General features: G+C 32.9%; 2 protein-coding genes and 1 pseudogene across 3 annotated transcripts; all 3 read left to right on the top strand.

The window, feature by feature from the left end:
• Positions 1-32,251: 32,251 nt before the first annotated feature.
• Positions 32,252-36,119, top strand: LOC124927895 (1-aminocyclopropane-1-carboxylate oxidase-like). 2 transcript variants are annotated; one of them, XM_047468393.1, is made up of 11 exons: positions 32,252-32,362; positions 32,434-32,620; positions 32,711-32,791; positions 33,340-33,391; positions 33,470-33,591; positions 34,034-34,125; positions 34,203-34,261; positions 35,259-35,315; positions 35,422-35,467; positions 35,541-35,620; positions 35,748-36,119. In XM_047468393.1, exons 1-11 carry the CDS (start codon positions 32,285-32,287, stop codon positions 35,809-35,811), a joined length of 918 nt encoding a protein of 305 aa, XP_047324349.1. In that variant the 5' UTR covers positions 32,252-32,284; the 3' UTR covers positions 35,812-36,119. The 2 variants fall into 2 exon arrangements, with proteins under 2 accessions (XP_047324349.1, XP_047324350.1); XM_047468394.1 differs by lacking the exons at positions 33,340-33,391; positions 33,470-33,591 and having other exon boundaries at positions 32,268-32,362.
• A 16,598-nt stretch (positions 36,120-52,717) lies between these two features.
• LOC124924514 (probable inactive receptor kinase At5g58300) lies at positions 52,718-54,136 on the top strand. The gene is made up of 2 exons (XM_047464542.1): positions 52,718-53,234; positions 53,553-54,136. The coding sequence occupies exons 1-2, from the start codon at positions 52,757-52,759 to the stop codon at positions 54,134-54,136; spliced, it is 1,062 nt and encodes a 353-aa protein (XP_047320498.1). The 5' UTR covers positions 52,718-52,756.
• A 1,472-nt stretch (positions 54,137-55,608) lies between these two features.
• On the top strand, positions 55,609-68,977 carry LOC124924513 (annotated as a pseudogene).
• Positions 68,978-72,089: the final 3,112 nt, after the last annotated feature.

Raw genomic sequence — 72,089 nt, 5'->3', positions numbered from 1 at the left:
CCTTATCAAATTGTATTTTTTTTGTTTTTTTTTGGAAATGTTATTTTTATGCGTTTTATATATTTTTTAATTTTTTTAAAATTAATTAAAGCAATTAAAAGTAGAAAAGAAAGAAAGTGTAGAAATCTAAAAGACAAACAAAACCTTAAGGTTGTCGGCGGACCGAGCCTCCCACTCAAATCTAGGCTCGGGTTGAGGGACCAGCGGGTTGGTCAACTGACTGGAAAAGGCAGTCAACGGATGCACGGCGCGGGTAGGCGGGCACAGAAGACCTAGGCACAAAGTGTGTAAATAAAAGGAGGCCCTGGGAAATTATCCATGGACAGAAGGGAGACGTTGCTTCCTCGGTCGGTTGTTGCTCCTCTCGTTTGGATGACAAATTTATTTGGCCGAACAATTTGATTTCTCAGTCGGTTGTCTAACCTCTTCTCACAGTCGGATGAGAAACCTGATTTCTTGGTCGAAAACTAAGCCAAGATCAAGAATGTTGAGCATTACTATGTTAACAACAAACCAAAACTTTAGGTCACATTTTTTCTTTTACCGATCCAAAAACATTCCCTGCCCAATCCTTCAAAAACATGTAATACCAAATACAACTAAATCTATCCTAATCCAAACCCCATATCAACTTGTACATAGTTTGATAGTTATACCAAAATTTCTCAACAATCCATCATGTGATTCATGTCGTAATCGGAAAAGTTGAGTTTGAGGATTGTTTTTTCGCACTAAACTCTCTTAAACAACATTTTAGAAATGTGTTCATCACCACCACATATAGAACATAAACTAATTTTCAAGTTTAACCTCTCAAACTAACCTACTTTATTTATTCATTTTTAAACTAACGGTTCAAACTCAGTTTTTTAAAATTTTTTATTTATTACATTTAAACTTATTATTATATACATATTTTTAATTATTATTTTTATTAATGTGATATATTTAAATTATTATTTGTGTAAATTAAATTATTTATGTTTTTATATATATTTTAAATTATTATTTTTACAAATTTGATTATTTATATTTTGATATATATATATTTAATTATTATTTTTTATAAATTAATTTTTTTTATATTTTAATATATATATATACATTTAAATTATTATTTATATAATATAATAAATAATCACTTTAGTATTCTCATAAATAATTGATAAATACTAACAAATTTAAAATACCTTAACCATAACAATATAACAATTAATTTTCATAAAAATGATTGCAATCATCACTTACCTAAATTATTGACGAATTTGCTCAGGACATCGTTAGTTACGTCTCGTATGACCTTCTTGGACACACATTTCACAATGATGGACCTTCACGAGTTATCCATTTTGGTTTGAATATGCTGGCTTTAACCTCGTTGGTTTTTCTTCTTTCTTAAAATTTGATTGGGAACAAATCGTTAAACGGTTTCGATTAAGCCCGATTTTTCCTTTTATTTAACAAATCGGTTAACCGATTAGTATTGGTATCAATTTTACCGGTTTTGATTCTATCGGTTTCAGTAGATTAACTGGATTTAACTAAGAACCGATAATTTGATTATTTTAATTAAGTAATAAATTTATTAAATAAATTTCATTAATTGAATAAGTCTATATATATATATATATATATATATATATATATATATATATATATATATATATATATGAGTGATAAGGAGAGGGAATAACCTGTCATACTACATCATTGTTTCTGGAAAAGGGATAAAGTGTGAGGAGAGAGAGAATAGAGAGAAAATTTATTATTTTTTCGACGAATCAAATTGTAACACATCATTTCCTCTCGCAAATTCCTTCCCCCAATTATTTATCATATATATATATATGTTAAAATAATGAAACAAATTAAATGAACATTTAAGTTAAATTAAATAAATTAAGTGACAAACTCTATATGTTTTTCAAAACTCTTACTTTGGCCTATTTTATTCATATTGTGTTATTATGTATAGGTTATTAAATATTATAATATATTTAATATTTAAAAAATAACTAATATAATTTATAAAATATATAATTAAATTATTATCGATTTACCGGTTAAACTGGTAGAAAAATAGTTTAATCAAAATCGAACCGTTTAACTAGTAAAAACCGATTAATCAGAACTACTAGAACCGTTTAACCGATAAACTAGCAAAATAAAAACGATAATCTATCAGTTTGATTCGATTATCGGTATTCTTGTATTTTTGCACGGCCCTATGTATGGAATATTAAGCTTAAACATTGCATAAAATATATGAGAACACATTTTAACTTAATATCACCTTAACATATTTGATAACCAAATGAAAATGCATGGTCACAAGATGAGAGGTTCATTGGAAAAAATATGTGATGAGATATGTGAAAAGTTGAGTTGTTTTACCGAAATAAATAAAATATGAAATAAGAGTGTTCTATTTTTTATTTTAATATATTATTCATGATTTATTAAGAATTTTAAACATTAAACACATATTATTATTATTTAAAATTTATTTATTTTATATTTTTATTTATGTGCTTCACACCTTGAATTTTTCTAGTTAAACTAATATAGTTAAATAAGGAGTTAACCAAAAGTTACGATATCACAATGAAATTTAAACATGTTAAAATATATAATATAGGCTTATGGAAGATAACTTAGATATATTGGTTATTTGTCAGGTTCTTAGGCGATTTGAATCTTTTTTATTGTGAAGGGATTTTGGATCTCATCTTGATACATTTTGGATCAAGAATTTTTTTTCTAGTTCTTATCGTTGTTAAGAGATTTGAATCTTTATTATTGTGAAGGGATTTTAGATCTCATCTTAATTAGTGTCGGCTCTGAGAATTGGGCTGCCCCAGCCCTTTTGGCTGCCCTAATTTTATTTAGAAAAATTATTCAAAAATTTATTTTTTATTGAGATTTGAACCTATAACCAAATAATAATATATATTTTCCATCCTAAACCATTATACTATACACTCTTATCTTAAAACAATTAATACATTTAACTAAATAACCTAATATTTTTATTAAATGGGATGGGCTACCCTAACCCGTGGGCTTGCTGGGCTTACCCATGGTCGACCCTGATCTTGATACATTTTTCAAGAAATTTTAAGGTGTTTTGTGATGGGCCTATATATATGTTTCAATATGAATATATATATATATATGAATATATATATATATATGAATATATATATATATATATATATGAATATATATATATATATGAATATATATATATATATTTTGGTGAATCTAAATCATTTCTAGATGATATGACCGATCTCGTGTGTGCGTTACTTTTAACTTCTAAGAGCTTGCTCAAATAGGTTTTTCAAATAATTATTGAATTATTTAGAAAATTTAGTTAGCGGTTATTTTGAGTAGGTGTGTAATGATAGAGAGATAAGTGTTAGGCAGCTACTCCACAGTGACTTCCCACCTAGTAGTCACGTGAAAAAATAAGTCACGGTAAGAAAAATAAAATAAAATTTATCATATAAAAAATTAGATAGAGAAAATCATGTTCGGGACAGAATGATTCCAAACTTAACTTTCTCTCTCTAAGTTTTTACATTTATAATTTTATTTCTCTAACTTTTTACATTTATAACTTTCTCTCTCTAACTTTTTACATAATAATTTTTTTTAACATCGTATTCTTTTACGTGGCTGTCAGGTGGGGATCGTTGGGAAGTCGCTGTCTCAACGTCGCTCTAACCATCATTATATAATAATAAACTATATTATTTTTTTTTTAATATTTTTGTTAATAAATTGAGTGATGTGATTAATTAAAAAATTATTAAAATAATTTTAATTATGGTTTGATTAAAAATATACCCAATAAGGCATAAAGTTTGGATATGATCCTTGGCTGGATAATATTCTCATTATATTCAAAGAAAAAATGCAAAGAAGTAGAGTTAGAAGATAATACATTAAATACACATTTAAAGACGTCTATGAAAGTAAATGTGATTCACTTTTAAGGCGTATTCCATAAAGTGATAGAATCATAAACTTAATGAGGCAGAAGCAACTCAAATAAAAAAATGATAAAATATGCTAGAAAACAGAAATCAACGAGAAGTTCATTACAAGAAAGACATGAGAAATGGTTAGAACAAGATGACAAGAGGTATATTGACATAATGTGGTATGGTATCCAAAGATTATTCCTCATCACCAATTTATTCTCTGGCTGGTATACAGGAAAATGTTGACAACAAAAGATAGAATTCAAAAATACATAAATATTTTTGATATTAACTGTGTCCTATGTTCGGGAGTTGAGGAAAGCATAAACTATTTATTTGGTGAATGCTCTTTTGTAATACAAATATGGAGAAGGTATGCTGCAAATATTAACATCATCAACTTTCCAAGAATATGGGAAGAAATCCAAGAGTGGATGAAGAATAAAGTAAAAGGAAGCTCCTTCTATTTAAGTATGTTGAAATGCTACTTTGGAGAAGTAATCTATAATATCTGGAAAGAAAGAAATTCAAGAACTCATAGGGGAAGAAGTAGAAATGCTGAAGATATTTGGGGAGATATAACTTCAGATGGAGATGCACTCATTCAATCATGGAGAGGAATCGAAAAGAATGAAGAGAATAGAAAGCTATGCCAGATATGGGATATTTCATTTGAGAAAGTCACAAGTAAAATCAAAGTAAAAACGCTATAGATGTTAATTGATTGTTGTTGTTGTTGTCTGTAATTCAATTATTGTTTCATTGTCAAATCTAAAAATTGTGATAGACGAACTCGCAGGTCTCTTAACAATCCCAGGAAGCAGAAGCCAAAAATCATGGATGAAGTTCTAAAAAATGGAAAAGATGCGCCTATTGATTCTATGCCAAATACATCATCGGGCATGAGTTCTTTTCCACATGCTGATGAATTATATGAGAATAGTTCTATTGGGGATTCATACTGTAATGATATGCATGTTCATAATAGAAATGATAGGACTGAATTGATAGGAAAAGATAGTACTGCATATAGAAATGATAGGACTTTAATTCCAGAAATATCTATTGTTATTGGAATTACTACACAGAATGAACCGTTAGGGTCTGTAATTGGTACCCTAGATCTGATCGGTCATTCTGTTGGGAAATTGGATTTGAAATCTTGCCTAGATGAAACTGATGACAATCAGGTTGTTTGTGCTGAAAATTCGGTCCCAAAGTTGGAAATAATCTATCAAAAGGGCTCTAAGGTAATGCAGGAAAATGACATAAATTGTACAGGTTTATGGGATCCTATTAAAAGCTCAATTTGGGATCTATTTCTGCATCGGGTGAAAACATTAAGCTGAGATATGTGTCTGTTTTGAATAATTCTAATGAAGTTGATATCGAGGTTCCTATTGAGGTAAATATGACAGGGCTGAATAAGACTGCAGGTCGAGAATTAGTAGGTTCAAAGAATATTACAAGGTTGAGATTAGTTTCAGAAACAGAAAAACATGACAGTTTGGGATATTCAGTTGCAGAGAAAGATCAGAAAACAGAGTCTACCGGTCCAACTAGAGAGGATGCTGAACTGGGAAAAATGAGTCATATTGAAATTGCTTCTACATAGTTGGAGATATCAGCTGCTCTGAGTCCATTGGGTCCAAAGAATGATATAATTTCATAATCTTGTTCTGTAATGGGAAATCTTACAAAACTAAAAGTCTTGGGTTCCATTGATGATCAGAATGCTAAGTCTACCTTCCCTACTAAAGATTAGATGAAAAGTTAGACAACCAGACTATGGACTATGCTAGAAAAGGTTAGACAGAAGATACTAAATGCGTCCAGGATTCTGAAATTGAGGCTAATATTGCAGGATCTTCTAAACAACCTACACATCTAGCTGAAACTGTTGAAGGACATAGTCTAACAGAATCTGAAAACACTAAAGAAATTGGATCTGAGTTAGAGCTGGTCATGGAAATAAATTCAGCTAAATCAGAAAAGCTTAATAAAATAGATCTAAAGGATGATGAACTAAACTTGATTGGTATAGTAAATGGTGAAAACTTGGCTGGAAATTATATTGATTCGTTTGTTGATGGCACCATGAATGACAATCTATTTGAAAATCTGGATCTGGGTATGGATCTCATGGATGCTACAAATAAGTTGGGTCAGAATATAAGTCAAGGTATAAGAGGTGAAGAATGTATGAAACTGGAAGAATTAGCCAACGGTTTTCGCTTGGCTGAGTCTGATAAGGGGTTAGCCAACGATTTTCGTTTGGCTGAGTCTGATAAGGGGTTAACCAACTGTTTTCGCTTGGTTGGGTTTGACAAAAGATAATTTGGTTGCTCACATAAGCCCTGGTGCTACTTACATTTCTGGTCATACAATTGCTGCCTCTTTCGGTCCTAATCGATAGTATGATAACTCTACAATCAAAGCTATGAGCTACCAGTCGAATCAAAAGAACCAAAGCATGGATGTTGATTTGGAATCAGGCGATATCACCGACTATGATGAGACAATAATATTTGATCTTGAATATCATAAGTCCATGAAGAAGATGTCAGCAGCAAAGATCAAACCAAAAGCAAAGGGGCATAGTTCTTCCAAAACAAGTGCTGAAATTGAAAGGATCGGTCAAGTAACAAGATCGAATAATTCTAAAACAGCTAAGAAGGGTAAGAATGGATCGAAAATCAAAGAAATGAAAAACATGAAGGTAAATAACTTAAGTTCCAAGAAAAATGATGAAGTAAATCCCAAGGAAACTATGACACCCGAGGCTAACACTAAGATATTGAACATTGGTGCGTTTTCTCCACTCGTTAATCTGGATCCTAAAATTCCAATTGATAGCATTCAAAAGAGGAAAACTGGCACACAAAAGAAGAGTACTGAAGGGGATATTCTAAAGAAGATTGGAACAATTGAAGGCAACAGTTTTGTGGGAAATACAAGGGTTAGATGGGCCGAAAAGAACAAACAAGTTAGGAAAGATAGTAACCCTGAAACAGTCATCTCCTCAACTCCTCCTACTACTGTAATTCCTTACAAAGAAAATACTCAGTCTGATAACAAGGATCCTACTACTGGTCCAACGTGGTCAATGAGGAAAAACGAAATAGCAAATTAGGCAGGATTGAGAAACCAGACGAAGAAGATATTTTTCGAAGTTAATAAACAAGAGATTACGATGCCCCATGACAGAAATGATCAATTGAATGCTCAATTCAACAGTCACTATCTAAAGAATTGGAATCTCTTCAACAAAGACCAATATGATGAAGTGATCAAGTGGACGGTTGACGCCATGAAGAAAATTTCTAAATGTAACAAAACAAAAGTGTATACAATCATGAGCAACCCAAACAAAACCTAGCAAGAAGTAAAGGTGTGGAATGGAAATGCCATGAACGATCCAGAAAAGGGAAAATTCCAGATAAACACCTTATACCCAAAGGTAATTACACTTGATCATCCGCACCGGTTTGAGCTCCCACCAGAAATTGAAGAAAAATGCGTAAAGGCATGGGAGTTTGTCATAATTGGTCACTTTATGAGTAACATGAAGGCATCGTTTGTTGAGGTTAAAAGAACGTTGATGGGTCAGTGAGAATCCTCTGGTCTGGAGAGGATCACAATCAATGATCACGGATTCTACTTTATATCCTTCAGGAATGGAAGCGAAATAAAGCCGATCATAGAGAGCGAATATACCTTTATCAAAGGAAAAAGATTCATGTTGTACAAGTGGAGCGAGGAAGTTAATATTAATCATGACCACCTGAACTTGAACAAATCTGGGTGAATCTCAAGAATGTTCCACCACACATGTGAAACCCAATGGGTTTGGCCTATATTTCTAGCATTATAGTAAAATCACTTATGTTTGACCCAGAAATGGAAGGCTACGAGCGTGCATCTGTGGCCAGAGTTAGTGTCGAAATCCATCCAAGTAGCTCTCTTCCAATTAAGCTTGAACTTAAAGATAGACTGAGAAATTTATTTGACATTGCAGTACAATACGAATGGAAACCAAATCGATGTATATGATGTAGCACTTTCACATACGCTACGAATAAATGTCCAATCAATAATAATCTAAAATCGAAGCCAATAACAATGCTCAGGAAGGCGGTATCAATGACTCTAACCAGGCTCAGGTTGAGAGAAATGTGAACAGGTCTGAACTTAACATCAATGAACACACTGATAATGATAGGATGGGCAACCAAAAGCAAGAATAGATAAGGGTAAGGAAGAAGATAGGAAAAAAAATGAAGTGGGTAAGGGTTCAAGCTGACCCTACTAACGCTGATCCTATCGGTCATGTTCATGGAATCGGTCCTAGGGATTCTGTTTTCTCAAGAATAGGTCCTATTCAAAACATCGATCCTAGTCAGGATATCGGTCCTGATAAAGTTGGACATAGCCACATCAGTCTTAGAGCTTCTCATAATGCTACCCTACCTAGCCATATTGACTATGTTAAGCCTGGTCCTGGACTTGCTGATCCGGATACTACTCAAGCTACCAGACTTGCTACTACCGGTCTTGATGAAAAATGTTCTGGTTTTAAAGTTTCTGGAATTCAAAGATCTATGGGACGGAGAATACTTGGCCCATATGAAACAAGAAAAATTGGGTCTGATGGCACTCCAATAGGTCGTGAGTCCACCCTTCACAATTCTAGGAATGCAAGCAAGAACCAAAAAAACAATGTCATCAGATTTCGAAATGACCCGATCCATGGGCTCAAAGCCACCTTTCGAGATAATTAACAGGAAAATCCTGGACAAAAAAATATTGAAAAACCAACAAGCAATAAAGAAGCTCTTGAGAATGAACTGGAAAATCTTGGGTTTTATGAAATTAAAAGATCAAGTGTAGAAGAAGACAATTTGGTCTTGAATAAGGCAGTGAGCCTTGGTTCTGAAGTAGGGCGAATTAAAATCGATAACAGACATGAATCCAGTAGTAAAGAGGTTCAAAGTTAGAAAAGACCTACTAAAGAAAAACAAGCTGAAAAGCGAAGACAGAGTAGAAAGATCCTGGATCCAGAAGCCACCGACTCTATAACGGGAGAAGATGAGATCTATGTGAGACAACCCCCACTCAATGTGAATAGTATTCCATGTAATCAAGCTATAGCCATTGAGGATATCGAGACAAGTGATGTTTACGATTTCTCTAATGAAGAGTCCCAGGACAGTCTAGAAAGTCAAGAACCCAACACTTATATCCATTCATGAATATAGTGACATGGAACATAAGGGGACTCAATGACCCTCTGAAATGCAAAGAAATCAGGAGGATGATTGAGAACCAGAAGATCACTATTATGGTATTCTTGAGACAAAAGTCAAAAGCCAGAACATGGAGAAGGTTAGCAAGTTGTGTATTGATAGCAGCTGAGAAATCATTCACAACTCAAATGACAAAACAAGAAGAATCTAGGTTATCTGGGATAACAAAGTTGTTGAGGTTAGGGCTCTCTTTTTAAATGATCAAGCAATCCTGGTGGAGGTTAAATATAGAATCACAAGAATCCTGTTTAATCTTGCTATTTTCTATGCTAGCAACTCAAGCACTGACAGAAGACTCCTCTGGAATTGTCTTAAAAACAAGATCAGTAGTGATAAATCTTGGGCTGTCCATGGTGATTACAACGTAACTAAAAACGAATCTGATCGTAGCCCAGAATCTGAAATAACTCGGGATATGTTTGATTTTAATGACTGTATTAGAGATATGAGTTGTATCGAGCCTACCAATTCTGGGAATTTCTTCACTTGGTCTTCTACGAGATGGAATGAGCAAATTAGAAGAAGTAGAATTGACAGATGTCTGGTAATGAGAACTGGATTAACCAATTTCCGAGAAGTCAACTTCATGTTCTGAATCTGGGTATATCTGATCACTACCCGATTAAATTGTTCTGGGAAAAAGAAGAAAGATTCAAAAGGCCCTTTAAAATTTTCAATTTCTGGATGAAAAACGACAAATTCAAGGGTATTCTCGAAAGCGTATGGTCTACAAATGTCAGGGGATCCAACATGTACATGGTTTCTAAGAAGCTTAAACTCCTGAAGAATCATCTCCAAAACTTTGACAAGAAGAAGTTCAACAATATCCCCAATAGAGTTCTGGCTGCTAGAAAAGAACTGGAAGAAGTTTAGAAAAAATTATTAAGGGATGATAATGATGAACAACTCAATGAAACAGAAAGGAATGCGCTTGAAAATTTCAGGAAGTTGAGTCTTCTTGAAGAGAATTTTATTAGACATAAATCAAGACAGAGCTGGCTCTCATTGGGTGACAAAAACACAGCTTTCTTCTATAGAAAATGCAAGGCTAGATTATGAGAAACAATGTATACATACTGAAGAATGATGATGGTGAATATGTTCAGGGTCAAAAGGGTGTACAAGATTTGGCTATCGATTTCTATAAGCAACTTATGGGTACAAGAAAGCAGCATCAAAGTTACCTGAATACTTTATATCAGATTATTGATAGGAAAATTTCATCAGAAGATAGTTACGAGTTTATAAGGGTGGTCACGAGGGTTGAGGTTAAAGAAGCTTTGTTTAATATTGATGGGAATAAAAGTCCGGGTCCTGATGAGTTTAATGACAGTTCTTCAAAGACAATTGGTCGGTTGTGGGTAAAGACATTACTGATGGAGTTCTGGAGTTTTTCAAGAACTGGAAGATGTTAAAGCAATGGAATACAACGGTCCTAACCTTGATCCCCAAAACTGCGGTACATGAGAAAGTACAATATTTCAGATCAATTTCCTCTTGCAATGTGATTTATAAAATAATTTCAAAAATCATTTCTAAACGATTTTAAAATGTCATAGGAAAAATTATAAATCTTAACCAATCTGCATTCATCCTCGGTAGGACAATCTCTCATAATATTCTTCTCATGTAGAGCCTTTTAAAAGGCTACGTAAATAAGAAAATATCCCCGAGAGTGGCTTTCAAAATAGATATTAAGAAAGCTTTCGAGTCTGTTAGATGGGAAGCCATTCGAGACTTTCTAGTTGTATCTGTTTTTCCTATGATTTTTATTGATTGGATTATGTAGTGAGTTTCATCATCCTGCTTTGTTGTTAGCGTCAATGGAGTCCATGTAGGCTATTTCAAGGGTGAAAACGAGGTAAGGCAAGGGGACCCCCTCTCTTCTTACCTTTTTGTAGCTATCATGGTGATATTTAAGAGCATCTTCGCGATGTTCCGAAAGAATCGTCCGTACATCTTTCACCCATTCTATGAGGTAGAGGAGGTAGCCCATTTATGCTTTCATGACGATTTGTTCATTCTAGCGCACACAGACATTGATTCCATTAAAACTATTAGGGATGCACTAATATTCTTTTCTAAGGTTACAGGTTTAACTATTAATGAAATCAAAAGTGTGGCATTTTATGGAGGCATGAATGAAGAAACGAAGCAGGACATCTTCAACATCATGGGCATCAAGGAAGGCAGTTTTACCGTAAGGTTCATATGAATTCCGTTAACCGCGAAGCAGATCGAGATCTCACACTACAATCTGCTGATTGAAAAGGTAAAAAATACGATATCTGGCTGGGCAGCGAAAAAAATTTCTTATGCATGGAGGATCGAACTTATCAAAACCGTGGTCATGGACATATTTGGCTACTGGGCGCAGCAAATGGTTATTCCGAAGAAGGTAATGAAGGAGCTCGATACACTGATGAGAAACTTTATCTGAGGCAGTAGCGGAAGAGGAGGAAAAAAAGTTAAATGGACCGCTCTCTGCAAACCGAAGGACGAGGGAGGCATCGGCTTGAAGAAATGTATCGAGTGGAACAAGGCTCTCACCTTCAAGCATTTGTAGACTTTAGAGCGCAATCAGGAGTCACTATAGATAAAATGGGTACATACAAGGTTTATGAAATACGAAACCAGTATCTGAATCTGCAAAATTCATAAAGGTATGAGCTGGTCTCTAAAAAAGATTCTTAAACTAGGAAGCGATATTACAGATCTTTATGACATCCGGTTAGGGGACGGGAAAGACACTCTATTCTGGCACGACCCCTAGTTCGAAAATCAGCCTATCATCCACAAGGAGGAGTTTCAAAATACCCGCATCAGAAGGGACTGCATAGAAGCGAAAATCAGAGACATTAAAGACGGGAATTGGGACTCACTCCTAAGAAAAAATCCACAGATGATACTTGATCATATAAGTAACATACAACTACACGACAGACTAGATATTCATAAATGGAAAGATGAGGACAATGAGAAATTGGTATTGAAGAAAATATGGGAGGTAACACGGGAAAAAGCATAGAAAGTAGAATGGACTCCTCTTGTATGGTCAACAAAGATTATCCTTAGACATTAGTTCATCTTATGGCTCGCCTTCTGGGAAAAACTCAGCACTTGTGATCGTATCAGCAAGTATATGAGCATCCCGGACACGAACTGTCTTCTATGTAGAGGAAATGAAGAAATCATAGATCACCTATTCGGGAGCTGCTGTATTGCTTCAGAGCTTTGGGACAGATTCTATAAAAGCCTGGAGCTGATTAGTTTCCCGAGCGAATGGAATGAAATCAAAGATGCAACACTTCTCAAAGCCAAGAGAAATAGATTTGCAACAAGCGTGTTCAAGTACGGCTTTGGAGTAGTGGTGTATTACATTTGGCAAGAACGGAATGCAAGGGTATATGACAGATCCCGTAGGAGCATTGAAGAGTTATGGAAATATATTGTATTAGATTGCAGCGCCCTCGCAGGAACGTGGACAAGAATTCTAAGCACGGAGCAGAACTGAAATATCTGTAGGAACTAGAATTTACCGTTTTTTAAACTCACTAAAATTGGAAACATTGTAATCTGATAATTTATTTACGTTTTAGCTTTTTAGCTTTTATTCAGAATGTTATGACTTCAAAATCAATCTAGGCCTGTCTATAATGATCTCTTAAACTCGTGTTTTTTTTCCATTTTGGGGAATTTTTAATGAAATGACGCTATGTCGTTTCCACCCCCCAAAAAAAATCTAGAAATTGTCTAGATCTGATCTTAAACTTTTATATTTTTCCGTCTTTTAGATTTTTTTAATAAAATAACACTTTGTTGTTCCCCCAAAAAAATATTTGAATATTGTAATTTTTTAAACAAAGGTAGTTACTAAGGTAAATTTCATTTATATTTAATGAGAACCATGTCATTTAGAATAAAAATTACAACATCATCAAAAAAAATTATAATTATATAAACAATGGATACAAAATATGACCTCTTGAAGTGATATCTAACTAACCATTAATAGAACTCATAATAAATAATATATCTTCATGAGATATTTAACTAATCATTAAATGTTTAAGTGTGTTTGCGGGCTACATGCTTAATTCGTAGTCCAATATATATATATAATATAATGATACTTAAAGTCAACTAGCACCACAATATTCACATCATTATTAGGTATAATCCATACCATCAAGGTATTTTCTCTCTCCTCTCTCTTACTTTCTTTTTTTAATTAAATTTTATATAAACTTATTAATAATTTTTATATTTAATATTAAATATTTATTTATTTTTATATATAAATATAATTATTAATTTATCTCTCCTTTTATAATACTAATTTCTTTTTCCTAATTAATATTTTTATTATTTTATCTTTCATATTTATATTAGGGAAGAATGTCGATTTTATTTATAAAGTTGGACGAAGGTGTCAAATTTATGATTAAAGTTTTAAAATTTTTATCTATGTATATAAACTTGACAAAAAGTGTCAAATTTATTCTTCCTAACAGAATTATTTAACGCCGTTAAATTTTTATTGGCGTGTCATTTCCATATCATGTTCTCTTATTTTTTTATGTAGCTATTTTTAGAACCAAAATTTATCATTTCAAACATATCCCTCTCCTAAATCTCCATCTCTCTTCCAAATTTTACGAAATTCTCCTACAGTACTACTAGTTATCATCAAAATTGAACAAATTAAGTTAAAACTTAGCTAACAACAACTAATTAAACTTTAATTAACTTCATTATTCATATCAAATTAAGCTCGACCTATCTTAATTAATTTGCTCCAAGCTTACCATGAATGTCTCCGGAAATGGACCCATTAGCTCATTTAAAGCTCACATGAAACCCAATCAAATTCTTCAAAAACCCAATCTCCCATGGAATACAAGACCTTAGCATTGTTCATGAAAATAATCTCATTCAAATTAGACATGTTGCCTATAATAGCCGGAAGACATCACTGAATTTATTATCAACCAAAACGATAACGAAATCGACGAGTTACTGAAATTATTAAGCAATTTGAACTGAAACATATTGTGATTGATGAAATAGCGTCCAAATCCTTGTTAAATAACTCCCTTTGAGCACTACCTTCGAATCCAATGAACCGGAGATCCACAAACTTTAGAGCTGGTAACCAGAGAACTACTCGGGAAATTTGCCAGCGAAATGGTTATTAATCAGATCCAGTTCAAACAAAAGCTTCATGTTCTTGAACCGTGTGTGGAATAGTGTCGCATAAACGATTGGAGTTAATATTAAAGAATTTAATATATGTAAGTAATCCAAGCTTATCCGGTAGATAACCGACAATGTCCATAGTTGAGATTGATTTCGGCGACTGTCATTATGGAAGGATTGTCCGGAGGCGGTGCACAATATACATATGTTGACTGTAAGATTGAGAGGATCTGAGAGAATGGAGAATAAAAGTTGTAACCTAGTCAAAAGGTAAAGTTTGCACAGAACGTCCATTTGGTTTCAGAATTGACGTGCACGGTGAAAGAACAAAGAGGTTGAAGATGGTTAAATTTTTTATTTAGTTTTATTTTTTGAGTATGTTTGAATTGATAAATTTAGGTTATAAAAAATATATATAAAAAATAAGTGAATATATCATGTCAATAAAATTTAACGGCGTTAAATAATTCTGTTAAGAAGAATAAATTTGACACCTTCATCCATTTTTTTTAAATAAAATTGACATTCCCATTTATATTATTTTCTTCATTAATTTATATAAATTTATTAATAATTTATATATTTAATATTATATATATATATATATTTATAATATACAAAATAATACTATATAATATATATATTTAATATGATTTATTAAACTAGAAAATTTCGTGCGATACACACGGATAAAAATACAAATAAAATAAATTTAATAAAAAATAATAATAATATGTATTTAATGTTTAAACTTCTTAATAAATCATTAATAATATATTAAAATAAAAAATAAAACGCTCTCATTACACATTTTATTCATATCGGTAAAACAACTTATCTTCTCACATATTTTTTCCGAATGAACTTTTCATCTTGTGACCTTACACTTTCACTTTGGTCAATCAAATATTTGATTCATATTTTTTAATATTTAACATCGTTACATCACACATTAGTCAATCAAATATTTGATTCATATGTTTTTAACCAATTCCAATTAATACCAACCTATTATCCATTGGCAAAGCACATTCCAATCACACTTGATTAAAATGTTATACTTTTTTTGTTATATTTCAAGTTCGAAACATACATATAGCATTTTTAATTTTATTTTTAACCGTTTTAAGTTTATAGGCGGGTCAACTCACAATCTGACCCAAGTATCAATTTACTCTCATATATATATCCAAATTAACCACAGCTCTCGACCCAATAATCCAGACACTTTAAAAATTAAGCATCATTATATATATATATAACCTTTTTAAGTTTATGGGCGGGTTAACCCACAATCCGACCCAAGTATCTTTTTATTCTCACATATATATCCAAATTAACCAAAGCCCTTGACCCAGAAATCTGGACACTTTAAAAATTAAGCATCATTATATATATATATATATAATATATATATATATATATATATATATAGAGATTAGTTAGTTAGTTAAAATGTTGAACATATATTGTTAAAATATCCCGCGTTCATCAAATTTGGTGTTGATTTTAAAATATAAAGTCTTATTAGCCTAGTTAGTTAAAAGGTTGTATTTGTTTTGTTAGGTTGTAAGTTCGAAATATACATATATCATTTTTAATTTTACTTTTAACCCTTTTAAGTTTATGGACGGGTCAACCCACAATCCGACTCAAATTTCCATTTACTATCACATATATATCTAAATTAACCACAACTATTGACCCGACAATCCGAACACTTTAAAATTTAATCATCATTATATAGATTAGTTAGTTAAAAAGTTGTACTTATATTGTTAAAATATTCCGCGTTCATATAATAAAAATCAAGGTTATCTAATAGTAGGAGCAATAACTATAGTAGAAATGAAATAGATTTTAATTTACCTGTAAGCTTCTTGTGAATGAATGAGAGAAATAGTACTGTACATGAGAGATAAAATAAAAAATGTATTAACCTATTATGAATGAGTGAGAGAAATAGTACTGTAGATGAGAGATAACATAAAAAATGTATTAACCTATTATGAATGAGTGAAAGTAATGATGAAGACAGAAGAAGAAGAAAAAGAAATGGGTGAAGAAGGAAGAAGAAGAATAAATGGTGAAGAAGGAAGAAGAAGAAGAAATGGTGAAGAAGGAAGAAGAAGAAATGGTGAAGACGGAGGAAAAAAATAAGAAATTGTGAAGACGGAGGAAAAAGAAGAAGAAATGGTGAAGACGGAAGAAAGAAGTGGAAGAACACGAAAGAAAGAAGAGGAAAAGGAGATTAAGAGTCACTTACGATTTGATACATTAGAAATTAGTGTTTTATTTTATGACAATAGAATATAATAATGTGGATTGTGGGTCTTCTATATGGGCTTTGTAAAGAGAGAGAGAAAATAAACTAAATTATTTTAAATTTTAAGTTTTTTTATATTAAATAAATAATTATATATATATATTATATATTATCAAGCTCGACAAACCATCGAGCAAGCATTATATAAGTTCGAGTTTGGCTCGAATATTAAACGAGCTGGCTCGAACTCGGCTCGAACTCGATCAAAGTCAAGCTCAAATCGAGCTTTGACCGAGCAGTTCACGAGCGGCCTGACTCATTTGTAGCCCTAATCCTAGGGAATGTTCTAATGAGTGTCACTTTCTTAAAAACACTTTAAAATTATATATAGAGAGAATAATTTTTCATCAAGAGAGAGGAGAATTTTAAAGTATTTTTAAGAAAGGAACAATCATTGGGATATGCTCTAGGACATAGTAGATTCGCCTCCCTATTAAGCTATATATAATTTATTTAGCATAATTTAAAAATGGAAAATGATAGAGAGCGGAAAAATATAGTGAAATTATGTGTCATCCCTTGAGTGGATTGAATATCTGAAAATTCTCTCTTATTAAATTTTCAATCCACTCAAGGGATGACACGTCATTTACTTACATTTTTCTATCAATATTTTCCCTCTCTCTATCATTTCTCATTAAAAATATATTTTTAAACCCTAGTTTAAAAATTTTAAATTTTATCTCCTTAACCACTAGGTCTCTATAATTTTAGGGCAAAATGACTATATTTTTCTATTTATATTTAAATTCAATCTATCACTCGTATAATTCAATTTTATGTTAATTGATTTTATATTTTTCTAATTAGAACAATGTCATTTGTTTGACAAATTAATTTAGTTTTAACTCTAAATATTTCATCGACAACTGTTTAAAAACGTATTTTAAATTCGCTTTTATTTAACTCTAAATGTTTAGTTGAACCCGAGTAGATTTTAAATCGTATAGATGTTTCTATTATTGTGTTATATTATTTTTTTTTAATTTGTGTAGCCCCAGTAGATTTTAAATTATGGCTTCGCCCCTATATATATATATATATATATATATATATATATATATATATATATATATATATATATATATATATTATAATCATACTAATCATGAATATCATGAACATGATCTCAAAAAAAAAATAACATAAAGAATATTAAAAAAGAGGCATATGATATTCCAAAAGACTTAGATCTACTAAATAAGTGGACAATCCTAAAAGTCGAACCTAAATTAATATATCAACTAGGAACATTTGAAAAAATGGGTTTAAACAAGTAGTAAAAACTACTAATGAATGAGTTTCACTAGACAATAGTGACATGATAATTAAATTACTGTCAGATATGGATATAGCATATTATAAACAAACATATAAATTCCTAAATATAGGACTAGTACAGGTCACATTTAAACCCTTAACATTATAAGGATTACCAAAAAGCTTTATGGAAGCTTTAAGAGATAGTAAAAACCTAAATTGGAAACAATCTCTAATGGGAATAATACAATCTAGTTTAGCACAGGGACCAATTTATTTTAACGTTTGCCCAAACTTACAACTATCTTTATCTAATACTAATATAACTGACTCTCTAACATTAAATGTTAAAACACACATATATAATTATGCTCTCGGATCGGAAGTAATGTGTGTGTTATAGAATATACTATAAACCCTTATTTACTTTAAATCCACTATGTAGGAGAGTTGATAAACCCAACAATGAAACAATCTTAATATAGAATTTTTTTGATAAATCAAAAATTACAAGAAGGAGACCTATTAAATGGGAAGAAATATCATTTCCAAACAACTGGAAGATAGAACAAGTTGTACCTGTGCAACCACAGGTCCAGAATTATAATAATATATTAAATATTTGTCAAAATGATGAAGGAAGTGTCGAAGTAAGATTTGACACAAGCCTAAAATTATCACAAAGACATAACTCTGTTAGATCATATATCTCACCATTAGACTACAAAGTTGAATACCCTTTAAGGGCATCCACCTCTCAAATAAAGGAAACAACGTTTTTAGAAGATTCAACTCCAATTACAGAAAAATTATATATTAATAGGCCAAATATTGTTCGGGAAAATAACAGACAAACTTAAACGGAATAGAACTGACAATGTTGGAAATGGATTTTTCTATTTAAATGAATAATACACCCATAATAGATTTCAGTACTGATTCTCCCGCCAGAAAAATAATTTCTAATGAATTCAAAAATCCAGGTTATACCAAATTCAAAAAATGGTTTTTTTGAAAGTTTTCGAATTTGAGAAAGAATTTTATTAATTCTGCAAACAAAAAATGCTTTAATTCTTTTTACCTCATGGTTCATAAGCATTTATGTCAAAAATTATATAGCTGTTATTGAAAAAAAATTTAAGTTAGAAACAGGGAAAACCTATTTAAGTACATATCCGCCTCAACAATCTTTTCTTATTGAAAAAGGATGAAAAATAATGAATTTCACACTATACAAAACATTAATTGAAAATGATACAGTCCCAATAACTTGTAAACATATTATTCATATGTTTGAACAACAAAATTACACAAATCTGTTCCTAAATACTCTATAAGAACAATTACAATCTATCGAAAACAAGATTGAAAAATTAATAAAATCAATAAATGAAATTAAACCAGGAGTGTTAAAAATAACTCCAAAAGAAAAAGAAGCTTCACCAAGCTTCGAACCTCTCCCAATAATATCTGATTTCAAACTAAGACCAATGCAAGAATTTGAAACAATTCTTGAAGAAAAATTTAGCAAACTAAGCATCAAAACCCCAGACAAAGAATTACAATGGGATGATAACAAAGACCAGATTAATAAATTTAATAAATGAGTTGATAAACCTATACAAAGTAAATTTTACTATAACAGACCAACACCAATGGATGTTTTACATGAAGAATACACAGATACAATAGATATCAGTTATTCAGGTAACAAGATATATGAATGGAGTATTGATGGAAATTCAAACAAAAAAATTTATAATACAGTACATAGAATGTTAATGTACTCAACCGTTTGTAAAAACAATAAAAATACTGATAAAACAATAGAAATAATGATTATTGATGGGTTTATTGGTCAATTAAATGGTTGGTGGGATAATTATTTTTCCCAAGATGATAGAGATTCAATTCTTAACACTCTAAAACAAGAAAACAATAGTTTGACTTAACATGCAGTTTATACACTAGCAATAAATATTATTGAACACTTCACAGGAAGGTTTAGTGATAATAGTGATACAATTAGAACATTATTATAAAATCTATGGTGTAAATTGTTAGGATCTAGATCGCCGATGGCGGACTAGGGTCCAGCCGGATAGTACTTTCTGACAACACTCAACGGTTGGGGCTAATCCGGTTAAGAATTAGCATCGATTTCAATACTACACAAACTGTCACAAACCCTTGAACTGAGTTCAAGTACTGAAGTGGTTTGTTTTAGGTTGAAGCAATACACACACAAAATGAATAGAGATGCGGTTTGGAGAACGTCGGTTGAGGATTAGTAAGGCGGTTGGAATAGTATAGGTCGGTTAGAATATGGAACCGGTTAGAATATGGAGAGTCGGTTAGAATATAAAACCAGAAGAAGGCAAAGCACGAGTCAGGTTTTTATGGATGTTCGGAGATAAAACTCCTACGTCACCCCTTCTTAAACCACGAGAAGGATATTCACTAAGGAATACACAAACACAATACACGATTGAGTCTTATTGATTGCTCGATAATCACTCTTACAATTATCATAGAAATTGTAACACAAACACACTCAAGCTTTGAATCTTAGAGAGATAAACACTTGTTCTTGCTCTTTCTTAGCGCTTGTTCACTTGTTGTTCAAAGACTTGTTGTTTTTCAGCTTCCTCAGCTTCTCCTTTTATAGGTGAGAATGTGCCAACGGTCACATTTCTTTAATGGATAACTTCAGAGGTTCAGCATAACATTAAATGCGGTTTAGGCTTCCAAGGCATGGAGCAGACCGGCTTTGATTTGTCTTTGCTTGATTATGAAAACTATCGGTTGGACAGTTGCCTACACCTGGGAGATTGCTCCTTTGACTTGTACCCAAATGGTAACTGTTTCTTCAGGTATTCTTCTGTAGCCTGCAACATATCATCAGACTTGTACCAAAATGGCAATATCATAGTCTGATCCTTTGATGTCATCTTCTGCATATACCCAAAGTGTTTGTTCGCACCAATTTGTAAACTAATCTTTATTTTTAATATCCTTGACTTCTTTCTCTAAGTAGTCTTCTCGTTGGATTTGTTCTTTGGATTTGGATTGAGTATTTCATTCCAACTTATCATGTTGACCGGTTGTTCAGTTCAACCGGATAGCTTCCGGTTTAGATTTTGCTTCTTCTATTTGGCTTGATTCTTGACCGGTTGAAATTCTTGACCAGTTGAGATTCTTAACCGTTCGAGATTCTTGATCGTTACAGGCTTTTGACCGTTCGAGATTCTTGACCATTCCTGCACAATAAGTTTATTAAGTTAAGCTTTTTATTTAACCGATCAATTTTATCTAATAATTTCTCCATTTTTGATTATTTTATTTAAAATATTCAAAACCATGCGTCCGATGATTGTTTAAATGATTTGTTATTTTGGAAAATGTTTTTAGAATAGACTTTGAGAAAAAAATTTGAAAACAGGTTTTGTCTTGCGAAAAATTTTCGAAAAATTTTATCTACCATTTTCTCCCTTTTTGATTATTTTATTTAAAATATTCAAAACCATACAAGAAGTAAGAGGTAGGCCGAATTTCCAAAAGAATGCGTTTAAGTAAATACACCGGTTTTGCAAAAATACTTTATATATAGAAAATATCATAAGTTAAACGCAAAATAAGTACAAGTAGACATAAAGCGGGTAGATAGAATTTTAATCCCTATTCCTATTGTCCCTATTTACGATGTCCCAGATATAGTCCGACATTAGGCCTTTTCCTGGAGTACACGGATCGTAGCCTGGTCTGGAAGAGGATGCTCAATTTCCTGACCCACCGGTTGCCGGTGCATGCCGTGTTGAAGGAGGAGCTCAATGGGCCGTAGATCTTTGAGGTAGGGAGCTTGGAGGAACTGTGCGAATAGGCATTGCAGCGATCGGAACAACTCGCGTTCGTTTCTGCAGCGGTGGAACATTGTCCACATCTTTATCTGAATTCGAAGTCTCCAAGTTTACCAGTGATACACCAATTGGATCCGCACAGTCATCTAATAATTGTTGAGCCGCCTTTTTCGTTGCTGCCTTTCTCTTTCTCGTTTCACCGCGTGTTGTATGGGTAACCGGAGTTGGCGTTTGTTCCGTTACGTCCGGATTGACATGTTCCTCTTCATTGACCTGTCGGGCCATTACCGCATTCGATTGTTCCCTTTCCTTCAAAATTCTTAGTCTTTCATTCTCTTCTTCTGAATCTTCAGGGATGCTATTTCATTTTCCTTGATTCTTGCTTCGTCGGCTGCCATCTTAGCTGCGATGAGTTCTTCAAGTTCTGCCGAAACCGCTTTTAAAGAGGAGTCAGTTTGAGCATTTCCTTCTTCAAGGGTTTCAATCATCCGGTGCGATGATTATGTCTGTTCTTCCATCTTAGCCTTCCACGGTGCAATGGTTTCTTGGAAGAATTTTTCGAATCATGCCTTGTTCATTTTAGTTACGAAAGACTCTACCGGAGGGTTGTTGCGGGGAGGATCATTCTGATCGGACACCAGATTTTCCGTCTCAATATCAATGTGTTGGTGTTCAGGGGACTTACTTAAAGAAGTCCTGGCCGGGGATGTTGGTGGAGGAGAGGTACTTGCTTCCTTTCTTAAGGGTTGACCGGCGTCAGGCTCTGACCTTTGCGTTCTATCCTCATTATTAAGATCTAACCGAGAGGAGTGGGGAACTTCATCTTCCTGACCGGTCTCTAATTCTAGCCGGGTCATTGTTTCTTCCATTTCCTGAACCGATTTCTGTAGTGCCTCTAGCACCATCTGATTAATGAGAGTCCTCTCTTGTGGTTGTTGTTGTATGCGGATAATGGACTGGGTGAACTCAATTATCCGGGCGTGAGTCTCCACGAGCGGTGCTCTCTTAAGAGAAGCCGCGACTTTCCTTGTCTTTGCCAACTCAAAAACCACATTGTCAAGTTTCACCAGCGTTTCCCACTTCAGATGCGCAAGACAGGTTGGGATCATATCGGCAAATCCGATTTCCGCTCTCATAGATGCCCATTCATAGAAAATGTTGCTTCGTTCGAGCGCCTTCATTGTGAGGTTATTTATGACTTTGGGGATAAAAGCATCCCCCATATCCTTCAGCGCGTCTTCTGCTGTTTCCGATTGTTCGGTCGGACCGGTTTCGGCTTCAGCATTCACTTCTAGAAATTCTTCCTCATCATCCTCATATTCAACTAATTTCTTCTTCCCTTTGCTGCTTGACATGTTAGCATTGTTTGACCGATCTTCCTCGGTTTCGAGATCAGGGGATGTAAATGTATTGACTGGATGGCCAGAGTTATCCTTGGAACGGCTAGAGGTGCTAGCCGTGGAGATAGTCGGGTTTGAGACATTGGCTTGAACATTCATGGAGCCAGATCCCCGAGGAGTCGACCTTATTCTTTCGCTTCCGGTTTCTTCTGCTACTGGAGCTTTCTTCTTCTTGGGTTGAGTCTTCTTTGCTGGAGCCTTCGGCTTCATAACTGCCGAGACCTTTGTCTTGCTGAATTTTGTGAAGTGGACGGATTTGATTATCTTGCTGCCTTGGAGGAGGATCCCTGGGCAGGTTTGAATGTTGAGATGGAGGAGTAGTTTGCCTAAGGGAATGGCATATCCCCGAGATCGGGTGGAGTTGGGATCCACCATCTCGCATAGGTTGGAAAAGATCACCTCGGCCCAGTTGATCTTTTCTCTTTTGACAATCGTGGCCATTGTTTCAATCTTGAGATTGGTGAGGCTATCGAAGTTGCCTCCCCTTCCCTGAATAGACTTTGAAATGATTTCGCACAGCAGCCTATACTCCGGTTTTAGGTCCCCTTTCTTGCCGGAAACCACTATCGGTTCATCGGTGCAAGATATGTCATGACAAACCGCCAGAACTTCATCTGCATCTCCACCTTCAGTGAAATCATTTCCCTCTTTTGGTAACTAAAAAACATCATCAAGTAAGTCCTTTGTAACTTCAAATGCTTGTCCCCCGACTGCTGTAGAGATAGTTTCATCATTTAAAGTAGCATTTGCGAAGAAGTCCGTCACCGCATCTTGGTAGAGAACGAACGGTCCGTTCAGGAACTGTTCCAGACCCGAAGCGGAGATTAGCCCTAAGACGTATCGAGCTTCCTCCGATCCGTTGTGTCAAATTTCTTCGAAATCAACTTGGATAATGTGGACGAAAAGAGCAGAGTCATGACCCATTTTAAAATTTGGAAGTTTGATCGAAAACTTGAATAATTTTTTAGAGTGATTGCAAGAGAGAGAAAGCAGAAAGCGTGAAATGAATTTTCGAGGTGTGATCATGTATTTATAAGCCGCTTGGGGGCGCGTCTTAGAATGCGAACCGAATCATTGAAAAGTATGAGCTGTCACATCGATAAAAGGGCGCCAAAGTTTTCCTCCAAAATTATTGGCGGTAATTTTAAGCGGTAAGATTTAAAGGATAGGTTTAAAGTTTGATCGGCAAAAACTCAAAGAAGAAAAAGAATTTTTATAATAATATTAAAACCGATGATATAATAAAGTGAAGACCGATGACAGATCGGTTGGAACAACATGAGCGGTTTTATAAATGAACCGTTTAGGAAAGAACCTAAGGAAAGAACCTAAGAACCATCCTAGTCATTTTCTATTCCACCGATTCCTTGGTGAGAACATTTGTTGGATTCACCGGTGATCCCGGTCCAAGTTCAGGGGCGGTTGATCGAATGATCCGCTCAACTAAGGAGCGTAGCCGAGCTTCTTCTTAGTTTCAACCATTGTTTTCAGGTTTTCAAAGATGACCGAGGCCCAATTAATATGAGTGTTGCTTACGATATAAGTCATAATATCAAAAGTCTTTTTGGAGTAGTTTTGATTTGGGACTTGACACACAATGGATCGGGTGACAATGTCATGGAGAATTTGGATGTGGGGTGCAAGATAGGCTTTGAGGCCGTTGTTCTGAACCGGGTTACGATCCATGGAGAACAGTTCAGCATAGTCATCAAGAGTCTCGTTCACCCGAGGAGGAAAGTCCGAAAATCCCTCAGTCGACAGGTTGAACATCTCAGCGATTGTTTCTTCTGAGATCTGAACGATAATATTATCGTTTATGATGGAAACGATAAGATCGTCGAGCATGGAAGCATTGGCAAAAAACTCCAACACTTCAGGAAGTAGAATGGGTTCAGATTCTTCCAGGAATCCACGGAGGTCGGTGTCAACTAGTGAATCGAAGAAGATTTCCTTTGTTTCAATGTCATCAGAGGAGAGTACTGAATCAAAATTTGACGCATAGGTAGTTTCGGAGTGTAGGATGAGACATTTTTCAAGAAAGTTTTTAGAGAGATGGAGGTTGTAGTTTTTGCAAGATGGCAAATGTGTCGTGGCGTTTGAAAAGGAGTGAGAAACCTCTTAAATAAGATGTAAAGAAAGGATAACGCAATGACATTAAATGTAGGATTTCGTCATTTATGATATGTCTTATTAATGCTTTTAAGGTATGAGGAATCTTTATGTGTTCAAGACAATTTTCTTAGAAAGTGGTGATTTTGTTTTGTCCGAGGTAAAGAATCTAGTTGGAAACTAACTGAATTTAATGTCTTGTGGTTTCCATACGATCAGAATTTAATATTCCAAAAATGGATAGAATAAAAGTAGAAAATATATTAAACCGATGCGAAGTAATACCACAAGAGGTCAAGAGAGACACAAAAGATAAACATATTTAAAATATACAACCGGTGCATGCAACAAAAAGACCGGTTGTCTGAGAAGATAGTTACTTAGCGGCTGGAGGAGGAGCCGCCTCTCTGCTTCTTCTTCCAAGCTTTCTCAAAATGGTCGAAGAATGAGTCGGCCGAGTCTCCAGTCATGATTTGAAGTGGGCTTAAACCTACCCCCGAACAGAGAGAAACACCGAGATCAAAGAGAAGGGTGCTGATTTGGGGAATGAAGCAAGTGTGACGAGTAGAAATCATCCAGATTAGGTTGTCAAAAAACAACCTTGACCAGTTGACCGAGACTTCATTGATAATGGCGGTCATGATGTCAAAAGACTTTGTACAGAAAAAATTTGTGACATCCTTTCCAAGGATGGATTTACCGACGATATCGTTGAGCAGCTGATATTCAGCCCTCAACGAGGATCTTGCCCCGTGATCATCAATAGAAAGAGGAGATCGAGAAAAATGCTGGAACATGGCAGCCTTCTGTTCAGCCGATGGAGTTAGATCGGTGAGACCTTCTCTTGGAAGGTCATAACACCGAGCGAAATCTTTCTCGGTGAACTCGAAAACGGTGTCTCTCACCTTGGACTGAATGAGAGTGTCGAAAAAGGGAGTACCACGGAAAACTCTTGCGTTACTGAAGAATTCCATAATGGTATCGGGAAATATGATATGTCGGTCATCTAGAAAATTTCGTAGACCGGAGTTCTCAATTGATTTGATCATTCTGTAGATCTCAAAATGGTTTGTTCCTGGGGCGGAATCAAACTCAATCTGAAGGACGTTTTGGAAGGAAATATGAGCCATTTTGCTCAAGTAGAATGAGAGATTTCAGAGAGGTGTTGGGTATGTTAGACGTGTGATTATGCATCTAACTTATATAATAGGTAGTTGATGGTGTTAACTAGTGGATAATGCACGTTGTATCCTTTTAACAGTTGGATAAAATATATTTCCAAGATATGAGGTGGTTTCTACCCTATGAATGTAAGTCATAGACCTAGACGGTGAGAGATACCATATCTTCACGTCTTTTGAGGCATTACTGTTTTGTTTTGAAAAGGAATCTTTTCAGAATAGATACGTCCAAACATAATCAGTTATTCAAAATTTTGTTGGAAATCCAAATATTCCAAAATAGAGTATATCCAAACCGGTTGATTTTCAGTTATTAGTTCCGATGCAGTTATTTGGTAAGTTACTAAATAACTGGTCAGTTTACCGCAACTGATAAGCAATGCGGTTTTTCAATAAGTACAGTGGTAATTTAATTTTCCGACATTTTAAGAAGAACCGATGGTTTTGTCTATCCGAGCCGATATTTCTTTTTAGAGAAGTAAAGTTTCGGTTTAAGAAATGAGCTGATTTATATCGGCAAGACCAATGATATTTCTGAAGAAGGAAAACTTAGCTTCCTGTAAAGGCTTTGTGAATATGTCAGCTACTTGTTGATCGGTTGATACATATTCCAACCGGATGTGTGCTTCTATTGAACATGTTCCCGGATGAAAAGGTGCCTTATGTCAATATGCTTAGTTCTTGAGTGTAGAACCGGATTGTATGTGATGGCTATGGCACTTGTATTGTCACAGAATATTGGAGATTCTTCGGCGGTGAAACCGAAATCTCTTAGCTGTTGTTGAATCCATAGAAGTTGAGCACAACAACTTCCGGCTGCTAGGTATTCAGCTTCTGCGGTTGATGTAGCGACCGATGTTTTCTTCTTGCTATACCATGAAACGAGCCGATCTCTTAAGAATTGGCATGTTCCACTGGTACTTTTTCTATCAACCTTACATCCTGCATAGTCTGCATCAGAGTAGCTGGTTAGATTAAAACTTGAGTCCTTTGGATACCACAATCCGACTTCAGGTGTTCCCTTTAGGTATTTTAGGATTCGTTTGGCGGATGTGTAATGCGATTGTTTTGGATTGGCCTGGAATCTTCCACACACTCCGACCACAAATAATATGTCCGGTCGACTCGCTGTTATGTAGAGAAATGAACCGATAATTCCACGATAGGCTGTCAGGTCTATTTCCTGACCATCATCATCTTTATCCAGCTTGATTGATGAACTCATTGAAGTGGAGGTAGAAGAACATGTTTCCATCCTAAATTTCTTAAGTAGCTCCTTTATATATTTAGTTCGGTTAATGAATGTTCCTCCTTCGAGTTGTCGAACCTAAAGACCAAGGAAGAAGCTTAATTCTCCCATCATACTCATTTCAAACTTGTTAGTCATTAGTGTTGAGAATTTTTCACATAACTTAGAATCAGTGGAACCGAAGATTATGTCATCCACATATATTTGAACAAGTAAAATATGTTCCTTTTTCTCGAATTTGAATAGGGTTTTATCTACTGAGCCTATAGTGAAGTTATGCCCGATTCTAGCTACAGGAGCAAATCATTCTTCAATTCTAGCTACAGGAGCAAATCATTCTTCAAAATCAATGCCTTCTTCCTGTTTGTATCCTTGTGCCACTAGTCTAGCTTTGTTCCTCGTAACCAAACCGTCTTCATTGAGTTTATTTCTAAATACCCATCTTATTCCAATAACCGGTCGATCTTTCGGTCTAGGAACTAGATACCAGACATTATTACTCTCAAACTGGTTTAATTCTTCTTGCATTGCTAAAATCCAATCCGGATCCACCAATGCTTCATCCACCTTTTTCGGCTCAATCTGGGATATGAAAGCGGAGTTTTCATATTGTTCCAGTATTTGTTGCCTAGTTCGGATGGGTAATGAAGGGCTACCTATAACAAGCTCAAGAGGAGGATTTTTGTTCCTTTTGAAATTTCGTTGTTTAGGGATGTCTACCAAATGACCGGTTACTTGATCAAGACTAGACGTATCAGTAGACTGAGCAATAATGTCAGACCGACCGATTTCCTCAGTTGACACTGAGGTGTCAGCTTTCTGCTGTTTGACAGCTTGATCCGGCTGGGTTTCAACAATACCCGTTTGGTCCTGGACAAACCGTCTAAAAACTGGAATTTCATCTTCACTGTCAGAATGGATATTTTGGTTTTCCAATCTGTTGTGTAGATCAAAGGATAATGCGGTGTTACTTTCAACCGATTCATCAAATACAACATGAAGAGATTCTTCTATAGTTAATGTTCTGGTATTATAAACTCTATATGTCTTACTGACCGCAGAATATCCTAGCATTATCCCAACATCTGTTTTGACATCAAACGTATTTAAATAGGTTTTCCCATTCATATGAATATAGCATTTACAACCGAAAATTCTAAAATACCAAATGTTAGGGACTCTATCAAAATATACTTCGTATGCGGTTAGATTGAATATTTGCCTTGCTCTTAAAGGATGACTTAGTCTGTTTACCGATTTGACAGGCTGAACATACTTTCTCTTTATTGAATTTTATGTCAGGAATTCCTTCAACTAACTTTTTAGTGCAGAAGTAATTTATAGTTTTGAAATTTAGATGGTTTAATCTTTTATGCCACAGCCAGTTTTGATCATTTCTAGCTACCATACACATGGGATATTCAATTTCATTTTTCCAGTCTACCTTGTAGATATTTCCTAGCCTATTTCCGGTTAGTAGGGTATTACTCTAAGAGTTTTTAACTAGGCATGCATGTTTATGAAATTCTACAGTATATCCGGCGTCACACATTTGACTGATACTTAACAGATTAAAGTGTAGGTTTTCAACAAGAAGTACATTGTTAATTGTTAAATTACCATGGACAATCTTACCCTTGCCCACAGTTCTACCTCTTGAATTGTCACCGAAAACTATTATTGAATCGACTTCTATTTTGATATCGATCAGAAGGTTGATATTTTCAGTCATATGTCTGGTGCAACCGCTGTCCAGATACCACTCAGAGTTTCATATCCGCTTCTTCATAACCTGTAAAATATACATATTTACAACTATTTGGTACCCACATTTACTTGGGTCCGTGATTGATTAGTCCCTTGGGTATCCATACTTTGATTATTCGCATAATTTTCCCGGATATGGTTTTGATGGTTCTATATGCACTCGGTTTGATGTGTTTCTGTCTGCTTATTGTTACACTGTGGTGTTGAGGTGAGATTTGATCGGTGTAATATGGGCTCCTATCATAGGGTTGAGTAGTTTTCCTTTTAGAAAGAGACCATTTGGTTGTGTCGGTTGGACCTATATAGGTTAACTCTTTAGCCAGTTTTGAATCATGAGATGACTCGGTATAGGTTGAAGAGCTCTTAACAAAGTTTATGAATGGAAGCTTGTCTTTAGTGAGATTCAATCCTTGGGAAGATTTGTGTTGGATGGGTGTGTTGATATAATAACCGAGACCAAACTTACACTTATAGGGTCTTCTATAGCTTGTCAGTTTACTAACTGCTTCACTGGATCTTTTCCATGCTACCATTAAGTACTTAGTTCGCTCATCTTCTTCTTCGGTCTACTCTTGAGCTGACTCCTCGAGTTGTTCATTATCATAGGATAGTTCAGGTATTGCCTCGATTTCGATGATCTCATCGGATTTAGCATTATCGGTTTCAAGGTTGGGGCGGGTTGGTGCTATGGGATCGGTTCTAAAGTTAAGCCGGGTTGGTGTTAATTGTTATTGTAACTACAAAATACTTATTGTTGGATGTAACTTGCAAAGATAATGAAAAGGCAAGCCAGGATAACCGTTGGATGAATGGATGATGGATTAGTGACCGTTGGATTAAAGAATTGATTATGAGTTTAATTTTCAACTATAAATATCCCCTTACCTTGATTCATCTCCACACATGATCTTATCACTTCTCACTCTAGAATTCTAAAAGTCCTTCCTTGTTCTTGTGAGTGTTTTTCGAGTTTTTTGACTCGACCATTTCAGTGCGAAACCCGGTGATTGTGATTCAGGTACTTTTGTGTAGTTCGTTGTTGTAGTGTTTTTTCTATGCTAAATCATTGCAGGTTCCGTTGCACCATGGAAAGCAACCGCCGACGAAACTCTCCAGCACAAACGAGAGACGGTGAAATTGTTTTAAGGGAACTATGATTTCATAGGCCTCAGAGCAAACGAGAAGACATTTATTAATCTCATTACATAATCTATTGTATCTGTTCTATTATCATTTTATTGTATTCATATATTATTTATGTGTAATTGTTACGAGATAAGATTATCAACAGGTGTCTCTACAAGAAGGACATCAGCGGAAACCCCAGGTTTCTCAGGAGACTCAGGACAGCTTGTAAGAGGGCGAAAATGACTTTCTCTTAGACCGCTCGACAACAATTGAGATTGATTAATTGTTTGAGGGTATTGATTTCTATTCAACCATCACCTATGCAAGATTTGAGGATTTGAACATGGATTTGTTCATAAAGTTTATGGAGCTAGTTGAGAAGTGTTTGAGAGATGTTAAGATGGACAAGAGAACCATCAACGATGCTATCCTTGTCGGTGGGTCCACCAGAATTCCAAAGGTGCAACGGCTCCTTCAAGATTTCTTAAATTTTATCAAATGTAGGAGATGTCTTCGATGACCTGCTACTTTATTGGTGGGTTCTACATCTCCGGCTGATGTCTTCTTCTTGAAGGGCCGATAAAGATACTTCACTAGGTCAATAAAGTAGATCCAGTCGAGAGAGAGGAGAAGACGTAGATCCAGTCGAGTCGAGAGATAGAGGAGAAGATGTCCAGCTTTAGTATTTAGAATAATGACCTTTTGAACCGGATATTTTTAGACGTTTCGCGGTCGGACCGATTGAACCGACAATCTGACCACGTATTTTAAAACTATGGTTTTTATCATTTATTTTATTAGTTGATTGTTTTCTAAATGTTATATATTATTGTTGTTTTTTTACATTTGTATGAATGATATGAATTCATTATTTATTTATCTATTAAAATAATGTAGACGACAATAGTGAAATAGTGATTTTTAAGAGACCAAAATGTGGGAGGTTTGATCTTTACCGGTTGAGCCAATCACAGGTCTCATTATTTCTCTGAAACTTCCCTCGGTCTTCGGCCTGAGCTGTATGAAACTTCCCTCGGTCTTCGGCCTGAGCTGTATGAGACAGAAACTCGTCCCACGTACTTTTTGAGTTAAAATACTTCCTATCATTTGTCTGCTTTTAACATGGCAATGGGCTACTATTGGCGGCCTTATCTATTATTTTATGGTCGACTTGGAGATAGAAGAGGAAGACAAGCATCAAATTTTAATGCTAGGAATTAAGCGTTTCCGATAAAAAAATCTCCTTATCAACAGTGACGAGAATGTACGTTATTCATTTCCGAGCAATTGAAAGCGTACACGATCCATTTTCGAGCAATTGGAAGCGGCATTTGATGACGTAGCTGGAAATTTTATACCTAAATAAAACCTTTTAAATGAAATAAAATCTAACTTTTAAGATAATGAAAATTAGATGTGTGTTAAGAAGAAGTAAAGCTAAACCTCCAATACATATTGAAACTAATGTTTATATATATAGATTCTCTATCATTTGCTCATCTGGTAAACAAACATGGCGAACACTCTTCAGCTCCCAATAATCGACCTATCCTCTTCCGATCTTCCCTCCACCATTGACTCCATCCACCAGGTTTTCTTCTTCTGTTGTGAGACTTCTAAATTTGATGATTACTATTCTTAAATTATACTATTTTGTCGCAGGCTTGTGTTCATTTTGGTTTCTTTTACCTCATAAATCACGGAATCCAGGAAGATTTGCTGAAGAGTGTGTTCGATGAGAGCAGAAAGTTCTTCTCGCTCCCTCTTGAAGAGAAAATGAAACTTCCTCGCAAGGAAGATCGAGGTTACGGTCCTCTCTATGCGGAGAAGTTGGATCCTTCTACGAAAGGTCTTTTTTTTTTTTGTTAATAATCTCCTTTAGGATATAGTCAGTGTTTCGGAAGTATGAGTTTGGACATGATGTCGATTGATTGTACAGGTGATTCAAAGGAGACTTTTCATATTGGTCCTATAGATGATAAGTCAACTGTTAGCCATCTAAATCAATGGCCATCACGAGGTTCGTGACAACTCTCTTCTGTTAGTCAGTTGAATGCACACAGTTGAATCAGTGACCGAATTTGTCTGACTAGAATCACATTTTAGTTTCAGAACTATGTTCCAAGGAGAGTTAAAATAGTAAAGCTTTAACAAATAAGCACTTAGATCTGATAAAAGTAATTTGTTTGATTGAAGCAAAAAGTATACGAACAAGACAGGACTGGTATCTGCTCTCCTATTCTATTGCCTTTTTGTTTAGTTTATGACAACTGGGTCCATTTGGAAACACCTTTAGGATCCAGATATAGATGAGAAACCGATAAATGTTCTTAGAAACACTTTTCATATGGACGTGGATCAAGATGAGATCATGTTTAGAACCAGAGCTAGAATATTTTGACAAATTAAGAAATGTTTTGACAGTTTCTTGTCTAGATATGGATCCAGACCCAGATCTAGAAAGTGTCTCCAAATGGGCCAAATGTCTGCTTTAAATGATAGACTATTCATTATGATATTAAATAAAACCCTCATCCTTCTGTTTGGTTTCTGGCTATGGAACTTCAGAACTCCTACCAACTTGGAGATCAACTATGGAGTCCTACTATGCCAAGGTCTTGTAAGTGTCAAATATACTCTCCAACACCCTTTATATTTATTGACATAGATTTTTCGGTTTTGCTTGATGGCGAATCAGGACTGCTGGAAAACGGTTGTTACCTCTGATGGCTCTTGCTTTGAACATAGATGAGAATTACTTTGAGAAAATAGGTGCCTCAACTTTGCCCTCGGGATTCCTCCGCCTCTTGCATTATCCAGGTCTATTTCAAACTTGTTACCATTGTTTGAGAAATCAAATCCAAAAAAAATGTGGGTATAAAGAGGAGATTCTTAGATAACATAATTTTTTGCATGCAGTAAGAAGATATCTTGGACTATCTGCTTCTCTGTTCTAGCTAAACCTTCTTTTTTTTAATGATAATCACTCTCCATAGACAACTATTTTAATTTCAATTTTAAATGTAATAGAAACACAATAAACATTTCACTTATTTCATTATATCTTGTACATATAAATAATGCATTATTGAGAGAAGGGAAGAACATTAAAATAATATACAATCCTTAATTTATGCTACAATCTTGATTTTTTACAATACGTAGTTTTCGTTAATGTAAATCAAGCGGTTGTATTGAATGAAGGAAAGAGGGGGTATTTTCCTGAAATCATGGGTCTTACTTTTGGTTCTTCATGAGATAGGACATTTGGATGGAGAAACTTTTGGTGCCTCTGCTCATTCAGACTATGGAATGATCACACTCCTTGCAACAGATGGTATTGGTGGACTGCAGGCATGTTTTTTTTTTTTTTAAATTTACTTTCAGCTTCATTATCTGCCATCTTTTAATTATGCTTTCTACTGATGTAGGTTTGCAGAGAGAAAAATAAGGAACCACAAATCTGGGAAGATGTGCATCATATTCATGGGTGAGTTCATGATTTTTATACCCGTCATGGGCTATGATTAAAAGCTAAAAGATCAGGTAATGTCCAAATGAATAATGTTGTCGGGGACAGTAACAAATGATGTTAAGTATAAGAATTGACCTTATTCCAGGATGTCCAATATAACATCTGAATAAAAAACTTCCACCCAAAGTTGGTATTCATTTTAAAAATTTAACAGTAAACCAGTAACAATTATAAATCATTTTGGGGTGAGTTTTGGTGTGGGTTGGAAAAGGTCTTAGTACCTTATGAATAGTAGAGTTTTAATGGAGTAATGAATGAAATAAAATTGAATCTGGTTTATCTCATCTAAAGGCTTAAGCATCCTCATCTATATCTCCTGTACAAATCCTAGATATCTTGACTGTTACTTTACATAGGATCAGAGCCTTTGAGAGTAGGATAAATTTAGTAGTATAATTGTGGTATGATGATTTGTAGTAGTACAAGGGTAATCAGGTAATTAGAAGATTAGTGGATTATTAGCTTATAAATATTAGAATATGTATTATTTGGAGTAAGGAAATAGCATCAAATCTTCTTTTATCTTTCTTAAAGGCTAAGGCCGTTCTCTTATTTTCTATATTTCTTCTACAAATCCTAGATCTCTAGACTAATATTGATATACGTGACAATGAGTTTGATTTTTGAGAACAAGAATGTAATCGAAGGTTTCCGAATGGGACCATATTAAACCAGAACTATGTCCGGCTGCAGACTGTTGGTAAGGCAGCCTTCTTCTAGGAATAATATTGCAATGCATGCACACATCATGTTGATTCGATTGATCATAAGGATATGACATTGTCTGTTTGGAATTTTTTTTGTTTTCTTGAAAAAGAGAAAAGTTAAAAGTATGTTATTGCTCCAAGGCTCAACAGTCATATACTAAATGGCTATATCATCCCTATGTTATTAACGGTGTTAATGATACTTTTCTCATAACTTAAAAATCTAATGGATAAACTACTTTCAGGGCAGTTATTGTTAACATTGGTGATATGATGGAGAGATGGACCAATTGTTTATTTAGGTAATTTATATCTTTGAACTACCTCCTGTATAACATAACACTACTGAAATTCTTCTAAACAAAATCATTAACCTCAATTGTCATTCATTATGGTCATCTTTTGTAGGTCAACATTGCACAGAGTCATGCCAACAGGACAAGAACGCTTTTCGGTATTATTTTATTTATTTATTTTTAAAACAATTAAATGTCATGATATTGATAACTCGAATGAAACATGTCCAGGTGGCATTCTTCCTTGATCCTGCTGATGATTGTATTGTTGAATGCTTGGAAAGTTGTTGTAGCGAGTCAAATCCTCCAAGGTTTGAATCCGATATTCTTCTCTTTCCTCTATAGTTTTCTTTTAAGAATAAATGGAAATATTTTAGGACATCCATAGTTTCCTCCATTGGATTCACATTAACATTGGCTGACTTATTTGATTGGCAGATTTCCTCCCATAAGGAGTGGTGACTATCTGAAAGAGAAGTTCATGATGACTTATGGCTCTTGAATTTGAAGGATTTTCTCATCCAATTCTGTGCCACAGAATTCGGAGCTTGAACAAGGCAAGTTATGGTAGGAAGGAAGTTGGTGGTTGTCACATTATGAGAATATTGTATTGAATAAACTTATAGATGGTTGTCATATTATGAGAATATTGGATTGATAGTTGGTGGGGCAGAGGGAAAATATCAGGTGGCCATAAAATTTGTTAATGAAAGTTGGAATTAGCTTATTACAAAGGTTGAGAATTGAAAATCAAGAAAGAACTGAAAATCCCAATTTTACTAATATATATTCCATTTGGTATTTGGATGCCTTCTTCTTCTTCTTTGTAGGTGGACAAGAGATTCTGGAATTTCAATTGCATACCAAAAATCAAATTTATTTTGACAAACTGATTTATTTTATTTTACTTAATCATTGTACTGAAAAACCATATTAATTATGACAAACTGATTTGAAATATGAAATGAGACCAAAATCAAATATGCTCAAAAGAATTTGTAAAATAAAAAACAATTAGACTATAAATTTTGTCCATAAAAAAATTCTCAGAACCTTTTTTATATACATATATTATCCATGCAATTAAAGGCATCAGAATATATTGGTATCCTCAATTATAAAACATTTAGGGACTTTTATTTTCCAAATGGTAACTGCACTACAAAAACAAACAATAAGGAATATAATTATAACATATACAATTTTAATATTTACAACAAGTCGTTGTAATATAGTGATGAGTATTCCCGTCTGTCGGTGACCCTGGTTTGATCCCGGCAACAGCGACGAATTATTATCTCTGATCTCTCCATCAATGATATATTATTTATGTTAGTGTCATCATTCATATCTTTTATGATCTCTTTCACCTATTATACTTTAGTCAATTTTAAGATTTATGGAGAGAAAATCAGTAAGATATTTTATTAGTAGATAGATGATCATGATCAACAAAATCAGTCATGGAGAAGCAGCCATCAAGAACCATTTGGATTTTCCGATCTCTTTTTAATGGTAGGATCCACAAAAAAGAAAAAGGTCCTACCATGTTAGAATGCAGTTATATCTTCACTAAATTTGATATACAATATGGAACAATTAGTAAGCCTGAGATAATAGATAGATCAAAGAGACTTTTTTATTATGTCAACTTGACAATTTCTTTATTGGTTAGTGTGCAAGCACATGATGTGTAGTTGAATGGTAAAGAAGATATCACTATTCAAATTGTTAAGTTGTTTTGATAAGGTATCTTATTTACAGTTTACATAAGATTGGTTTCATTTGGGGCTTGTTTGATGAATAAGATATTGGGATAAAATTTAGTTTCTATTCTAAAACCCAACCATCATATCATTCATCTAATTAATATATTTTCACTTAAAATATCAAAATTATCTCTTATTTTTTTTAATATAAATTAATTATTAAATAAAAATTTAGAAAAATAAAACCAAAAAATATTTTTTTTAGAAAAAACCCAAACAAACCAACAAATCATCTTCTCAGAATAATTTGATAATCAATAATTTTATCTGCTCTATTTTTTTTAATTGTTATATATAGAGCGGTGAGACGGGCGAACCCATGGCGGGGCGGGTCTACCATTAAAACCCATCGTTTGATGGGTCGACGGTGGGCTGACCCGCCATCCCGGTCGGCTGAATATCTCCAATCCAATCCAAGATGGGTTGCGGGTTAGACGGACCAGCCCGCGGGTTGTCTCACTACAAATAAAAATAAATAAAAATTATTATTAGTTCTAGAAAATAAGAGTTCAACAACATGATCAAATAGGGCGCTGCGCCGGAGGAGCCTGCTAGTCACGCGCCCGTAAAATAGTCATGATACACACTAAACAAAAGTCTTGTCTATTGTTACACATTAATTAATCAAATAATTCGACAGAAGTAACTAAAATTTAAAAGATTCATAAAATAGAAAAAAAAAACTAGGGTAGGGTTATGCGACATAATCCTGTAAGGCTACAAATCATATTAGAATTTTTTTTAACCCAAGGGCCAACCCAAATCTTACCCGCGACCCGAGCGGGCTGGCCCGTGTAGGCCCATTTTCAATTTTTAATAAAATATTTTATATTTAACGCTATAAATAATTTTTTAATATTAAATTATTATTTTTTCTTATTTTATTTTTTAGTTTTTATATTTTATGTTTTAATTAATTCATAATTTTATTATTAATATATAATATTTAAAATCAATTATATAAAAATGACTATATAATTATTAATTATTGTAATTATTATTAAAATACTATTTTATTAAAATTATTATTAATTATATTTTATTTTATGTAATTACTTAATATTATTTAAATAATTAAAATAATTTTTTTAATAAATAAACTAAAATTTATGTTATTATTTCAATTATAAAAGAATTTTTAATATAATTATAAAATAATATATGAGAGAGAAAAATAGATACATTTATTATTTAGTTAGAATTTTATATGTCTATCCACATTTCATATAATTTTTTTTTTCAATATATTCAAATTATCATTCATTTTTTCAAAATACCTATCTTTCATTCTTTACTTTCTAAATCCATTAATTAATCCATTAATCATATATTTCTCTCTACACTCATTAACTATTTTATTTTATAATATAAAATGAAAAAATACTATATTAATGCATAATGTTAGAACAATTTCTTAAATTTTTGTATCACCTAAAAATTGTTGGATGTATCCATAATCTTATAAATTTGTAAAATATTAATCTAAACCGACAAATTGTTAAATTTTTGCCATGTTAGCTATACACGTAGATATTTTGTTTTTGTAATCTATGTTATTTTTACCTATGTCATCCCATTTAAACATAAACAAGAGTTAAACACTCAAAATCACTAGACAACAACACTATTTCATGTATTAATTTAATTAGGAAAATTCTCGTGCGATACATACGGATAAAAATATAAACAAAATAAATTATAATAATATGTATTAAATGTTTAAAATTCTTAATAAATCACAAATAATATATTAAAATAAAAAATAAAACATTCTCATTTCACATTTTATTCAATTCGGTAAAACAATATAGCTTCTCATATATCCTATCACATATATTTTTTTTTCTAATGAACTTCTTATCTCGTGACCTTACACTTTCATTTTGGTCTATCAAATATTTGATTAATATTTTTTAATATTTAACATCGTGACCTCACACTTTGGTCAATCAAATATTTGATTTATATTTTTTAAGCACTTTCAATTGTTACCGGCCTATTATCCCTCGACAAACCACATCCCAATCACACTTGGTTAAAGAGTTGTACTTGTTTTGTTAGGTTGCAAGTTCAAAACATACACAACTGTTTCAAGTTTATGGACGGGTCAACCCACAATCCTGTCCAAGTATTCATTTAATTACTCTCGCATATATATCTAAATTAACCATAACTCTCGACTCAGCAATTCAGAAAGTTTGAAAATTAAGCATCATTATATCTCTCTTTATAGATAACTATTCATAATATAATATGTTTTCCATAATTATATAATCTTTGCAATCCAACTTCGCTACAACATTTCTTCTACCACACAATTTTTTCTATTCCTAAAAAGCGAGTAGAAAAATCTTAACAACATGTGCAGACGAAAAATTTGACGAAATGACCCTATTAATAGGTGTAATTTGAAAAATAACCCCAATTTAATAATGTTTGAAAAAATTACATTTTGAGCCTATGAAATGTAAATATTGTCCTCAATAAGCATTTGAGCTTTTGGGGTGTCAAACCCTCTCCATTCATTCTTTTCATTTTTCTTTCTCCCTAAACCCTAAACATCAGCAGTAGTAGTTTCCGTTCCTCTCCATGACTCTCCCACTTCCCGTTCAACGTCAGTAACAGTTTTCTCCCTTAGTCACTACATTGCTCCCTAAATCTCTCTTTTGCATTCTTCCTTAATCTCTTTCGCATTCTCTCTTCCCGTGATGCGAGTACAATACACATGACACATACTACCTCTTCGCGTTTTTTTTTGCGTGCTCATATTTGGTAGAGAAACATAGTCTACTAAAACCGTTTCTGCAATTGAGCATTCACATCTTGCACTCTTTACACTTACTATGAGTTCATATTGATACTTCAAGTATGTTGAATTTTATGAAGCAATGTCAGTGCCAATGTAATTGCACTCACCGGACAATTACTCCTGGACAACCTGTAATTGTTAATCCATTAGAAGCATAGAAGAACCTTGTCCAAAGTACTGGATCATCGACATATTCAGCTACTGGACCTTATGGTGTAGTTTATAGAAAACTTTATGTTAGTAACCTGCACTTCAACATGACTAAACTTCATCTTAGACAGGTGTGTGATTTTTATGTGTAAAAAACACTCATGCTTTCATATGCACTCATGCTTTCACATGCTTGTCTAATCGGTTCTTTGCCTAGTAAGAAAATTGATTTTTTTACCTTTTCTAACTAATATATTTTTGTTAGGGTCCCATTTTGTTATTATCTGTCTCGTTAATCTAATATTTCCAATGACGTCAGATATTCGAGGCTTTTGGACATGTGGAGCTTGCGCAATTACCTACTAACCTAGAGACGGGGCAATGCAAAGGATTTGGATTTATTCAAGTACCAACTCTTTTTAATTAGTAATTTTGTTAGATAGCCAAGTAACATATATATATTATTCAGCTAAGAGGTCCATATTTATTCTTTTCTTTTAGGGTGTGTTTGATGAGAGGGAATTTGAATTGAAATTGACATTGAAATTTTAATTCCAATTTTATGAGAATTGATATTGACATTGAATTACAATTCAATTCCTATGTTTGAAAAAATTATAGAATTGTAATTCAATTCTAATTCCTATGTTTGAAAAAATGATAGAATTGTAATTCAATTTCAATTCCTATGTTTGTAAAATAAAATATCGGTTCAAAATGTTAACTTTTTAAATATGTTTTCATTTTTTTGGCACGTTTAATATGTTTTTGACATGTTTAACACATTTAACACGTTTTTGATATTTTAACACGTTTAACACGTTTTTGACATTTTAACACGTTTTTTACACGTTTAACACGTTTTCGGCACGTTTAAATAAGTTTTTGACATGTTTAACATGTTTTCACACTTAAAACACATTTTCACACGTTTAACAAGTTTTTCACATTTTTGGTGCATTTAACACGTTTTGACATTTTTAATACGTTTAACATGTTTTTTCACACGTTTTGATAAGATTAACACATTTTTCATGTTTTTGGCATGTTTAACACGTTTTGACATGTTTAACACGTTTAACATGTTTTCACACGTTTGACACGTTTTGGCATATTTTACACATTTTTGGCACGTTTAACACATTTTGATAAGTTTAACACATTTTTGGCACGTTTAACACAATTTTGGCACGTTTAACACGTTTTTGACATGTTTAACTCATTTTGACATATTTTACACATTTTAAACATGTCACAAGTGTGTTAAATGGGCTAAAATATATTAAACATGTCAAAATGTGGTAAATGTGCCAAAATTTATATAATGTGCTAAACATGTCAAAAATGTGTTAAACATACCAAAACATGTTAAATGTGCCAAAAACGTAAAAAACGTGTTAAATGTGTCAAAAACATGTTTAACGTACCAAAACATGATAAACGTGTTTAATGTGTTAAAAACATGTTAAACGTGTCAAAAACGTAAAAACGTATTAAATGTATCAAAAATGTGTTAAACGTGCCAAATAAGTGAAAAACTTATTAAATGTGCCAAAACGTGAGAAACGTGTTAAATGTGTCGAAACGTGTTAAATGTGTTAAAAATGTGTCAAATGTGTCGAAAATGTAAAAAAATATGTGAAACGTGTCAAAAACGTGTTAAACGTGTTTAATATGTTAAAAATGTTTTAAACGTGTTAAAAACATTAGAACGTGTCAAAAACGTGTTAAACGTGCCAAATATATGAAAAACTTGTTAAACGTGCCAAAACATGTCAAAAATGTGGTAAACATGTCAAAAACGTGTTAAAAACGTGTTAACGTGCTAAAAACACGATAAACGTGCTAAAAACACGATAAACGTGCTAAAAACACGACAAACGTGTTTAATATGTTAAAAATGTGTTAAATGTGTCAAAAATGTGAAAACGTGTTAAACCAAAAACGTGTCAAAATGTGTTAAACGTGCCAAATATGTGAAAAACTTGTTAAACGTTCGAAAACGTGCAAAATGTGTCAAAATGTGAAAAACGTGTTAAACATGTCAAAACGTGTTAAAACGTGAAAATAATTTTAAATGTGTCAAAAACGTGTTAAACGTGTCAAGGATGTGAAAAACATGTTAAATATATTAAAAACGTGTTAAACGTGCCAAAAACGTGTTAAACGTGCCAAAAACATGAAGATATGTTAAACGTGTAAAAAACGTGTTAAACGTGTTTAATGTGTGTTAAACATATTTAATGTGTGAAAAACGTGTTAAACATGTCAAAAACGTGAATAATATGTTAATTTAGAATTACAATTCCGATCTTGGATTTGAGAATTATCAAATTACACTATATTGAATTCCATTGAAATTCTAATTCCAATTCCAATTCTTAATATTAAAGTGTCTAACAAACATAAAAATTGGAATTAGACCCTCCAATTCTAATTCCAATACCAATTCAAGGTTACCAAACACCCTTATAGTTTTCGAAATTTAAAGATGCCAAGACGGCTATAACTTTGAATGGGCTATTAGAGATTGCTGGTAGGGTTATCAAGGTAAGCGTCTTCTAATAGGAAATGAATTATGTAAATATATATTATGTTCTTTTCTAAGCTAACTTTAATCCAGGTTTCATTAGTTATTGATCATGTTGGGGTAAGACTCAAGAGCTATAGCATCTGATTTTGATGATGATGATGATGGAGGTGGTCTGGTGAGTTATGAACGTGGTGATAATTTATAGAAAATTGATATTACTATTACCAATGATTGTGTACAACTAGTGTTTCCATCTTGTTTAAGTAAACCATTTTTTATACATGATTTTTCCTTTTCACAAAAAATGCAAACAAGTATGTTTATTGATGCATTTGATATAAAAAAAGAATATTGAGAAATATTATTGAATTGAGCTTACTTTAAAACTAATTCGATGAGCCAATTTTACTTAATGTGCAGGAATAATGCTGGTTATGCATAAGAGGTGGTTTGCATCTTACTAAGTAGTATATTTGATAACCCTATTTTTCATTCCATTTTTATTGGTAATTTAATCATGGCCAAAATAGTGTCCGATTATGTATACTTTTTATGGCTTTAATGTACTACAATTGTATGAGTACGATACAAAGTTCAAACATACTGTCGTGTGAAGATACAAATGATTCAAACCTTAATCCATTTTAGGGCTGCTTTTTTCGAAGGGCCTGGTTTCCTTTTTTGTTTTGTATGTTTCTAGAGGACTTATGTAAAAACACTACTTGTTAACTGTATTCTAAACTTCATACTTATCATTTAAATCATTTTTTTAAAAGAAATTGTATTTATTTGTCTCAAGTCTCACCTAAGCATAATTTATTAATGGGAACCTCCAATGGCTTCTCTGTTAGCTCCAAAGTAATTAGTTTCCCATTTAGCTTCAACAATCCAATTATAGGGTTTAAATCATGTACTGTAGAAAGAAACTGTATCAATGATATAGTCCATCGTTCCCAGGAAACTTTGTTAACATTAGCATTCTTCCAGTCGCATTTCCATTCTACATCAAGTTCATGTAGCATTCTTTCATTCGCATTTCCGTTCTATATCAAGTTTAGTTAAAACTCTTTTAGTTGCATTTCTATTCTACATCAAGTTCCGTTCTTCAATCTCGAAATAGTAAGAAATGTTCATTCTTCTAAACTACTTAAGTACAATTGTTTGTTTAAATTACAAGCTTTTGTAATGTTTAAAATTCAGAAAAACAAACGGTGGTCTATGATGCCTTGAAGAAGACTAAGAACAAGTAAGGAAGAGTCCAAACAAATCAAGGAAGAGTCCAAACAAATCAAGGAAGAGTCCGAACAAAGCGAACAAATCTAAGAAGAGGAAGTTCTCTAAGAACGCTGAAAATGAAAGGTAACAATCGATTATAACGTTTTAGACAGTGAAATAAAATGTTAGAAATATTAGACATTTATTGTTAGAAATGTTAGACTTCAAATGTTAGAAATACATTTCAGTTTACGTTATAATACATTATACTTTAGGTTATAAGATATTATAGTTTATGTTAAATGACATTACAATTTAGGTTATAAGACATTATCGTTTAGATTAAAATATATTACAGTTTAGGTTAAATGATATTACAATTTAGGTTAAATGACATTACAATTAAGGTTATAAGGCATTACAATGTAAGTTATAAGACATTACAGTTTATGTTAAATGACATTATAGTTTACGTTAAATGACATTACAATTAAGGTTATAAGGCATTACAATGTAGGTTATAAGACATTACAGTTTATGTTAAATGACATTATAGTTTAGGTTAAATGACATTACAGTTCAGGTTATAAGGCATTACAGTTTATGTTATAAGACATTACAATTTAAGTTAAATGATATTACGGTTCAGGTTGTAAGACATTATAATTTATGTTATAAGACATTACAATTTAGGTTATAAGATATTATAGTTTAGTTTAAATAACAATACAGTTCAGCTTAAATGACATTACAACTAATATTAAATGACATTACATTTTAGTTTATCAGACATTACATTTAATCTTTTTAAATCAAATATTTGTTTTCAGTTTGAAGGTATATAAGAGGAAGAAAAGCTTCCTCTAATAGGAAACTTTCCGAACCCCCACCCCCGCTTCTTCTATTCCCGTTTCTTCCATTCCCACTTCATCCATTCCCGTTTCTTCCATTTCTACAAGGTGACAATTGTCCTCTTTTTAAATGTTGATTGTAATATTCTCAAAACTGAATTGTCATTTTCTCTCTATTACAGATGTAGGGTATCTAAGAAGAAGATTTCTTCACTCCCCGCCCCTCTTCATCCATTCCTACAAAGTAACAATTTTCATCTTCTTAAAAGTTGATTTTAATGTTCTGAAAACTGGATTTTCATTTTCTTTTTTACAGAGTCTAGGTATCTAAGAGGAAGCGTTCATCACCCGCCACCATCATTTTTTCATTCCCGCTTCTTCACTCACCGCTTATTTCATTCCCGCATCTTCACCCCTACTTATTCCATACCCGATTCTTCACCCCCTTCATCATCCATTTGTTCAAGGTAACAATTGTCATCTTCTCAAAACTTGATTGTCAAAACTTTATTGTCATTTTCCTTCTTTTATAGAGTCGAGTTATCGAAGATGAATCTTTCTTCACCCCCGTCCCTACTTCTTCCATTCGTGCAAGGAAACAACCTAATTTAAACATCCAAACTTCTCCAAATGGCCTTTATAAGCTCATCCGACAACTCTCAGACATTTAGTAAGAGGCTGTCAAAGCCATTGGTTTTGTCTCCCTCTTGTCATTGGGTATCTAAAAATGCCCATTCGAACTATGATGTCACCTCTTGAGCAAGTTCGATGCTAGAAGGACTAATCTAATACCAAGTAATGGGGAGATGTTAAAAATTGACGAAGCAAGCATTTAGTGCGTACTAAACCTCCTTAGAGGTGACGTTGAAATAATGGAGTCTCAAGGACAGAAATTTGATAAAGTCGAGTATCTGTAAATGTTGAAGATTTGGAGGAGAGGATGGATGGAGAATGATAATGGAGGAGCTCCTACAATGCTTAACTCCATTCCAATGTCTCCTTGTCGGTGAAGAACTATATCTCGCTAATAAATTTCCTAAAAATGATATATCAGGTCTAGTATGAGTAGTTAGATACATTAGTGCTCAATAGCACTAAGATATGGTACTTTAAGACCAATTAGTTTTTCATCACACATACGAGGTCGAAATGGATCTTTATTTACATCAAGCGATCTCACGATCATTGGACTACTCATGGAATGTGCTTTATCGATAAAAAATATTTTTAGTACTCTTGATGTATAAGAAGATTCATGGACAAGAATTCCATTATCTAAATACTCAACTTGTAAGCCAAGACAAAACTTTCTTTTTCCCAGATCGTTCATCTCAAATTCTTTTTTAAGATAACTAACTGTTTCAGATAGTTCATCAGTAGTTCCAATAATATTCAAATCGTCAACATAAATTGCAATTATTACAAATTGGGATCAAATCTCTTAATAAACACACATGAACATATTGGATCATTTTGAAATCTATTCTTTAATAAATATTCACTAAGAAGTTTATACCACATACGTCCAGATTGTTTAAATCCATATAAAGATCTGCATAATTTAACCGAGTAAAGGTCTTGACGATCTGAATTAAATGCTTCTGACATTTTAAATCCTTCAAGGAGTTTCATGTATATGTTGTTATCAAGGGAGCCATATAAATATGCCGTAATAACATCCATTAATCTCATCTGCAATTTCTCGTGTATTGATAAACTTATTAGATATCTAAATATTGTTGCATCCACCACAAGAGAATATGTTTCCTCATAATTAATACCAGGTCTCTGTGAGAATCCCTAGGCAACAAGTCATGCCTTATATCTGACAATTTCATTTTTCTCATTTCTTTTTCTTATAAACACCCATTTATAACCGATCAGTTTTATACCTTCAGGGGTACGGACGATAGGTCCAAAAACATTATGATTTGCGAGTGATTTTAATTCAGCTTCAATCGCATCTTTCTAGTTTGGCCAATCATTTCTCCGTCTGTATTCTTCTACATATTTTGGTTCATGATCCTCATCTTCTTTAACAATATCACATGATATAACATATGCAAAATTTTCATCGACGTCGATTTCATCTCGATTCCATCTTTTTCTAGTCAAAACATAGTTTATAGAGATCTCTTCATTTTCAGGTACCTGTGATTCCTCTGGAATCATTTTTTCAAGGACTGGATACTCTAGATCTTCTAGAGTAATTGTTTCCTCAATTTGAGCCATTACTTCTTTTATTTTTCAAGGATTTTTATCTTTAGAACCGACTGGTCTACCACGCTTCACTTGCATTTTAGGCTCGTTAGTAGTAGTGGGTTGTCCTTCAGGGACATGAATCCTAATTGGAGTATTTGCAACTGGAATATAAGATTTCGTAACCTTTTTCGGATCAGTAAAAGCATATGGAAATTAATTTGCTAAATTTTGCAAGTGAATGATCTTCTGAACTTCAAGTTCAGATTGCTTTGTACAAGGATCGTAGTGAGCTAATAATAACTCACGCTAGATTATTTCCTTTTCCAACTACTTATTTACCACTTTCAATGTTGGAAATATCATTTCATTAAAATGACAGTCGGCAAACCGTGCCGTGAATGAGTCACGCGTCAATGGCTCAAGATATTTAATTATAGACGGTGATTCATATCCAACATATATCCTCAATCTCCTTTGAGGTCCAATCTTTGTGCGTTGTGGTGGAGAAACTAGCACATATACTGCACATCTGAAAATTCTTAAATGGAAAATTTTTGTTTCCTGACCATAAACCATTTCTAAAGGGAAGACCTCATTATAATGTGTAGGTCTGATACGAATTAATGCCGCTGCATGTAAAATAGCATGTCCCCAATCTTGTATCGAAAGTTTCGTTTTCATAAGCAATGATCTTGCAATTAGTTGAAGACTTTTTATCAATGTGAGACAAATTCTCTAGCAATATCAAAACGAATAGATTTAATTAAATAGTCCGAGAAGTGAGCTCGTAATTTGATAATTTGAGCAAACAATCTTGCAAATGCTTGATTATGAGTTGATAATAAACACACATGTGACCATCTTGTTGATGCGTCAATTAATACTATAAAATATCTAAATGGTCGACATGGTGGATGAATAGACCCACATATGTCACCTTGTATTATTTCAAGAAATTGCAAGGGTTCAGTCCTGATTTTAAATGGTGATGACCTTATTATTAACTTCCATTGTGAACAAGCAGCACAAGAAAATTCATTGGGTAGAATTTTTTTTAGTTTTCAGTGAATGCCCACATGAATGATTAATTATTCTTCGTATCATAATAGCTCCAGGGTGTCCCAATCTATCATGACATGTAATAAATTTATTTTGCCGACAAACTTCTGGTTTGTAACTACATGTACTTCGCCAACACTTATGTTTGTGAGATATAATCTAGAGGAAACTGTAGGTAATTTTTCTAAATAACATTTTTTACCCGAGATGATACTTATGATAGATAAATATTCTTTATTGCTTTCATTTGAAGTCTCGATGTGATATCTATTTCCGCGGATATCTTTAAAACTCAACAAGTTTCTTCGAGATTTGGGCGAATACAATGCATTATCAATACAAATGTTTGTTCTTTTAGGTAATATAATATTTTCTCTTCTGGAGCCTTCAACAATTTTTGAACTACTCGATATTGTATTCACATATGTCTCTTTCATCACCAAAGAAATAAAAAATTTATTGCTATTCAAAATGGTATGTGTTGAGGCACTATCTATGAGAGAACTACATTTTTCATTCATCACGTGTTCGCTTCTAGAAATCTTATTTTCCTTTATTAAATAAAATATATTATTAATAATTAATAACAAACAAATAATAATAATACAAAAAGCATCATCAAACTAAATATATATATATAAGACATTAATTAATACTGCTTTTATTTTTATTTATTTATTTATTTATTTATATTTTTCGAAATTTTATTAAATACTATAAAGAAAACACAAAATATCAAATGACCTAATTCTTATCTTCACGCTCGACAAGAAAATCGGCTACGTCAAACCCGGAGAAGTCATTGAGTCCAAAAGCTATTTTATCATCCCCGGGAGCCGAAGTCAAGTTGGACTCGATAGTCCCTTTTCCTTTGAGCTATGCTTGATAACTTTTCATGCCGCAACGATAGCATTTGTTTTCCAAGGTCTTAATAATTTGATCCTTTTTATCATCGTTGCGGATATTGTGTTGACCACCACCACCACGTCCATGACCATTTCTGCGGGCACGACCTGAAAAATGACCACGACCACGACCACGACTACGATGTCGTCCTCTATAATTATATGATTCCACATTCACTTCAGGGAATGAGTTCGATATAGTTGGACGAGACTCATGATTTTTAATCAAAAGCTCATTATTTTGTTCGGCCAATAATAGACATGATATTAATTCTGAATATTTCTCAAAACCTTTTGCTCGATATTGCTGCTGCAGGAGAACATCCAATGCATGAAGTGTGGAGAATGTTTTCTTTAACATGTCTCCGTCAGTAATAGTTTCTCCACATAGTTTGAGTTGAGAAGTAATCCAAAATAAAACAGAATTATATTCACTCCCTAATTTAAAGTCTTGTAGGCGCAAATGCAACCATTCAAATTGAGCTTTTGGAAGAATGATAGTTTTTTAATGATCGTACTTTTCATTCAAATTGTTCCATAGGACCAATGGATCTTTCACAGTGAGATACTCAATTTTTAAACCTTCGTGTATATGAAGACGAAGGAAAACCATTGTTTTGGCCTTATCTTGGTCGGACGCAGTGTTTTCATCTTTGATGGTATTTCTAAGACAATTAGCGGCAAGATGAATTTTAGCATCTAGAATCCATAAAAGGTAATTCTTTCCGGTGATGTCAAGAGTCTTGAACTCTAATTTCGTAAGGTTGGACATGAAATTATTAGATGAAATAGTTAAGATTTAAAGTATAAGAGAATACCGTTGTCAATCTTGATTGATTTGGTTTTCATAAATGAGGTGCGAAAATTTGGCTACCACAGACGAGGAGGGAGCCTTCGACCTTTGCTTCAGGATCGAAAATTATCGTGCTGATAACGTGTTATAAATCTATAAGATAATGAACAAAAGAGATAACAACAAGATAATATATTATTGTATATCAAAGGGATACTATTTATAGGACTAAATACATAGAAACCAAAAGTCTACATAATAGTGGAATATGAAAACCAAGAGTCTTACACAATGACATCCATTAATTATATTGCATTTATAATAAATAATAGTTTTTTTTTAAAATTTTAATTTTTAAAAAATTCTTATATGTAATTATTTGATTAACAAGTTCAATATAATACATATATATATAATGATGCTTAATTTTTAAAGTGTCCGGATTGTCGGGTCGAGAGCTGTGGTTAATTTGGATATATATGTGAGAGAAATAGATATTTGGATCGGATTGTGGGTTGACTCGTCCATAAACTTAAAACGTTTAAAAATAAAATTAAAAATGCTATTTGTATATTTTGAACTTGCAACCTAATAAAACAAGTACAACCCTTTAACCAACTAGGCTAACAACACATTATATTTAAGATTCAACACCAAATTTGATGAACGCGAGATATTTTAACAGTAAGAGTTCAAATTTTTAACTAACTAATCTATATATATAATGATGCTTAATTTTTAAATTGTCCGGATTGCCGGGTTGAGAGATGTGGTAAATTTGGATATATATTTGAGAGTAATGGATACTTGGGTCGGATTGTGGGTTGACCCACCCATAAACTTAAAACAGTTAAAAATAAAATTCAAAATGCTATTCGTATGTTTCGAACTTGCAATCTAACAAAATAAATACAACTCTTTAACCAATTAGACTAACAACTGTTTATATTTAAGATTCAACACCAAATTTGATGAACGCGAGACATTTTAAAAATAAAAGTTCAAATTTTTAACTAACTAATCTCTCTCTCTCTATATATATAATGATGCTTAATTTTTAAATTGTTCAGATTATCAGGTCGAGAGCTGTGGTTAATTTGGATATATATGTGAGAGTAAATGGATACTTGGGTCGGTTTATGGGTTGACCCGCCCATAAACTTAAAACGGTTAAAAATAAAAATAAAAATGTTATTTGTATGTTTCAAACTTGCAACCTAACAAAACAAATACAACCCTTTAACCAACTAGGCTAACAACACTTTATATTTATATTTAAGATTCAATATCAAATTTGATGAACGCGAAACATTTTAACAATAAAAGTTCAAATTTTTAACTAACTAATCTCTCTCTCTATATATATATATAATGATGCTTAATTTTTAAAGTGTCCGGATTGTCGGGTCGAGAACTGTGGTTAATTTGGATATATATGTGAGATTAAATGGAAAGTTTGATCGGATTGTGGGTTGACCCACCCAAAACTTAAAACTGTTAAAAATAAAATTAAAAATGTTATTTGTATATTTTGAACTTGCAACCTAACAAAACAAGTACAACCTTTAACCAAGTGTGATTGAGATGTTCTTTGTCGAGGAATAATAGACCGATATCATTTAAAAGTGGTTAAACAAATATGAATCAAATATTTGATTGACCAAAGTGTGAGGTCACGATGCTAATTATTAAAAAATATGAATCAAATATTTGTTTGATAAAGTGGAGTGTAAATTCACGAGATGAGATATTCATTCGGAAAAAATATGTGATGAAACATGTGAGAAAATAAGTTGTTTTACCGAAATGAATAAAATGTAGAATGAGAACGTTTTATTTTTTATTTTAATATATTATTCGTGATTTATTAAGAATTTTAAACATTGAATACATATTATTATAATTTTTTAATTTATTTTGTTTTTATTCTTATCCGTGTGCATCGCACGAAAATTTTCCTAATTTGTATAATATTTAAAGTTATAATATTATACATATATATATATATATGTTTAAATACAAAAATATATTTAGAAACAAATTAAAATAAAGTTTAGATTCCTTATTATACATAACCAATCTAAAAAAAAAAAATAGACCAAAAGACTGTTAAAATTTCGAATTTCCTCTTAAAATTTTATAATGTTATGATTAAAAAATAGGTTAACGAGATCAATTTAGGTAAACTTTTATTCTTGAAGCTCTTATAATTTAAAATTTACTATAATAATATTTTATGACTTTATAAATAATTTTAATTTTACATTTTTTTTTAAGTATAGAATTTATATTTTTAAATTATAAAAAGTTACCATTCATTCAAATAACTGAATTAACTTAATTAATTTTATAAATATAACTTCTTCTTTATTGTCAGTTACTTATTAATACTTTTTAATTACAATAACTTCTCAAAGTCATTTTTCACATCAAATTAATTAAGACTTTATAGTTTGAGAATGAATCACGTGATTTATATTTATAAATCACTATTGTCATTTAAATTACTTTACCATGTTTTAAATTATTTTTATATCAATTATATATTTTTTTAAATGACCAAAATATAAAAATACTTAATGATATATATAAATAATAATAGTAATAATAATATATAAATAATATTTTTTAAATAAATATTTACAATTATAATTAAATTTTTAATTTTATAATTAATATATTCATTTTAATCAGATGATATTACCTATCTTATATGACAATATAATAGGTAAAAAATAAATGGAGAGATACATAAATTGACTAGTCAATTAATATTTTACTATAGTGCAGGCGGTTGAGTCCTATGATTCCAATGCTGTAATTTAGCTATCATACCATCAACAAGAAGAAGCCACGGGACGAAACCTACCATCATTATTTTATTACTTAAATCAATTAAATATTCATACGGCCGACCAATAACAGTCTGAAGCCTATTCCTATGGATTCCCTTTTTGGAATTTACCCACAACTCCAACTATATTAAAATTTAAACCTCATTGCAATTTTCCACCTTTTCGATAATATCAACGAAACCCCATTTTTCTCCAATCACATTCAAACACACCAAGAGTTTTGTCTCGACAAAAGGACCATGAGGATCCACTTTTGAATCCCATGATCAAACAAAGAGTGAAAATAGCATCTTCAAATAATCAATCATGTTATCTAGAGCTTACACAAAACCTAGTAAGAAAGCCAGCCCGAAAAACCCTGTTCCAAATGGCGATGAAGACGGTAGTTGTCGGTCAATCTCCATATTGGATTACGAGGATTGTATATTCAGCTTCATGGATATCGATGTGCCATTCGTCTTCTGCAATAGAATATGTAATGAAGTAAACGTGACATTGAGAGAGGTGCTAAGGGCATCGGTAGGGGTGATTGGGGAGAGCCGAGTGGGAATGACGGAGAAAGTGGTTATGAAAAAGGGAAAATGTTATGGTGTTTATGCGGTTAAGAGGTTTAAAAAGGTCATCGTTAAGCAAAAAGAGTTCGGGAAGAGGGTCATGCTTCTAGCACAAGTTAGCTTGGGTTGCAAGTATTTGGTGCCACTTAGGGCTTATTTGTACACCAAGAGGATGAAGTTACTTGCTTGTGATTATTACCCCATGGGAAGCCTAGATGACTTGCTTAGTGGTAATTTCTATTTTCATTCACTTCTATTTCTTATTTATTTTTAAAAGATCTAGACATTTTTTTCTTTAAAACACAGTTAATTAGTTGAAGATTATATATATGGTGAGCCAACATAATTAACTAATACAAATCATGTTATGACATGATTTACCATTCGCTTCAACACAATGAGACTATAAGAAAATGTACAACAAAAATTCAACAAGCAATAAAAGTTCTAAATCAAAACATAAAAATGTAGAAATTAAAATTGTTGTTGACCATAGCCCTCTTAGTGTCAAGATATTATAATTATTTTACTATATATTGTGTTTTTAGGGGCAAGGAAACTTGGGCACACTTCCTTGGATTGGAATCAAAGGATGACAATTATATGCAGCATTACAAAGGCCATTCTTTTCATCCATTCATTATCTCCCTCCCATGACAATAAGTTCCAAATGAATGTTCATGGAAAAATTAAATCATCTAATGTGATGATTAACACTGACTTCACAGCTTGTCTGTCTGACTACGGTTTTTCTCAGTTGGCCGATCGATTGGAAGTTGTGGATAATGGGAAGCACAAGTCCTCATTGTCTCCATCGTCATCGTCGGTTCATCCACAAAGTTTTTATCTTGATACCTTGAGCCAGACGAGTGATATATACAATTTCGGGGTATTGTTATTGGACTTATTGGGAGGGGCTAAGGCTATGGAGTGTAGGGAAAATATAATAGAGGAGAGGAAAGAAAAGATTGAGAAGGGGGAATGGGATTTCTTTGAGTTTGTTGTGGAAGGGAAAGAAAGAAGAAAGGCTTTGAGGGTTCTTGATGTTGCATTGTCATGCACAATTTCATCCCATCAAACTAGGCCTACCATTCAGGAAATAATTATCAAGTTAGATGTTTTTGGTGCTTAATATATATAAATATGTGTGTATAGTTATATATATATATATATATATATATATATATATATATATATATATATATATATATATATATATATATATATATATATATATATATATATATATATATAAATATAACATGATTATTTTTGCCCTCGGAAAAGGGTAGAAATAACTAATATTTTCATACATGGAATAAATTATGGTAACATTTCAAATTATTATGAATACATTATATAGCTATGCATGAAATGAGCTTCCGGTTATGTATATAATTTTAGTAATTCAATCAAAATTTAATTGGTTGTTTCAAACATTATTGAATAAGTATGATTATTCAACTTGAGCGAATATCATCATAATAATCTAGATATTCGAGCCATCATAATTCTTTACATTCCAATCTCTCTCAACTTATTCTCTATGAAAGAAATTACTAGTAACACAGATTGTGTTGGTATTTTGTCTCTCAGTCGTCTTAGTCTATTTTCAGCAGCAAAATAAATGAAAGTAGTTGAATTTGAGTTGTTTTTCCATTAATCCTTACATGCATCTTTTGATTTATATTAATTTATCACTGTTTTGGTCATACATTAATGACCCATTCTTACTTTATATGGACATCTTACTTTATATGGACATGATAAATCAAAAATGAAATGGCATGGTCAAAATTCTTAGAACCAGAAAAGAGACATATCAGATGATAAAGTTCAAAATCGGTAATGGAAGGGGAATATTATTTTGGCACGATCCATGGCTAGAGAATAATTCCATAATTCTTCGGGAGGAATTCCAATCTATCAGAGTTAGAATCAGAAGAAATTGTCTCTTGTAAAAACGAAAATGCAGCTCTATTCTTAGAAGTATTTCAGAAGGAATCAAAATTCCGAATCTGATCAATAATATACAGTTCAATGGAAACATTGATACAAAGAGCTGGAATATCGTTATGAATGAAAAGATTGTGGCAGGAAAAGCATGAGAGATCATTAAAACAAAGGAGGTGGTGGTCGATTGACATAAAATAGTCTGATCTTCAAAGGTTATAACTCGAAATCAATTCATTCTTTGGTTGACATTCATGAAAAGATTGGCGACAAGAAACATCATTAAGAAGTATATGAATATTCCAGACGTCAATTTCCCAACCTGTGCAGTAAAAGAGGAAAACAATGACCACTTGTTTGGGGAGTGCGCATTTGTATCCAGTTGTGGATCAATTTTGCTCAGAACATGAATATCACTAAATTTACAGGTACATGGAACGAAATCATATAGCTTGTAAAGAAAAAAAGCTAAGGGAGATAACTTTTACGCGAATGTTTTCAAATATTTTTTTGGAGCCCTGGTCTATAATACTTGGAGAGAAATAAATACAATAATTTTTAACACAAAAAAAAGAACAGAAGAAAAAGTTTGTGATGATATTGTTTATGATGGCAACGCTCTCATACATACATGGAGGAAAGTTCTAATCAATGAAGACAGTTGAAAGCTCAGTCAAAGATGAAATATCTCCTATAAAATCATTACAAGGTAATGAATGTTCAAATAATTCTTGTTTGATGACTTGTTTGTAATTCAATTGTTGTTCTTCTGTTTGTTCTATAATTCAGTTGTTTGAAACTCATTTGATACTTTCAACAAAGGTATAGGTCTGTCTAACATTGTTTCTTGACATTCAATTCCCTTTTTTAAGGTTTTTAATGAAATGGCACTAATCTTTTTTTTTTTTAAAAATCATACTTTATAACATTTTTTAGTGTTATTTACTAACCAAGTTAACCACGTTTCTTAGTCACTAAAAAAAGGGTTAAATTGCAACTGAATTTTTCAATATAAAATGAGGAATTGTTAAATTTTCCATGAAGCAATAACCTTTCCATTCAAAAATATACATTGGGATAATTGCAATAATATTTTCACTTAAAAATGATTGAAGTATATTTATTTTTATTTTGCACTGGTAAAAAAAGGACCTTTACCGACGGTTCTTCCCGAAGGTTTTGTAAACCTCTCCTAAATACTCCCGAGAGGAACAAATCTTTCGCTATTAAAAATAGATTCCGAGAGGGGTATAAAACCTTCGGGTTTATTCATTATTACCGAAAGTTCTACATAGAACTTTCGGTTTTTACCTTCCCAAAAAACCCAAAAAAATTCTAAGTGTTGGATGTGGGTTAATTGCGAAGGTTTTTGTAAAAACCTTCGGTTTTGAAATCCCTTGGTTTTTTAATTACGAAGGTTATACAAAGAACCTTCGGTTTTAATCAATAAAAAAAAATTCTAAATTTTGAAAAGGTTTTTTCCGAAGGGTCTTTAATAAACCCTCGGTTTTGACTAACATGAAAACCGAAAGTTTTTTGAAAACCTTCGGCCTCAACCTCTATAAATACAAACCCTAACCCTTCTCTTTTTCATTTCGCTTCTCTCCTTTCTCTCTCTTCCGCCTCCGCCGCCGCCTGCCTCTTCCAAGCCAAGCCGCGGGTTCTTCTCTTCAGGTAATTTGTTTGATTTGGTTTTTTTGTTTTGTTTATTGAAAGATTTAGATTTATGTTAGTTTACGTTATTTTGTTTGATGAATATATATATATATACATATATGATCTGAAATGCATTTAGGATATGGGTGATGATTCGACATGGAAGAGACTTCGGCGTACACCGGAGAAACTGCATCCGTGTTACCAGAATCTGATAACACAATCTGAAATTGCGGCACGTGAGAAAGAGGTCAGAAAGATGACGCTGGAAATGGAAGAAATCCGACTAAGGGATGCCGAAAGAGGTCGTTTGCTTAGTGAAATCAAAGCGGACCGGGCCGAAATGTCTCAGAGATTAGAGAATCTCGAACAGGAACTTGTCTTGTTGAGGAGTCGACTGAATCAACCACCCGCTCCTTCCACCCCCTCTAATAATTAATTTGTAGATTTATTATGGATTTTATGACTGTTATGTTTTAATATTTTTTGAATTATTGTTATTATGTTTGTTTTGTTTGGTTTAATATGTTTTATTAAATAATTATGTTTTGATTACTTTTCACAAATTTTTAAAAAAAAACCGCATTGCCAAAACCGAGGGTTTATTTGAAAACCTTCGGTTTTGACCAATTTTTTTTTTAAAATTGGGGTAAAAACCGAAGGTTTTCAAATAAACCTTCGGTTTTTGCCTAGCATTAAAAAAATCAGATTTTTTCTAAGTATGGGAATGGGTAAAAACCGAAGGTTTTCAAATAAACCTTCGGTTTTTGCCTAGCATTAAAAAAATCAGATTTTTTTCTAAGTATGGGAATGGGTAAAAACCGAAGGTTTTAAAATAAACCTTCGGTTTTTGCCTAGCATTAAAAAAATCAGATTTTTTTCTAAGTATGGGAATGGGTAAAAACCGAAGGTTTTCAAATAAACCTTCGGTTTTTGCCTAGCATTAAAAAAATCAGATTTTTTCTAAGTATGGGAATGGGTAAAAACCGAAGGTTTTCAAATAAACCTTCGGTTTTTGCCTAGCATTAAAAAAATCAGATTTTTTCCTAAGTATGGGAATGGGTAAAAACCGAAGGTTTTCAAATAAACCTTCGGTTTTTGCCTAGCATTAAAAAAATCAGATTTTTTTCTAAGTATGGGAATGGGTAAAAACCGAAGGTTTTCAAATAAACCTTCGGTTTTTGCCTAGCATTAAAAAAATCAGATTTTTTCTAAGTATGGGAATGGGTAAAAACCGAAGGTTTTCAAATAAACCTTCGGTTTTTGCCTAGCATTAAAAAAATCAGATTTTTTCCTAAGTATGGGAATGGGTAAAAACCGAAGGTTTTAAAATAAACCTTCGGTTTTTGCCTAGCATTAAAAAAATCAGATTTTTTCCTAAGTATGGGAATGGGTAAAAACCGAAGGTTTTAAAATAAACCTTCGGTTTTTGCCTAGCATTACAAAAATCAGATTTTTTCCTAAGTATGGGAATGGGTAAAAACCGAAGGTTTTCAAATAAACCTTCGGTTTTTGCCTAGCATTAAAAAAATCAGATTTTTTCCTAAGTATGGGAATGGGTAAAAACCGAAGGTTTTCAAATAAACCTTCGGTTTTTGCCTAGCATTAAAAAAATCAGATTTTTTTCTAAGTATGGGAATGGGTAAAAACCGAAGGTTTTAAAATAAACCTTCGGTTTTAACTATGTTCAGGACCGAGAGTTATATGTAAATCCTTCGCAAATATACATAAAAACGAAAGTTTATGTTATAACTTTCGGTTTTGACAATTCCTAATTTGTTAAATAATTTTGTTTTTAAGCCACTAATCTTAACTCCTAACTAATATAATCAAGTGTGGGTTATATTTTAAAAATGAATATTGTGTTTAATGTTGAAATGTTTATGATTGTGTTTGATTATTATAGAGAAGTGTATTTATATATGTATGAATGTTTATGTTTGATTATGTGAAGAATTTGTTTAATGTTTGATCATATGGATTGTACAATATTGTAAGGATAACAAATGTGTTAAATCGATGTTCTTTAAGGTCATTAGAAGGTGAGAAACAAAAGAATTTAACAAATTTGAAAGTGATAAAACCAACAGTTAAATATTTAACCTTCGGAATTATCCATCTAACCCGAAAGTTATATATACAACTTTCGTTTTTTATGTGTATTTGCGAAGGTTAATTATATAACTTTCGGTTTTTACATTTTCAATTTTTTAAATTAGAGTATTTTTTCTTTCCAATATAGACTCCTAACTAATATAATCTAATGTGACATTTTGACGGATCTGAAACTATGTCATACTACGGAGTTTTGACGGATATAATCGAATTACAATACTATTCTCACAAACGAGTTGTTTTATTCAAGTGTAAGTGGTTTGATACACACTCGGGGGAACTAGGAGTGAAAGTGGATAAATATGGCTTCGTAAGTGTAAATGTAAACCGAATATTGAAAACGCAAAGTCAAGACCCGTATATATTGGCGAGTCAAGCAAAACAAGTATTCTACGCCCCTGATATGTCAGCCCGACCCGGTTGGAAGATTGTGACAAAAATAAAACCGCGGTTTACAAACATATAGTTCATATTAATTAATTAGGTAGATTTAATTATATTTTTAACTTTATATTCATTTTTCTTACTACTTTATTTCAAGTATTCACTCATTTTTATTAATGGTGTGAATTAAGAATGTCTGAAGGTCCTAAAACAGTTTGGAAGAGTATGAGGAAGACACCCAAGAAATTGGATAAGAGTTACCAAAACCTACTTGCCCAATCCGAGGTGTTAAAGCAACGAGGATCGTCTTCGAGAGACCAACCACCGATTCCTGTGGTCCCGATAGCTACTGCGCCTCCCCGAACATACGAGAGTGAAGACGATATTGATGACATCGCAGAGTATATAGAGAGCACATTCGCTGCTGATAACCTGCCTAGCGCTGAGGCTGAAGACGAGGGTCTTGAGGAGCCTATCGAGGAGCAGGATGACGAGGAGGAGCACGGGACCACTCCCGACCCATCATCGACAGGTATTTCGTTTACAAATTAGTTAGTGTTTCAATTGATTGACATATTTAATTAAGATTTTGATAATTTTGAAGAATCTTCTGCCCGCAAGAGACGGGGGAAGAACAAGAATATTGCGCTGTCTAAGAGGCAAGCGGGGACGAGGATCCCTCTAACGTTTAGAGACAAGGATGGGAGGCCAGGCGGTACAGACGTGGGAAGGACACGTTGGTCTAGACATGTGGGGTCGATTATCCGGAGCCCCGCAGCCGTCTCACACCGTCTTCTCAAGTGGAAGGCTTTAAGTGCAGACCAATTGGATTCACTGTGGACTGCTATCAAGGTTAATAATTATTACTTGATTAAACATTACGTTATTAAATAATTATTTTTCACATTTGGATGTTATTTTTTTCAGGATCCGTTCGAAGCGACTAATGGTGACATTGACTCTTTTCGAACGAGGGGGTTGGGACACGCCAATCAGATATGGGATAGATGGCGGTCGGATTTGAACACGAATTATATCCGCGTCCACAACGGAGACGAGGCGGCGGTACTGGCTAATCCTCCACCGGACTACGATCGAGACGATTGGGAATTCGTGTGTCGCAACCATTTCTTCACAGAAACGTTTAAGGTAAGGTTTCATAATTCAAATTAGAGTTGATATTAATTAATCTAACTTCATTTGTTATTTCAAATACAGAGACACAGTACTACAAATATGAAGAATCGGAAGAATCTGAAATTCCCACATCGAACGGGAAGTAGACCGTTTGCACAAATTGAAGACGAGTTGGTAAGTACATTATTTGTAATAACTTAATATAAAGATTGTTATTAATTATATAAATCATTTATTTCAACAGGCGATTGAAATGGGACGGCCACCGTCTGTAATTGAAGTATTCAAGAGGACCCGTACACCAAAACCGACACAAGAAAACCCAACACCCGTCCCGGACGAACACGTGCAAGAGAAAATTGTAAGTGAATTGAATATGCCTAGTTTTTTTATTATAGAAATGATATTTTATTTTAATTGTGCAGGCTGAGATGGAGGAGGTTGTTAGTAACGAACCGGGAATATCTGATTTTGAATTGACGGAGAGGGTGTTCGGACAACAAAAACACGGGGTCGTCTTCGGAATGGGATCAGGCGTCCGACCCACACACTTTCGTGAGGATCGTCGTAGTGGAAACAGTTCACAGCGAAACAATGAGCGATTGTTAGAAGAGAATCAAATAATGAAGCTCAAGCTGGAGGAACTGGAGAAGAGAGATGAAGAAAGAAGGCGGACAATGGATGAAATGCAATTGGAAAAGAAAGAAATTGTGGAAAGAATGGAGAGGGAGAAGTTAGAGATAACCGAAAAAATGGAGAGGGAGAAGTCAGAGATTCACGCGAGAATGGAGAGAATCGAATTATATATGAGGCAACAACCACCTCCTCCCCCCACAAGCTAAGGTTGTTTCGATTATGAACATGTTTTCATTATAGTAGTTGAACTTATAACAGATAGTTCGGAATATTTGTTTGGTTTCGAATTTTGTAATGTTCACGATCAATTAATGTGATCGTTTAATGTATGCTGCATTTCTTTTATCATTAATATATTGGTTTGGCTGAACAGGTTTTGGTTATGTTTTGGTGGCGAGCAAAATAATCCGCACATTTTGAAAAATTTAGGGGAAAAAACCGAAAGTAATATTGAAATCTCTCGGTTTTTCTCTTTTTGAAAAAAACGAGAGATATTAGAAACCTCTCGGTTTTAAGCCAATGAGAAAACCGAGAGTTATATGACAAACCCTCGGTTTTTATCCTTAAGAGGAAAACCGAGAGTTATTTACAAAACTTTCGGTTTTCCTATTCGGGTAAAAACCGAGAGTTTTCATATAACTTTCGGTTTTCTTGAAAAGGAGAAAACCGAGGGTTTTGCAAAGAACTCTCGGTTTTACAAGAAGAGGAAAACCGAGAGTTATTTACAAAACTTTCGGTTTTAACCGAAGAGGAAAACCGAAGGTTTTGTATATAACTCTCGGTTTTCCTCTTCGGGTAAAACCGAAAGTTCTTTGCAAAACCCTCGGTTTTTACCCGAATAGGAAAACCGAAAGGTCTGTATAAAACCCTCGGTTTTTTAAAAAGAGAAAAATACGAAAGTTTTCATATAACTCTCGGTTTTTCTCTTTATGGAAGTCCCGAGAGTGTCAATAGCGAGGGATGGCGAGGGTTACTAAAACCCTCGGTAAGGTGTCTTCACCGAAAGTTATAGGGTCAAAACCGAGAGTTTTAACTCTCGGTTTTGACCCGTTTTTCACCAGTGTTGGTTGAAATTATTGCTAAAATTGTCCATATTATTAACTAAAAATATTTGATCATTTTGTGGTTGAAATTTATTTAAGTCTAAATTTTCTATACAGGGAGTCTAAAATGGCTAATAACCAAAGAAAATAATGTCGCTAAGAATCTTTCTCGTCGCTAAATATCAATAGCGAAGAGAGATCAACTCGTCGCCCCGTAGCTAGGGATGGCAATGGGCGGTTCGGGGCGGGGAATGTAATTACCATTCCCGCCCCGTTTTAATTTCGGGGATTTTTTTAATACCATCCCCGCCCCGTTCGGTTTTTTCGGTTTCGGGGAATTCCGCGGGGTACCGTTAGTAATTTTTATTTTAAAAAAATAAATAAATATTATACAATAAAATTATATAAACTAATTTTTTAATATAATATATATTTTAATATATTAAAATTTTATATTATTATAAAGAAATAATTTTAATACTCTTATAAAATATAGTAAATAAATAAATATATTGATGATTTAATATATTTAATTATGTTTATGGTATTCGGGGCAGAGTCGGGGTGAAAACGGGGTGAAATCGGGGCGGGTCGGGGCGGGGGACAGAAATACCATCCCCGCCCCATCCTCGTTTGGTTTCGGGGAAAAACCGTCCCAAACGGGGCAATTCGGTTCGGTTTTCACGGGGCGGTTTCAAATTGCCATCCTTGCCCATAGCTATTGCTTTCGTCACCATTATTTTAGCCACAAAAAGTTACCGTCGCTAAAAGTATTATGAGAAAATACAGTTAATTTCAATTATATTATTTTTATTTACTAATTTTTATTTTTTTTTATTTATGTGCTATTTATTTTTAATATATATACACATCAAAATCTTATAATAAAATTATACATTTTTGTATATATATTAATTTAATTCAACTAAATGAGAGCATTTAAAGGGAGAAAAATCATTTCTTCAATCATGTTTTAAGTATTTGAACTCTTCATCAAACAAAATCAAAAAAACATCAAAATCTTATAATAAAATTACACACTTTTGTATATATATTAATTTAATTCAACTAAATGAGAGCATTCAAAGGGAGAAAAATCATTTCTTCAATCATGTTTTAAGTATTTGAATTCTTCATCAAGTAAAATCAAAAAAAGAAGAAAGTTTATCCTGTTAAGTGTACCTTTGTGTGGAAATGTTGTGAAAACAAAATATAATTATTTATAAAATAAACCATATGACATAACTCTTCCTAACGCAATATAACTATTTAAATAAAACAACTTAAAATAACATTATTTTCTTTACAAAATTCACAATATCACAAATATATATGATTTATATACTTGGTTAAATAGTACTTTTAATATAATCAAATTTACTAATAAGGGCTAAATTTTTTTTTTAATATAATCAAATTCACTAATAAGAGTTTAACAAATAACTTTAATTTCTCACTCATTATAAACCTGCACTCAAACCTACATAAGATTATTTCAGTAATTAGTAAAAATGCCTAAATAAATTATCCAGTCTTAAAACTAAACTTAAATAACTAACATATAATATAAAGCAACATGAATTTATAAACATCTAAAGTATTATCATGACTAACAAACTTTCAAGAAAAATCATAATAATTATCCCAATAAGACTATTATCACCATCCAATTCGGTTCAAAAAATCTTTAAAAATCATAAATAAAAAATATATATGGTTAGATTTATCTGAATTAAATCCTAATAATATTTGTGAGAAATTAAAATTATGATTAGCGGAAATGTGCTTGTACTCATCTTCCTCTATTTAGAATTGAAAGATTTTTTAATCTTCTCTTCCTTTAGAAATGGGATGGATCTTCCAATTGATGAGTACGTCAAATTAGTTTTTTCTCTCTATTGATGGGGACCCAAAAAAAATTTGATCGTACCTCAAATGAGGACCATACAGTTACAAAATAACCATAATGTTAGTTATTTTGGTTTGAATATTTCTAATTTAGTCCATTCATAAAATTAGAAAGTCCACTTCGGTATCTTTTCTTTATATTCATGGCAAATACACCTATAAGCCTATAAACTTGATTTCACATTAAATCTCGTTATTTTGGCTTAATTAATAGATGACATTTACACAATTATTTATTATAATAGTGACCCATAAATTATAACAATCTCGCATTGGATCACGACTTACGAGAAGAAAAGAAGTTGAAACATATCAGATTTTGGGCAATTAAGAAGTGACAAGATCCGAGTGTAAAAAATAAATGTAACAACCATAATGTGTGCGAAGTTTTGTGTCATCTCATTCAAATGTTGTATAAACAATCTTATCAATTTATTATATCAATATAGGACCAAAGAGCACGTCGTTGTATTTAATCAAATCTAGACCCAATAGTGATCACATAAATAAATACAATTAACTAACAAATCATATGATGAATGTGAGGAATGAAAATTCCATGCACGGTGATCTTTTCATGTCAATGTTCAATTAGTCCTACTTAAGTGAGATCAAAATTTTAACATTATTGTCAAAATATCTTTAAACATTATCATAATTGAAAAAACATAAGTGTATACACAAATACTTTAAAGTCATAGAATAACAATATAATATAAACTCCCACTTAAACTAAAGATCCTCAAATACTAAAATACCCATGTGAGCAGTGTGTTCATGAAAGACCTTCGGTGCCAAGCCTTTTGTAAGAGGATATGCTAACATGATGTTTGTTCATATATGTTCTATGCTTAATTGTCTATTTTGTATAATTTCTTTAACAACAAGGAATTTAATGTCAATAAATTTTGACTTTTTTGTACTCTTGTTGTTATTGTCATACAATACGGCTGATTTGTTGTCACAATACAATTTTAGCGGTCTTTCAATTCCTTCCATAATACGTAGCCCTATGACAAAATTTCTTAGCCATAAATCATGATTTGATGCCTCATAACATAACATGCTATGAATTCAACTATCGTGGTAGAAGAAGCTACAAGTATTTGTTTATCACTCTTTTAGGATATAGCTTCTCCAACTAACAGATAACACTAGTAAAAAATGACTCAATACCGACGTCATATGCCGACGGACTCAAAAACAGTCGGCATTTGGTATATATATGCCGACCAGACTCATTCCCATCGGTATAAGAAGTATCAATAACGACCACTTAAAAATTAGTCGGTGTTAGACCCTTTATTCCGACCATTTTTTGTTGCCCTCGTCGTATATCCTTAAGTTTTATTTATTTATAATATATATTTTTTATTATAAAAAAATCAATTATGAAATCTTCAATTTGATTCATTAATAAAATTGAGTGGTTAGACAAAAAAAAATTATAAACACTTTCAAATAATTTTATTTTAGTATTGATAATTAAATTTTAAATAAATAATTTAGATTATTTATTTTCTAATTCATTAAATTAGTTATTATATATAAAAATATGAAATATATTTAATTTTGTATTTATATAATTAAATTTAAAATTAGTATTTTTCAAATAATTTTATATATAAAAGGGTTATCTAAATATATACTATATAAACTAATTTTAAAAAATTATAAATTATAAAAAAATAAATATGAAATTAATAATATTTATTTAATAAGAATTTGATAAATGATGCATTTATTAAACAGTGCAAGGATGGGAAACATTATACAAAATCCTTTCAACCGATTATCTCCCTCTGTCTCTATACTGCTTATTATGCCTTGCTGCATCTATCCGTTGTATAGTTGATACATTCAGGGGTTTCCTTTTACTAGTTCTGAATGAACAATGCCTCAATAATAGATCAGCATAGGCAACAAGGTGTGATAGATTAGCCACATGGAATCACGACTTACAATAGGGCAACGACGCCTAAGGAGCTGAAAATTCCCGGTTGGAGCCGTCATTGTAGTTATTTATTTAATTTTTACCGTGTTTATCATAGCTTATGTCCATCTTTCTTCTAGGGATAAGGTTATGATTTCATCACTCATGCACCGTTCTCCAAGGTACAATCAAAATATATCTTCTTCTTGCATTGTATGTGTGCACGATCTTATCAATTTGATATCATCTCTCACTCTTGATCGATTAAAGCTCTAGGTTCAATTTTCAGCTTAATGTTTTCTGGATCTTGTCTAAGTTCTGTAATCCTTAATCGAATTTCTGCTTCCAATAAATGAAGGATTATGCATCAGTTGCTTTTTCCGTAGTATTTGTGTTCGTAGTTAAGATTTCTAATGTTTGATTTAGCTGATCTATTGGTTTCTTGATGTTGATCTAATTAAGCATGGTACAGAGTGAATATTACAAAGATTTTAAATCTTATCAATTCGTAGAACGACTGATCCGTTTACTGAATTTGATTAGCTGTTATAGCGGTAGATCGGATTAAGTTTTGGATATGACTGTTCTTCCTGTTTTTCAATCTTTTATTAATCTTTCTTTTGGCAGAGACAATCCTTCAATGTTTACCCTAATCACAAATGAAATCTGAATTTATAGTTGTCTTGAATCTCATGCTCATTAAGAGATGGTATTATATGATAAGATCTTTAGGTGTTATCCTTATTATATTATATTCGTTGTTGTGCAGTTGACTATTTAAAAACAACGGGAAAATGATAGATTAGGCTCCCAAATTCCCCTCATAGGTGTGCGTAAGATAAATTGGATGCAAATAATGAACCGTTGCAATAGATTCTTTTATAGCTGTGATGGATGTTCTTGAGTTCTTAGTTTTCAGGTGATCAAATCATGAGAAAATAACTTAGTTGATTCTGTTTGAAACAACCCTTCATGTCCCGTTCCTATTCCTTGAGATTATTTTTTCTATTTTTAACATTCTAACATTCGACAATGGTTAACATTTATAGGCGCTGGTGTTGCTAGGATTGTAATGCCGGAGAAAGAAGAGAAATTGGTAATGATCAAGAAGGGTAATGCCCCAGTTATTCCTTTTGAATGTGTTACCTGGTGGTACAATAAGGAAGACGCAAAGTTGTACTTCTTTCCTTGGGTGAAATCTCAAAATCCCACAAAGCGGGTTCTTTCACAGATTTCTTCTAGCAGGCACAAATGGCATCTTCACTAGCTTCTCAATAGAGTTTGTGAGCAGATCTTGGGACTTGCTAGAGGATGTTGTCAAGAACTTTATTGAAAAACAACAGGTTTGTGGCATAATCAAGGTTGATGCAAATTCCAAGATGCCCGAGCCTAAGACTAGCCATCGCGAAGGAATGTCACTCAACTGTGAGTAAGCTCCTTTAGACATTGACATAAAAAATTGAAGAAGGGTGGTTGTTTTGACACATAAGAACCTTCCGTTGGTTGGGAAGGTTGGACTTGGGGCTGATCTGGTGAGGTTAGCCGACTGTGTTATGTGTTCTCCGGGGTTCAAGTGACCTATATTGTCATGGGAAGTGGGCGAGCTTATGTTGTGGGAGTAGACATGAAAAAGGTTATTGGAAATAATTGTCAATACTAGAAACTTGTTTATTGTGCCTAGGTTCTTCGTGGTGCCAAAAATTGCAGATGTAGATAGGTTGGAGTAGTTCTCCATCATCTCAACACCAAGGTAATAGATAATTAAATTGGCTTTTTAAAAATGTTATGAAAGTTGTTTTTACTTATATAAAATTGGTGTGTTGTTGTAGTCATATATTTACTCATTTGGCAGGAAGTATTAGGACATTGAAGGCACTTAGTTCAGAGGTGATTCAGTTGAATGTGGATTCAGCTCTTGAGCAAGAGTTCGTAAAAGAGAGTTGCTAAAGCTAATTGACGAGCTTCTCTATCTAAAATTTTTCACGTGAGTTTAGACTTGCGTCTGAATTAATGATTTTGACTTATGGATGAGCTTTTCAACAGAGTGTTTATGAGAAATTTCGCATAGTACGTGAAGGTCAACTTTAGATAGCTTTTAAGCATGACTTCAAGGTGAGTTATTCCTTGTGAAGCTGCAAATGCTTAATTTCTGATTATCTTGAATATTAATAGAACTTGATCTTACAATGTGAAAGACTAATACTATATGACCTTGCTTAATTTCTTTAACATTCTGGATTTTCAATTAAGGATGCTCTAGAGGACTTCTTGTTCGAGAATTTGTTATAAATAATTACATTTTTGTTGTTGCTGAAGAGAAAGATGTGGTTATCGATGTGAATGGATCTAAAGGTAATTTGTCTTTTATTGTTTTTAGAATTCTTTATTTACTTAGATGTGGCTATGGATGTGGATGAATCCAAAGTATAGGGTTTGTATTGTTTTTAGAATTCTTTATTCATTTATATGTTTTTCTATTAATCATGTCTAATCTTACATTTACATTCAGATAAAGAAACAACCCTTGAGTGTGAGACTAATTCAAAGAGTCAAGATTGACTTCAATGGAACTTGACCAATGTATGATGAAGAAATGTCATATACATGAAACGCCAAATCGATGTTCAGATTCAGATGCCCAAGTAAAGAGAGCGAAGGTATCTCATCAAATAAATATAGAAGTTGGAGATCAATTGCAATCAACAAGCAAATATGCTGCTGCAAAGTCCTGGACCCGTTTCTGGAGCTAAAAAGACAAGCATATGAGACAGACAGTTGCGCCATCTTCAAATCCCAAATTTGGAATTTTCATTATGTAAATTTTGATGCCTTCTTAGATTTTAAACATTTAAACTTTGGGAATATTGAAATAAAATATTTTATACTAGTAGATATATTTATGAATATAATTTATTTTTTAATATTTTATAAATTTATTAGTATATCATGTTTTAAAGAAAATTGGAATGATTCTCTAGTCTATAGCGACGGTAAAATTTGTCGGTACATAAATATGATGACGGTAATTGTGGTCGCCATTTACTTCTTTATGGCGACGGTAAGAGTGGTCGCCATTTACTTCTCTATGGCGACGGTAAGGGTGGTCGTCATTTACTTCTCTATGGCGACGGTAATAGTGGTTGCCATTTACTTCTCTATGGCGACAGTAAGGGTGGTCGCCATTTACTTCTCTATAGCGACTGTTTGAGCTGTCAGCATAGAACATTCTATGGCGACGGCACTAAAGTAGTTGGTATTTGTGTTTTTGAGCAATAACGACAAGGGCAATGGCGACGACTGACGACAGCTCTTTTCACTGTCGTTATTACCAATTACCGACAGTTTACAACCCAATACCGACAACTCCAACCGTCGGCATTGACCTTTTTTTTAAACATAGCCTGAAGTCGATCTTTTACTATCTTGGCATCCCGCAAAATTAGAATCAGAATATCCAATGATCCTAAATTTATTTGACCTCTGATATTTGAGCATGTAATCTTTTGTTTTCTTTAAGTATCTCATAACCCTTTGGTTGCTTTCCAGTGATCTAATCCTGCGTTACTAAGATATCTGTCTAAAACTATAATAATATACACAATATCAGGACGCGTACATACTTGAGCATACATTAAACTCCCAATAACTGAAGCATAAGGAATTGATTTTATTTCTTCAACTTGAAGATTTCCTTTTGGGCATTGATTGAGACTAAATTTGTCTCATGTAGAGACAAGGATATCGAAAGGTTTACTGTTAGGATCGGGATCGCCGATAGAGGATCGGGGTCCGACTAAAGGTAGATCTCTTAAAAACAACACACTGACACTAATCCGGTTAAAGATTAGAACCGCTCTTAACACTACACAGATTGACACAGACTCTTGAACCGAGTTCAAGGACGGAAATGTCTGTTTCAATCTGAAGCAACTCACACAATTCGGTTTGGAATGTATTAAGAGAAATCGGTTTGAATGAGGGGAAGGTCGATTCGGCTAAGGAGAGTATAAGTTATTTCGGTTGAATTGATATTTAGATTCATTTGGTTAGAGTAAATAAGCCGGAAAGTAAAATGAAGAACACAAAACAAGTTTTTATGGATGTTCGGAATTGAATTTCCTACGTCACCACTTCTTCTCAAATAGTGAGAAGGATATTCACTAACTAGGATATTCCACAAACACACTCTGACCGAGTCTTATTTCTACTCGTCGGTTACACCACTCACAAATGATGTAATACTTTTACACAGGGTAAAATACACAGATTTATTAAAGTTTACAACTGTTTCACTTTGATCAAGTGGACTGTATGAACTCAGAATGTTTTTCAGGCTTGATCAGGTGAAAACTGGGTTTTTGTGGCTCGCACGCGTTCAGTGATCTTTTTCACACTTCTTTTTCGCTATTTAATTCAGCACATTTGAGCTTTCTGGAGGTTGCTTTTGGATTTAGACAAACATGCATGACAACTACCTGTTTTCTGCAGTTCATTTAATAACCGGAGCTTGACAGCATTTAATCTACCGGAAATCATTAATGACCGGAGGAAGTCAGTGAGATTTGATCCTTGGTCACATGTGTGACAGGCATGAGTGTTTACTACTACACTACAACACATTCTTGTTATATTTAAACCAATTAATATACTTGATATGACTTTATCGGTTTAACATATATATTTGTTTGAACTTAATTTTATTTATTCATTAAACTTTTCATAAGTTCTAACAAATATATTTTAACAATTTCTCACTTTTTGATTATTTAAAATAAATATTCGAAACTCGTAATTGTTGGACGGTTTAAAAGAGTTGAGAACAATTCTAACATTTACTATCAAACATTCCATACCTTTTAAGCATTATATCAGTATAGTTTTTTGAGATAACCTACGTCGAGAACGATCTCGGTAATTTTAAATTCCTAATATAAAAGAAGCTCCGTCTAGATCTTTCATCTCAAAATTCTTTGATAAAAATTCTTGGTTTCGTACAATATGCTTAAATCATTTGTGGTAAGTAGTTTGTCATCAACATATAAAATCAAAAATATATGTTTACTCCCAACAAATTTTTGATACACACATTTATCAACAATATTTACCTCAAAACCAAATAAGATTATAATTTGATGAAAATTTCGATACCATTGACGAGAAACTTGTTTGAGCCTATAAATGAATTTTCTCAATGTACATACCATAAGTTTTAAGTCTTCCAAAATAAAGTTTTCTTGTTGCAACATATAGATTGTTTCTTCAATGTCTCCATTGAGAAACGTTGCCTTGACATTCATTTGGTGAAGCTCCATATCAAACCGTGCAACAAATACCATGATTTTCCTAAAAGAGTCTTGTACGTAGACACTCATTTTTGTTCCCCAAATTTGATTATTCTAAAAAGCTTAATAGCACTGGAATTAGAAACTTTTTTAAGGAACAATGCCATATCGATTGGATCCTAATAATTAATTGTGAAATTATTTTAAAAATCTGTGTGTTACACAAAAATAATTAAGGTGAATAATAGATTAAAGGAATTATTATCATTATTTATTAGGTATTTTGGGAAAGATAAAAATTAATCGACCAAAATATATTAATAATTAAAGTTTGAAAATATTAATCTATTAGTATCTATATTATTTTGTAAATATATTGGATGTTAAAATATAAAATAAAATACAAAATAATAAATGGTAAGTTGATTAATAATCAATATACTTATTAATGTTATTTTTATTTTATTTAGAGATATTTTGAAAATGCATAAATAAGATAAATAAGATGTAATAAATATATATGATTGATATTAATTTTATTATTTTTATTTTGCAGGCTCATTGATTTATAAAGGAATGAATAAATAAAAAGACCAAATCCAACAAAATATGAGAGGCCTATGAACAATGAAATCCAAACCAAAAAATACATATATATTGATATTATTATGATTATTTTCTCTTATTTTTGCAGAAAAAAAAAGACAAGCCCTCAACAAAGCAAATCCAGTTAGAGCAACCCAATCCGAAAAGGTCCAACGATGAAATAACCTAGCTGAAGATAATTAAAAAAAAAATTATTTTCTACCCTCTCTCTAACTCCGTCTCCCTCCACCTCAGCTGGCCGAAGAAACTAGACGTTGATGTAACAGTGAAAAGGGCGGATGCGGCGATTTCCCTCTCAAGCTAACCAAGACAATGATCGGTAGATCTGGTATCCTGATAGATCCGGCGACTTCCCCAAGCCACGTCTGCGTTAGATCTGGTCTCCCAATGCCGCCAAGAAGACCGCATCGTCCTCTGATCTAGTCTCCCAAC

This window comes from Impatiens glandulifera, chromosome 2 (genome assembly GCF_907164915.1).
Source record: "Impatiens glandulifera chromosome 2, dImpGla2.1, whole genome shotgun sequence".
Lineage (NCBI taxonomy): Eukaryota > Viridiplantae > Streptophyta > Magnoliopsida > Ericales > Balsaminaceae > Impatiens > Impatiens glandulifera.
The sequence above is the reverse complement of the archived record's forward strand: the minus strand, read 5'-3'. Positions and strand labels throughout refer to the sequence as shown.

What these genes read in the sequence shown, in the direction of transcription:
- LOC124927895 (XM_047468393.1), top strand. Translation starts at nt 32,285, where the DNA reads ATGGCGAACACTCTTCAGCTCCCAATAATCGACCTATCCTCTTCCGAT. An exon ending in AAATCAATGGCCATCACGAG is followed by an intron (nt 32,792 to 33,339) that starts GTTCGTGACAAC and finishes ATGGAACTTCAG; the next exon opens with AACTCCTACCAACTTGGAGA. An exon ending in CAGGACAAGAACGCTTTTCG is followed by an intron (nt 35,468 to 35,540) that starts GTATTATTTTAT and finishes AAACATGTCCAG; the next exon opens with GTGGCATTCTTCCTTGATCC.
- LOC124924514 (XM_047464542.1), top strand. Translation starts at nt 52,757, where the DNA reads ATGTTATCTAGAGCTTACACAAAACCTAGTAAGAAAGCCAGCCCGAAA. An exon ending in CCTAGATGACTTGCTTAGTG is followed by an intron (nt 53,235 to 53,552) that starts GTAATTTCTATT and finishes TTGTGTTTTTAG; the next exon opens with GGGCAAGGAAACTTGGGCAC.